The sequence below is a fragment of the Canis lupus genome, chromosome 20, assembly GCF_048164855.1.
Source record: "Canis lupus baileyi chromosome 20, mCanLup2.hap1, whole genome shotgun sequence".
In the NCBI taxonomy this organism is placed as follows: Eukaryota; Metazoa; Chordata; class Mammalia; order Carnivora; family Canidae; genus Canis; species Canis lupus.
In genome coordinates, this window is record NC_132857.1 from 29,197,242 (window position 1) to 29,268,957 (window position 71,716).

General features: G+C 45.5%; 1 protein-coding gene across 1 annotated transcript; it reads right to left on the minus strand.

The window, feature by feature from the left end:
• Positions 1-6,975: 6,975 nt before the first annotated feature.
• On the minus strand, positions 6,976-49,390 carry GYPC (glycophorin C (Gerbich blood group)). Its single transcript, XM_072788821.1, has 3 exons — positions 49,220-49,390; positions 8,637-8,693; positions 6,976-7,681 (listed from the first exon to the last, which is right to left on the minus strand). The coding sequence occupies exons 1-3, from the start codon at positions 49,254-49,256 to the stop codon at positions 7,485-7,487; spliced, it is 291 nt and encodes a 96-aa protein (XP_072644922.1). The 5' UTR covers positions 49,257-49,390; the 3' UTR covers positions 6,976-7,484.
• Between the last annotated feature and the right edge of the window lie 22,326 nt (positions 49,391-71,716).

Here is a 71,716-nt window from a genome sequence, read left to right on the forward strand (position 1 = left end):
CAATTCTGACAGCTCCATGAAGAAGGGACGTTAGGACTTTTCTCCCCTTTTTACTAATGAGGAAATGAAAGCTCAAAGAGGAGAGCTTCCTGACTCTGTCAATGTCAATTCCCAGGAATCAACTCATCTCCCTCAGCTAGTGAAAAGCAACTACAAGATGCCAATGATTCACTTCAATTGTCAGACCACATCTGGATCTGGCTTAGGCTGCCGGGAGTTAAGTTTGGGGGAAAAGGTGAAGCCCAGCCTGGCTCCAGTGGGAGAGCAGTGTAATCAATTAGTAATACATGCCAGGAACACAGGGAATGGGAGGACTTCACATGTGCCCACTACTGCTCAGGTGTCCACTACTGCCCAGATATCAGTATTACCCAGGTGCTGCTATTGTGTAGTTGCTAGTATGGCATATTTTACAAAACATGTGGAGCCTATCCTCTTTGGAGTCTCCAAGACCCCATTTTTCCTCTTCCAGGGAAATTAGAAGGTTGAACATAAGTATACACATTTGCGTCTGTGACCTTGGCATATGTGTAGTTATTGTGCCTGACTTCAAGAATAGACTCTTTTCTGTATCATGGTCCTATGTGGGCCAGAATGGGGTTCTGACCTGAGTAACGTTTCAGAGCTGAGCCTTTGTAAAGTAATGAAGTTAGAAATGTCTTCTTTTCCTGCCTTGCATGGTGGAATTTCTGACTTACTTGGGGTTAGAAGTTTGGTTAGAATGCCTTTCCTGGGCATCTCAAATGCCATATAGTCAGGTTTTAAGAGGTAGCCCCTTCTAAATCCCTTGTTGTCTCTTCTGGGGTTGTAGTCAGGTATTTTTAGTCCCAGGGGAGCTACAAATGTGACTAAAGGGTGCTGAAGACTTTGGTTCATTCTGTGCAGATTTTAGTGATAAAGGGTGATGAAGAGTCTACCTCCACAAACTCAACAAATCTAGTATGAACTTCTGCTCCAGGGGCTGGAGTGCTCTGCATGCATGGCATCCCATCACCAGTGCAGAGTCAGGTGAATTCACAATTGTGTCAAAAGAGGATTTTGACAAAGGATCTGTTACAAGGGGCTTTTCCCTATTCAGGCCTCACAAATTTCCAGGCTATCTTTCTTTCCAGAGTACACCTCTAATTCATCTTCAACACTGCCTGTCAATGTGACTTGCAAACTGGACTGCATCTGTGCCCCATTCCCACCTGTATGTTCCCCTCCCCCAAGAGCTCTCCACCACCCCCCACAGCATGACAGCCAGGCCCTTCATTACCTGGTTCTTTGTAGTCCATGGAACTAGCCTCATCCTTCTTCACTTCTGCACAGACCACATGCCCCAGGAATGACAGAACCCTGGAAGTTTCCAGACTCACTTTTACTTCTCTGCATTTCTTACCCTTGTGACTGGCTGAGTCCTTCAAGAACCAGGCTCAGAGTTCTTTTTCCAAGAATCCTTCCCTGGCCTCCTTTAGGCTCTTCAGTATTTCTCCACTGTGGGCTCTGTGCAACTTGAGCTGTTTTAACACATTTCCTATTATGGTGAGTGTCCCCAGAGTAGTGGCAGGGCCTTGCTCATCCTGTCTCTGGCATTGTGCCTACCATGTGGGATAAGCTCAGAGAACATTTGTGTACTGAATGAAGGTGTATTACTGCCTAGATGCTGAGGTCTGGATGCTCACCATCATTTTGTTCTAATGTCTCCACCTGTGACTGTTAGAGGACAGTCTGATGAACAACAACTGTGAACTAAATAGTTCTCCCCTGGAGGAAGAGGAAAGGGTGGTCTGCCCCTGAGCCATCTTAGGAGGCTCACAGAGTACTTTATCTTCAGAGAACTGAATGTAGAACTCTTTCTCACTTTTTGACTTGGAGAGAAAAATAAGAATTTCAGCTATTTGAAAAAAAAAAAGGTGGCCAAAATGTTTGGTTTAAAGTTAAAGACAGGTTGGGGGGGGGGGAAGGGTCTGCCTATTTTAAGCATCCTCTGAGATCTATAATGTTGGTAAGAGAGACCTCTTGATCACTGGATGACCTTAGAAATAGGGGCTGGAGAATTCCATCTAGCCTCGTTGTCAGGGCTCTAGATTTATGAGTTCACTCATGAACTGAGAGATTCCCATAGTGTATACCTCTATTTGTTCCTGTCTTTGTGAACCAAAACACCAGAGAATCTGCAGCCATATCTCTTGAGATCAGGAAAAGAATGGGGAAAAGTTTTCTCCTTTAAACTCCCCCATGTACCTTAGGAAGCAGAATATGCTTTTTGGTTGGCTGGTGACAAGGTAGGGATACTTTAATAGGCTCTGAGCCCAGCTACTTAGCACATTGCTAAGGTTTAATGTATGTACACACTTATTCAACAAGTGCTGAGCACTCATGAGCACCAGGCAGTGAGGCAGTGCTTACCATGTTGAGGGGACAATGCTCTGCACGTGTCTCAAACTTCTCATATCTTGTGAGGAGTGAACTGGTTATTCTAGGCTATCTTTGCAAGGATGTTTGTTTAGCAAGCAGGTTTGGAAGATGGAGATAGTGCCTTTCTCCAGAGCAGAGGGCAGGCTTGCTTACTGCCCATCGAAAGAGACTTTGGTTTTCTTAGCTTAGGGCTCTTCTTTTGGAACTCAACCTACCTGTGGACAAGCATCCATTGGGGACCATCCACATTGTCCACATGGGGCTAGGGGAAAAGAAGTGATGACGTAAGTATGCTGATGTTCATACCCTAGCTGTGAGTAACTGAGCTCTCTATCCTGTGTCTTCTGTCAGTATCCATGGAACTGTAAGGCTTGACTTACCTCATAAGCGGGTAAAATCTCAGCACCTTTATAGTTTCTGACCAGCTTATATCCTCATTGAATTTCATATTCAAAATACTCTAAAATTAAAACATCTTTATCTTCATTTTGTGGATTAGGACTGAAGTAGAGAAGAAGAGATCCATTTCCCCACAGGCAGGATGGGCTGAGTCATGTGAATTTCAGACAAAATAAAATGTTGCTGGAGTAATGGGTTTGCTCCAAGATGACAGAGGTCTCCAGGCCCTTGACAGGCCTGTAGAAGCCCCCTTGTACATTTCCACAGTACATTTTCATCTGTGTCCTATTTAATTTGATCATCGCCTTATCATTATGATAAAGAATGACCTGTTTCTCTAGTGCCTCCATATGGTCTGTGGCGCAAAGCCTCAGTTCTTAGCCTGGGGCCCAAAACCCTCTGTGGTCCAGTCCTAGTCTACTGTGTGGCCAAACCAAGCTTTCCCTCTTGCCTGAAGGCTTCCTAGTCCATCTTGTCCTTAGGTGGAACTGGTGTCTTCTTTCATTGGTCTTCCAAGTTTATCTGTATCCCTTCTCTCACAGCATCTGTAACACTTTAGGGCTGTATACATTGACATGTTCATCTTCTCCACCAAGCCATGAGCCCTTGAGGCGAGGCCTGCTATATCCAGCTACCCCACCCATGTTTGTGGATTGTAGCTATATCCTCAGACACCACACTTAGACACACAGACACACACATGCATACTGTCTATCTCGGGGTCTGAAATTTCATCATTAAATACTCTTCTTTTGGGGTTAAACACCTTTTAAAACCACAAATCATCCAAGCAGGATTAGTACAGATGTTACATGGATGTTTTGACATGATGGAAGCTGCCTCATCATTGTCCTCTTCCATAAGACCTGGGTGGCAAGATTCTTGGGTGCTTGCATGTGAATCAGGTGTAATCAACCTGAAAGCACTTGCTGTCTGTATCTTGTTGATCATCCTGCAGAGGGCTGACAGTTCAGGACTCCATTTGGTCATTGACTCCCATGCAGAGCTGCCTCTATCCCAGGCTAGCCCTCGCCAGGGATGGAAATGTTGGTGTAACAGCCCAGGGCATTGCTGGCGGAGATGGGGCCTGGGGTCCTCTGACCCCAGCACTGGGTCATTTTGGGGTCCCTAGGTCTTGATGCCACCTGTTCTGCTCCCATGAAGAGCTTTCACTGATTCACCTCAGCCTGCAGAAAGAAGGCGCCTCCTCTTTCCAGACCACTGGTCAGACAGGCCTGGGTTCAAATGCCCCCATAGCCTTTAAAAGCTATGTGACCTCCAGCAATTCTTCCAAACTTTCTGAGCCTCAGTTTCTACAGGGCTAAAGGGTGGATGAGGCCACTGGCCTGTGAGGATTCTGGTGAGGATAAGAGGAACACGCGCAAAGCAGCTGGCATTGCATACAGTGTGTGCTAGCTCCCCTTCCCTTTTCTTCCAGCCATCCTCTTCACCTCTCCTATTTCTCTCTCCTTTCTGCTTTTCCTCGCCACTTCTTTTTTTCCTTCTTAAAAGCTTTTGGAGAACTAGTGTGTACATATTTGTGCACATTTGCTCCCATCCACATTCATGGCACACATGCTACATAGTGACTCTATGTATCATTGGGGGAGGGATCAAAGATGAAGTGTGCTAAGTGTGGTAAGGTACCAGACAGAGCACTATTTATTTGCACACCAGCATGTACTAGGTGCCTGTGGGGATATGTGCTCACTGTTGTGGCTCTCTTGCTTCTACAGTTAGCCTGTGACAACTCCCTCCTGGGGGCATCTGGATAGGCCACTTTGGATGACCCAACCTGGCAGCATCCATGTCTGATTCTGGCTGGGCCTGAGGGCTGGGAGTAGACTGTGCTTTATTACACTTTGCTAGGACATTGGATGGGCACAGAGGGCAAAGGCCAGGGGAGGAAGGGGCCAGTTCTCAGAGATCAGTCAGTACAGGTTGCTGTGGGGCTGGGGCAGGGGGAGTGTGGAGGGGCATCTTTTTCTAGCACAGACACCTGTGGAGGCATGGGTGGGGGGATATCCTGGGCTTATCCTTTCCCTGGAGACTTTTTTTTTATAGCAAGGCATGCCTGTGTGGGGGTTCTGGGTGCTTCCTCTGTGCCCACTGGACAGTGATCTGTGCTCACAATCCTTGAAGACGAGGCCATATGCCCCCAGATTCTCAAAACCCTGAAGTGATGTTATAACAGGTAGGGATGTTGGCTAATTGGTTAGTTCAGTGTTTCCCAAACATGTTTTGGGGACTCTTGGCATTCAGGTTTCTAAAAAGTATTCTGGGAAGAAATAGAGTCTCTGGAAAAATGTATTTGAGAGATGCAGCATTCATCCCCTTATACCCCCCACTCTCCAAGAGTTATCGTACACATTGGAACCCTAAAGATGCCTGGAAGCCTCGCACGGCTTTAACTTTGCTTAACACATCATTTTACACATTTATTTGCACATGGAACACCCTTTTTGATTGGGCTGTTTATCACTATTTTGCCAGGCTGGTATTATTTAGGTCACAGTTTGGGACATACGGATGTAGCCAAACCCTTGATTTGATAGATGAAAAGGTAGTAGGCCAGAGAACTCGGGTTACTCAGGGAAAAGTCTCACCTTTTGACTATCACCAGCTTCTTTTCTTCTATTTCTCTCCCCACACCCATGACAACCCTATAACTTCCAGCTCTTTTGCACAGTGGCCATTCCTGGCAGAGCTTGGATCCCATTATTCCCCTAGGGAGAATGATGGGACACCTTTATGACTCCCAGGTGTAGATGGTGCAGCCTCAAGACACCTGAGTCATAGGGAGTTCCTGGCTGCCTGGGCTGCAGTCTTAAACCTGGGCCTGCTGGTCTCTGAGTGATTGCTGAGCTGCTGGGAATCTTAGAAAGACTCTTACAAAGGAAGTTATTCAGTAAGTTCATCTTCTCTCCCTATTATTCATTTTAAATGACAATCACTCCTCCTCAGAAAGTGCTGAGAAATGGTGCAATGAGCAACTTTCATTAACTAATCCATATGTGCTGCATTTCTAGTGCCAATTATTGACACTAGAAGACAGCACTGAGCACCTGCCACATTTGTTCCTGCCATCAACCCTGAGACTTTGTACTGTAGGGATTCAGAATGAGTCCCTCAGGATGGGCCCACTTTGGCATGTAGATTATTTTGAGCTGGAAACAATCAAGGCCCCAAAGGCTTAGGAAGAAACTCTGACCTTCCCCTTAACTGCGGAAAAGAATTTACACAAAGGACCTGCTTCAGAAAAGGAACTATCACCATAGATAACTACATTATAATATAACCAGAGGAGGTAGACAGGGAGGGGTTCAGGAAAGTCTGTGTTAAGATTCCTTTCCATGTCCCATTGTTCCTAAAGGGCCCAACAAACATTTGTTTACTAAACATTTACTCTTTTTCACCATCCTGGGAATGAGCTTTCCTTTCCTTCGAAGTCCCAGACCCCTACCCTTTTCTACTTAGTCAGGATGGCATATATACCTCATTTTGCCTGTTTTTGGAATTCCATGTTTAGTACTTAGGATATTAAATTTGATTTTTCCTGCCAATCTGTTTCATGTCAACTTGATTCTTAGACCAGCCAGAAGGATCTTGGAGAGTAGAGGAAAATTTTCCTCCTCAACACTACCTGGAGTCATGTCCACTCTAGGGATGAGAAGACTGATGCCAGAAAGGTCAAGTGAGTTGCCCAAGGTCCCAGGACCAGGAAATGGGAATCCAAGGCCCAAACCCAGAGCAATGGCACTCTGCAGTCTGTGCTGTAGTCATTGTTATTGCAGGAAGGATGGGTTCACTCATAGTTATTTAACATGTGTAGTTTTTCTAATACCATGCTTAGATAATCAGTGCTTCAGCCAGTGCCCTGGCAGCTAGGACAGCCTATTTTTAGAAGAACATTCCACTCTTATATTTGTTTCATGAAGTTTGTGCCTACATAGGGAAAAAAGAAATCTGGTCACTAGGCCCTCCTTCCCCCGGGGGCTCAGGACCCCTCTGTGCAGTCTATGCTGAGACAAGCCAATGGGGATGGAAGTAGATGATCCCAGTCCCACTCATGCAGACTGTACCAGAGAACACAAAGTCACACTGGTGAAAAGCAAGGCCTGAGTGGTAGTTATCTTTCTCTAGACAATTACAGTAATGCTGTTTGACTCTGAATGCTTGGTTACATTTCAAATTTATTTCTAATCATTTAGAGCTGGATCAATGGGAGACTAAGGTGCCTTTTAGCTTTGGCACCTGCTGTTCCCCCCAAATGTCAAGGACTGACATTTGATGCCATTATCCCCAGTCAGCTTACAGATGACTCACTTCCTTGCTGCCCCAGCCCTCAGACCCACCCACCTAGTAAGGACTTTCACATCATGCTGATGACAAATTGTACTGCCCAGGAGGACCAAGACTTTCTCCCTCTGGCAGAACAAAGGCAGGCCTCCTGGGTAGCCACTGCAGCTCTGGGTGCCTGGGACAGTCCTCTTGTGGCTCAGTTCCTCCTTCTTTCCTCTCTCTACCCAGGATGACACCTAGTGTTCCCGACCAGGTGCATATCTTGGGGATGAGGTGGGTGCTCTTATTGTCCTCCTGGTAGTACAGAGAAGGGTGGGGTTGTGGGGTGCATCTTCTCTCATGGAGTTGAAGGAGGCATTGGGGGAGGTGAGGCCTGGTGCCCTTCAGATAAAGTACTCCTTTCTGCTGTTGTCACCTGTGTCCTGGAGGGAAGGATCGTCCTGCAGGGCTGTGTCTGCACTTTCGGCAAATTCTGTGCCCTTGGCCTCATTCGTGTAGTATGTGCCCTTGTGCCGGTACATGTAGCGTAGCATGAAGATCAGGAGGCAGATCAGGACAAAGGCTATAGCGGCGATCACACCTGAAGGAGGGAAGCAATGCATGGCTCTGTCTGGAGAAGGTATCTGGAACTAGGGACAGGGGGTCAGGATGCACAGGGCTTGGGGCAGGACAGATACTCTGCTATAATAAACACCAACCCCAGACAGACTGGTTTGTTCTTGCCCTTCTTCCTCCTGCCCAGAGTGTGCTCACCCTTATTTGTGCCCATCTGAGTTGCCCCTGTCTCTCCTTCTGCTCCCCCTACCTCCACTCAGCCTGGTGCAGGCTGAGGCTGGAATAGGATCCCAGAAGGGAACTTTGCTCAGGGGCACTTGGTCTACTGAGGAAGACAGGTCTCTATGCAAAACTTGCAGAATGAGCTGCATGCATTTACCTAAAACTAAGGGGTTCATGGGCCCTTGGGACTTTCAGTTTTAAAACCAGAGTAATCCCAACTGAGAAGTTTCCTGGGACACAAGATTTGGTGCTAAAGCCCTGAAAGTGCCCAGAAGGCTAGGCCCTGGTGACTGCCCTCTTTGCACTATTGGGGAAACAAGACAGGGCCATGGGAAGCACTTAAGACAAGTTGGGTGGAGTGTGATTCACTGCTCATCATCCTACCTTAGTTCCAGCACACTTTCTGAAGGTGAGGGCTGCATGAATCTGGCAGGGAAGCAGGGATCAACCAAAAAAGAGTTGAAGAGGGAGAGGATTCTGGAGGATGCTGTGCAAATGCATGGGATATGGGCAGACGTCAGCCTTTCATTTCTGTTTGGACTCATGAGCAGTTAGAAGAGGTCTGAAGTCTGGGCAATAGGGGGTGGGTCACTTGGAGCCTGGGAGTAATGGGGGAAGGGAATACTTATGAGTTTTAGAGGGGCTTACATATAGGCCCCCATGCAGCCTCATTCTCATTCAGGCATTTGCTTTGAAGGCGGGTTCTACCCTGGGCATTCCATCTGACCCTCCTGGCTTGGAGGCCCAGGATAGCTTACCTGCAATGATGGCAATGTTTGCCCCCAATGACATGAAAAATGTGCCAGTGTCGAGTTCTGTGAACAGAAGAGAAGAGCCTAAGTGGGGAGAAAAAGTTTCCCATATTTAGCAGCACCCCAGCTGTGCCTGCACCCCCTGCTCACAGGTGCACGGCTCTACAAACACACTGAGTGGACAGGAGGCAGTGTGAGCATGGACAGGCTTCTGGCTCTGCCTGGCCACTGGCCAGTCTGGCGAGAACATGTGAACCACAGTGGAGGCAGACTCAGGTCTGGCATCTCTGAAACAGTGCAAGTGGGGTGAGGGACAGGCTCCAGCACTGGGCAGACATTGGGGAGACATGCTTGGTGGTGAGCATGAAGGTGGGCAGTAATGCACCTGTTGCCAGCACCACCTGCCTTTGGACCTCAGCATTTCTCACGAGAATGGTAAAAACAGACTATTTGTGAGGTGTCCCCACACGTGGAGGGTCTGTACATGCCACGTATTGGTTTAGTTACCTTTCTCCCGTCATATCAGGTGGTCTTTGCCACAGTTTGATGAGGCGTGTGGTATTACCAGTCCATTTTATAGGTGTGACACTGAGCATCAGAGAGTGACCTGCCCAAGGTCACACAGCTTGCCCAATGGTGGGCCCTGATTTTGCTCACAGTCACTTCTGTGGAGTTCTTTCTCTTTTCTCTCTTGAAGATGTCCTTCCCAGGATGGCTCCTGTCTGGAGGCTCCTCCCCCAGGCCCCTCTGTGATCTCTGAATGGCTCTCCTGTGGGAAGGGCCACCCTGGGGCACTACCAAATTACTGAGTGTTTTTCCAAGGTGCTATGGTCTGGCCACAGGGCTAGCATCTCAAGGAGAGCAGGAACCTGCACATCACTTCCAGCACAGTGTCTTCTCTCTCCTCTGGGAGATAAGTGAGAGGAAGGATTTATTAGACCACAGAAATATCAGTGTTAACATGGAAATCCCATGTTCCCGTTACAATGGCTATGCATATTAAAACAGAGAAGACTTCTTCATAATAGCCCTTTCTGCTCAGATAATCACTTTAATTATAGTGGGATGAGGTCATTCTCCCCAGCGCAGCTTTCAGATGCCTTTTTCTGATAAGAAACCAGCTGTGGTGCCAGGAAGGACAGTGCAGGGAGCCGAGGAAAGGTTGGAGGCAGAGGAGGAGAAGAACCAGCCTAGAGCCTGGAGGTGAGGAAGAGGTTAAAAGAGGTCCTCAAGTCAGTAAAGAGACAAAGCAGGCACACAGCAGGAGTCAGCACAGGGAGAGAAGGGGAGGCAGGGGGAGCAGTCAGATCAGCTTCTAAGTGCTTCATAGCCTCCACCTGAGGCCGGAAGGGCAGGAAGTTCAAGTGGCATCTGCTTTGAGATCCAGGGTGAATGAGAGCAACCTGGAATTTAGCCACCTAGTACACAGTAGGTGCTCAATAAATATTTGCTGAATAATACTTCATAAAGAAATGCATGTAGGCATGTATACGTGTATACATTGGTGAGTGTATTCAGACACTGGCATTGTAGACCTTCCTCAATCATTAAGTGATCGCACGATTCAGTAAGAAAAAAGAGTGGCCCCTTCCTTAAGTCTGCATGGATGGTCACAGAAGTTCAAATATCCAGAATTGCCACTTAGAATGGTCCAGGTAAAGGCCAGCATTTCTTATGCCAGTTTGTCCAACCCAGTCAGGGTTAGAAAGGACTGCTGTTTCCTTTTCTTTTAAAAACAACTGCTCGAAGCCTGTGCTTTCAGCTCTCACCTCTGGAGATGGTGGGGTGAGCACTGTCTTCAGCTATCCTCCCTTGCCCTGCTTCCCTTTAGCCAGCAGTAATGATAGGAGATATTTGGAAAGGCTGGCTGGAGTGAGCTCCATCTGCCCAGGAAGTTGATGGGTTAGTGTGCAAGCAGATTGGGACCCTGGAATGAAAGCTCACCCCTAGTGGGGTTGAAGGGTGGGTATGTGATTGGAATCAGCATCATTCTGAGCTCAAGAATTGGGGTAGAGGGATTGATGGACAATCCTAGGGGGTACATTTATGGCAGAACAAGGTGTTATTTACAGCTGGGTGTAGGTCTGAGGTCAGAAATAAGCCACTGTGTAGCCTTCATGGACAGGGATGGGAGGCCTCAACTCTTTCATAGAGATCCAAGGTATTCTGTGATTTCCCTTCTTGGCTCCCCTCAAGATTGCAATGCCCCCACCAGAGAGAAAGCTCTACAAATCCCGGAACATGTTAGCCCACTCATAGCTCTATGCCCAGAATCGGGCTATGTGCCTGGCACCCAAGAACAGTTGTTGAATGTTATTTGAAAGCCTGGTCCCTTTGGGAGAACTGAGAATCAAACTGTACTTTGCATTGTCCACATTGTTGTGGACAGCTTTTGGTTCAAGTCTTGGCACAGAATTTCACAGTGGTGTATCAGCAAAATATTTAATGTTGACTGACTTTAGTTTCTGTGTATGTAAAACAAGATGAACAACCCCCCCCGCCCCGTGGTAGGGATTAGAAGTGACATGACCACACATGATAAATATTTTCTATATATTATGGAGACAATACCTAATGGCACATAGCTCAGAATAGGTGTTTACTGAGTTGTCACCACTTTTTTTTTTTTTTTTTTTAAAGAGAGGCAGACTGCCACATACAGAGCCTCATTTGGATGTGTCTGGAGTCTTGGAAGCTTGACCACCCTACATTCTCCTACAGATGGACTTAAGAACTTATTTGGAGATTTTAGCAGGAGAGCTCTGTTACTCAAATATCCTTGTCCAAAGAACCATCCTTCTCTATCAGGGAAGGTCGTCCTCTGACTGAGGGAGCGGCTTTGGGAGGGACACACATGGAGTGGTGAGGAAGGAAGGAAGGAAATACCCCCTAGATAGCCAGATCTGCTGAATCAACCCTGGTGATCAGTGGGGTGACAGATATCATAGCCAGACCATCCTCACATCCTGTCACCACTAGTTTGATTTCACTCTTATTGTCACTCTGGTTTGCACATAATTCAATGTCAGTCACCTAAGCGACCCACTAACAGATGTTGGGAGTCCTTGCAGAGGATGGATGCTCGTCATGGATTCCCACCACAGTCTTGGCTGACAGTGAATCAACATCTGGATGCTGAGTGTCTCTGTGTTCCCAGCATTACCATAGGGACTGAGGAGCTTTCAGGAAATAGAGAATGAGTCTCTAACCTCAGGGGGCTTATGGTTTCACTGGGAGATGTGATTATGACATACAACTTATTTAGGGCAGTGTTTGTCAAATGGTAAATCCCAACCACTGGTGGGACCCAACTAGAGAGAGAGAGGAAGGGAGAGGGAGAGAAGCAAAAGAAGAAGAAGAAGAGAGGGGAGGGGAGAGAGAGACACACAGAGAGAGGTATTCAGAAATCATCAGGCCCCATCATAGGCAGCCAGAGTAAATACTGTTTGGTGGGGCTTAGATTTCATTTGTGCACACACCAGTAGCATTCACCAAGCTGTTTGGAGGGCCTGGCTCAAACCACAGCACTGTAAGAGAGAATGCCTAGTCCTTCAGTGTTGGGTTCAAGGGAGCGCAACTATGAGCAGGCAGATGGTGAAGAAAGCATGGCCTCACTCCAAACAAAAGCTAGTATGGGTCATGGCGGCAAGGTGGCCATGTTGTGTGACAGCTCTGGGCTTCCAAATCCCCAGTGTGGCTAGCCACAGGCATCGCCACAAGGCCAGGGCCTGGGCCATGTGCCAAGGACAGGGATAACAGATGCTTCCTGTGAGCTGAACTGATGAGTTTCCAGAAGGAGAGGAAGGGGGAGGGCTGTTACTACCCGAAACTCTCTTTAGGGAAGCTGCCCTGTAACAGGGGTAGGGGTGCGATGGCAAGTGGGAAGAATGACCCCTGATCGTGGAGATGAGGCCATGTATCCTGGGGGTTCAGGCTTCTGAGGCTCTGGAGGAGGAGGAGCACTGCATAGGTTCTCTGTGTATTTACTAGGCTTAGGCACTGGGCAAGATTTCTATGGAAGCTCTCTCATTTAAGGTGACATTCCCAGTTCCAGCTGGCAGCTTGGACATAGCCAACAGGATGCAGGACTTTAGCAGCAGCTGGGCCCTGGGGGTTGGGAGGTGAGGGTATTTTCCGATGTTGACAGAGAGCAGTGGTTAGGCACTGGCTCCAGGGACATAGGTCAACCCCTTGTTGCCACTAAGGACCTCCCATCTTTTGTGTTGTCTGTCTGATGAAGCTGTGCCAGGAGTTCTCTTCTTTCCTGCGAGGTGTTGTCTTCACACCTCCTGCCCATCTCTAACAGATTTTCCTTGTGCCTCACGAGTTATGTCGGAAGTGCCTGCTCCCTGCTTCCCATGTCCGCCTGGCCCAGCAAAGGGGCAAGAATTTCGGCCAGGGCTGAGGCCTCTGGGGATTGAGTTCCTTTTAGTCAAGAGGGAGAATGCCTTTGGAAAAGGAGACCTAAGTGTTCTGGGAAGAGGAAGATTATTTCAGTTTTAAAACCATGAAGGGGAACACAGGTTTGTCATGGAGTCCTTGGGAGAATTCCTGCCATGACAACCCTGTCTATGACAGCAATGCAGAGGCAACCACACCACCACCTGGCAATTTGCCAAGCTCTGTGCCACTTACCCAGAGCATTCTATTTCAAGGGGACTACAGATCTGGTTAGAAAAGTCAACTCTCCCACAGCAATGACTTTGCATGAATATGATTTGGGTTCAGGGGGAGGGCAGCTATTGGGGAAGGGACAGGAAACTTTGTGGCCCTAGAAAGTTCTTCACTCCCACTGGAGTTTCTTCTTCCTGTGCTAGATTCTTGCCTATTGGCATAAGAAATCTGGCAATTTCTTATGCCAGTTAAGCAGAAAGCAGTTGACAACTGAAGTTTATTATCTGACTTTTATATTTTGGTAGGAAAAATGTCGACCACATTTCCTATTCTTTGATGGTTTGTTGTTATCATACCCTGAAAGGATATAACAGTTAAGCTACAACTGGGGAAGAGTTGATCTCAGGATAGTAGTGCTACAAAGTAATAAACGAACAGCTTATTATTTGCTGTCTGTCCATCTCTCTTGCAAGCCAGAAATGTTGGCTAAGCAGGTAGCATTTGCCCAGCCCCAGGGATGTGGAGAGGATGGGGTGTACCCCCAGGGAGCTTATGACTTGATTGAGGAGATTCAACATATTTATGTGAAAAGAGACTTTTCAATAGAGTAGAAAATGTAGAGTGTCAAAATGAGCAATAAAGTGTCAAAATGTAGAGTGTCAAAATGAGCAATAAAGATATGCCTGGGGGTTTTGCAGAGGGGACTCACCCATCAGACTCAGCCCCAGGACTCCCAGTGTCTTTGACATGATAGTGCAGACGCTCGTGATTTTGTTTCTTCTTCCTTTCCTCAGCAACATTTCTTTAGCACCTACTATTTTGCATGATGTCATCTCTAGCGAAGCAAGGGCCTTACCTTTAAGGAGCCTACTGTGTAACAGACAGAGACAAATGCCTGTGGGTAAGTTTAGGAAGGGTAGCTGTCTGATGTTCTCAGGAAGGGCTTTCTGGAGGAAGAGGAGGCCCCCCACGGCTGACCTATGGAGATGGCAGGGTAGGCAATGCAGGCAGGGGGAACTGGGTGCAGTGGTGAGAGGGCATGGGGGGGCAAGTTCATAGTGGAGAAGTCACAATTTCTGGGTGGGGCCAGAGGACCTCTGTGTGGGCCTGTTGTGGTACCACATCATCATTATGTCAGGTACAAAGCCCCATGAGGTAGGACTACACCTATGCTGGAGCGCAGAACTTCTCAGGCAAGTTAGCTCACCTCTAGGAGCCTCCTTTCCATTTCTGTAAAGTAGAGAGTAAAACCTCTTTCTGATAGGGTTAGTGGGGGCTGATAGGCATGGGTTCTCAATCTGAGTGTGCATCAGGATTTCCTGGTGGATTTGTGATACCACAGATCTCTGCACCCACCTCCGATTCTGACGCAGCATGCTTAGAATGGGCCGGAAAATTTACATTGCTAAATATGTTCCCAGGGGCTGCTGATGTGCTGGTCCAGGAGCCTGTCTTTGAAAACCACTGAGCTCCTGACAGAGTGGCTTATAGACCACGTGCTCAGTTACAATGCTATCACACACCTCCTCTCTGCAAGGAGGTGATATAAAGCTTTGGTAAATGGAAGTCGTGGGGGATGGTACTCTCTTAGCAATGAAAATAAGAAGTCACAGTCCCAGCTGTCCTCATCACAACCTGAGCTTAGTGTCCTTCCTTTAAGGAGCCAGCTGATGTAGTTTCAGACTTGGCATGGTGGTAACTGTGAGAATCTGTCACCTGTGTTGGCTCCCTTGCCTGCCCCCGTGACTGGAGCTGAGTGAGAGGACTGAGGGCCCTGTGCCAGCATCTCGCAGGTACACTTGGTCTCTGATCAATGTCTGATCATTGAGACTGTAGTCTCCTTTGCCTTGTTCTTTGGAAACTCTGAAAGTCTCAGCTGCCCCCTGGATGTCCATCTGCATGCTGAGTGTCTGCAGTGAGACCTCTGGAAGGGCAAACAACCTTTGCTGATTTATTTCAGTATTCCTGGGCTCTGATGATGCAGCAGGGAAGTGGTTCTCCAAAGAAAGGTGTCTGGGGCACCAAAATGGCAAAGGGAATGGATGCTTAGGGATATTTTGAGGAGCTAGGAGGGGACAATAGTATCCTAATCAACATTTTCTTGGCTTCTAGCTCTGAGCTCCAGCAGAAGTGACTGGAGTACAGATGGCCCTGGATACACAGCTCCATCTAGACTAGAATAGAGTGAGGGTGCAGAAAGCCTCCACCTGCCAGGCTCAGGGCTGAGTGCCTGCATACCTATGAGGTGTGCACACTGGCTGTGTCAACCAGGCTCAGGGGTGAACAGGTGAAGGAGTGAGGTCCACAGCAAAAGGCAGTCCCACAGTACGACTGAGCTCCTGCCTAGACCACACCTGGACCATCCTGGGAAGTGCTGTGTCCTTTCTTTTCTCTCTCTCTCTTTTTTTAGATTTATTTATTTATTTATTTATTTATTTATTTATTTATTTATTCATTCGAGAGAGAGAGAGAGAGAGGCAGAGAACAGGCAGAGCAAGAAGCAGGCTGTATGCAGGGCATGGGGCTTGATCCTGGGACTCCAGGATCACACCCTGGGCTGAAGGCAGATGCTCAACCGCTGAGCCACCCAGGTGTCCCCTGCTGTGGCCTTTCTAGCCTCAGCTTCCTCACATTTGAAATGTGATGGCACAGCTGCATAGGCTCCTTGTGAGTTAGTGTGTGGTGAGCACCTAGCACAGTGGCCAGCACAAGTTGGCTGTTTCATTATCATCATTGTCACCATTATCGCCATTGTCAACAATATCAAAATAGCCTCAAAGTGAGATTTTTCAAAAATGGCCACCTTTAATTCTCTCATACAGTATTTGGCAAATGTGTCACCCTAAGAATCAAAAATTCCACTTCTAGTAATTGATCCTAGAGAAATAATCTGAAAAGGAAACAAAAATTCATGCTCAGGAAAGTATACTGCAATTTGGTTTAAAATGGGAAATAAAAGAAAGAGAACAATCTAAACATTCCACATTAGGGAGTTGGTTATGTAAATTCTGATACGCTTATATAATAGAATATTATGCAGCTATTGAAGTGATGCATGGAAATTCTTAGTGACAGGAGGAAATGCTTACAGTATGATTTAAGAAGAAAAAACAGGACCCTATAAATATAAATTATGTTAAGTATTCAAAAAAATACCTATGAGAAAGGAATAAAAGGAAATAGCATGTTGAGGTAGTAGCTTTTGAGTGGTGGCTGGGTAGTGGTTAGAGGTGGTATTATTTTCTCCAAACATACATTTATTTTTCTGCACTTTCCAAATTATCTATGATAAACATGTTTTCTTAAAGTCAAGAAATGGGAGTGGATCTCCAGAAAGGGCTATCATCAAAGAATCTTCGAAGCTGACTAAAAGGTCTACAAAGTTCCCTCCTAGCTCCCCCACCCCTGCTTGCACTGCCCCACCCTCTGTGGGGTGTTTGCATCCCTTCTGCAGTGTTTCCCATAAAAGCCACCATGGGCCGTCACTGGACAGTGGGACTATGGATGCACTTTCTCAATGACTGAGTCTTGTGTTCACATACCTTTTGTCTGACCCAGTAGACATTCTCCCTTCCAATAAAGAAGCCCTCACAGGGGAAAACCGCAAGTGCATTCAATGCCCCTAGCTCATCTTGCCTTTTCCCTGGGCTGCAGATGTGGATGGAGGAGTTCCAGATGTGGCTTGAGTCCAAAGTCCTCACAGACACCCTTGTTTCTGCAGGTGGGAACAAAGGCGAGCTCTGGCCATCACAGGGGATGAGTCAAAGCCTGGATGTTAGAAATCCTGCAGCTGCTAGATGACAGGTTTTGCTCCTTAAGTCATTGTGGGTGTTCTACTCAGCTGGCCACTTAGGGATCCCTGGATTTGAGCATCTTCCTAAAGACACTGGAAGGATCCCTCTCACTTCCTAGACTGGTGGAGAGCCCTCTAGGCAGGATTCTTTGAAAGGAGGCTCAATTGTCCCTCTAATTTCAGTCTCAGGGGAAGGGACCTTATAATGGAAATGCACAGACTCAGTTTCCCCTCTTGGCCTCCTCTTCTCTCCATCTCTTCCTTTCTTCCTTATCTCTGTCGCCATCTTCAGTCACTTCATGCTCATCCATATCTCTTGCTTCTTTTTTTCAAGTATAGTGATTTTTCCATCAATGATTTCTGCCCCCCCACCCCCACACTTTCAGAGTCTGTATCTGTTCTTGTATTTATAAAGGAGTGATGGGGTTTAGGTCTGGAAGCAATGACTATAGTTTGCTTTGAAAAGTGCTAGCTGTGCGGGTGCCGCAGACCTCAATCGGGGAAGATCCTTGTATTCCCTGAAATCCAACCATTGTAACTTTAAGAGAGTGTGATTGCACCTCAAGGTCACAGAATGTCTCATCTTTCAAAATGTCTGTGGGAAGGGTGTTGGAGGAGTTACTATGATCTATTGTACACATTGTAGTAAGCATGTACTTATCAGTTGCTGGGGTCACAGCAGCTCTGGGTTGGAAATGACCTTGACTGTTCATCCTGGTCATTGTTGTCTGGTTCTTCCGTTACTCTACAGCCTCCCTGACCACAATGCCTACACTGCATCCACAGCTTCCCAGGGTTATCAACCCAGCCATGGATTCCTTTTCTTTCCACCTGAGCTGGGTGGCTCCAGGGCCCCAGGACACAGCTGTCCATCTGGCCCTTGTCTTGCTACCTGATCAGTTCAGGAGAGCTCCTCGAGCTGGCAAGGGGCTGCCACCCCTACTTCATGTTTTGTGGGGAAAACACATATGGAGTATGGCAATGTTTGTTAGCAAGTTTACACATTCTCTCACCCAGTTAAGCAAATTGGTATTCAAAGCAATTACTCATTCACAATATAATTTTAATTCTGGTCTCCTACAGGTAATGCCTGCAGCCAGGAGGCCCTGAGTTGAGCAGGCATGGGAGGAGGGCCTTTGGTGTAGGAGAGACAGGCAGGGAAGATGATGGGGCCCTGCAATGGGGACACAGCTTCTGCCCTCCCTTTGCATTGTCAGAATGTACTTTGTGTATCTCCTCTTGACCTGGGACTGCATTGTGGGCCAATTCTATAACTTTTTAGTCCCTTCTGGGAAAAGTCTAGTCCACAACAAAAGCTTTGGTCTTATATCCATTTTAAAGGTCCTAAGTGAAATAAGCTAGTCACAGAAGCACAAATGCTGCATGATTCCATTTATATGAAGAATCTAAAATAGTCAAATTCATAGAATCCACGGGTGGAATAGTGGTTGCTAGGGGCTGGGGGTAAGTGGGGACTAGCTAATCAATGAGCAGTTTCAGAAAATGAAGGTGGAAAGCCCTAGAGAGGTGTCCACAGTCAACTGTATGGTACCCTGGAACACTGGTTAAGAGGGTAGATCTCATGGTAAGTGTTCATACCACAATGAGACAAAATGTTTTTTAAAAAACTCCCACTTGTGCTCAGCCAGGTCAACAGGGGAAAGAGGGCCTGGTCGCTCACTCTCCTTAATTCTTCTCTCTCTATCAATTCTGATTCTGGCCTCTCCAGAGTTGCAGTGGAAAGGAGATTCGAGACCAGGGGGAACTGTCTTTTTACCTAATGGGTGACATGGTTGTTTGGTCTTGGTGGGGGTGGTAGTCCTCGACTGGGCAGTCTCTTTCTGCGGGCAGGGTGATGGCCTCTGGGAAGAGCTGAGGCAGGTGTGCCCACCTTGCCCTGCCCCTGACCCCAGTGGGCCTTGAGCTGACTGACCCCCTCAGTGGCTCCCTATTTAGCCTGGATGATGCTCTTCTGAGTGGGCTGCTTGAAGGTGGTTCATACCCAGGCCCTCTGAGCCTGACCCTGCAGACCAAGGAAGGTTTAGGATCTGCTGCTGCTGCTTCTACTGCACAGAGGGATGGAGAGCCAGCAACCCAGTGGCACTGGCCCTGCATGCTCTGGGTGCTCTCTCAGGCCTTCTCATTTGGCCAGAGGTAGAGAGGCTGAAGGCCACTTAGAGAGACAAGGACAACGTGGTATTGTAGTCTCCCAAAACTGCCCTCAGGGATGCCCTCTGGGCAGCTATCTAGCCTTTCTGAGACTATAACTTATGGGTGACTGTGCCTGCCCCAGTGTGGACTCCATTTAGGATGTGTCCAGTGTCTGTTTAGAATGTGAGTGTGCTTATTGTTTCCTCAGCTTTGGGTCTTCATGGGAATTCCCATATTATATCACACACACAAGTGCACAGGCACACACACATGCACACACACATGGTGTTCTAGGACCTGTGGCCCTGTAGCGCCCTTCCTTGGGCTGATGCAACTGCTTCTCTGAGACAAGGTCCCTATCACTGGTTGCCAGGCTGTCAGCTTCCCAGCTATGTGACTATTCCTGCCCAAGGTCAAACACATGGATGGTGAATGAGATCCACAATGGGGAAGATAATTCTCTAAGGAGCCAGTGTGCCTCTCAGTGAGGTGTGAGGCTCAGCACACCAGTGCTCACCCAGGAAGTGGGCCAGTGGTACTCTGGCCAATCAGGCATGGACCTAGGGAGGGCTTGATCTCTTCAGCTTAGGAAAGAACAGAGGCTGGGATTATAAAGCCTCTCCCTGTAGTGACCCTACAGTCCTCCCTGTAGCCCCTGTAGTGCCTGCCTCTGAAGCTTTTCTGAAGACGTCATCTTCTCAGACTTACCCAAGCCCCCATAGGCCTATGTGGCCTTTGTTTGCTCTCCCTTTCACACCCTGAGGCCTGGGCTGCCCACTGGCCTCCACTTCCCCACAGATCCAGGTTGCCTGAGGCTGTCTTTTCCTACTTGAAACCTTCCTTTCCTGATGTGTATAATGATGCCATTGCCACCATTTTGGGAGCTCATTTTATAATTGCATGTATTGTTCCAATTTTTCACAAGAATCACTGAGGTGAATATTATAACGTCTATCACTTTACAGCTGAAGAAACTGACACTCAGAGAGATTGAGTAACTTGCCTGAGGTCACATAATGGATAAGAGTGGGATTGGAATCTAAGTCTGTCTAATCTCAAAGCTAATTCCAGAATCATCCATCCAACAAAAGTCTCTGAATGGCTACTGTGTTCCTGTTTTAGAGACTGAGGATCTCATAGTGCACAGCACAAAGCCCTGTCCTCAGGGTCTTCCATTCTAGAGGAGGAAAGTAGCCATTAGCTCACAAAAAATGTGGATCCATGCTATAAGGCCAGGTGGTTGTAGACACTATAAGACAAAGAAAGGAGAAGAGCGAGTGATCAGGGAGGCTCTCAGAGGAGGTGCTTTTGGGCTGTGCTACAGCTGTGCTGTTTGTGTCCTACCAAAATTTCAAAATTCATATGTTGAAATGCCTCACTGTGATGGTATTGGGAGGTGGAGCTCTCATGAATGGAGTTAGTACCTTTATATAAAGACCCTGAGAGCTCCTTTACCTCTTCTGCCATGTAAGGACCCAGACAGAAGATGGTCATCTATGAAGCAGAAAACAGGCTCTCACAAGATACAGGATATCTCAGTGCTTTGATCTGGGGCTACTAGCCTCCAGAAACACACATAAATGTCTGCTGTTGAAGTCTTCCAGGCCACAGTACAGTACCCTGGGTAGCAGCCTAAGCTGCTTCGTATAGGGTGAAGCAGAGGGAGAAAGAGCCCTGATCATTCTGAATCCAAAAGAGGAGTGTTCCAGATGGACACTGGCCAGTATGAAGGCCAGAGCAGGAATGCTTGATGAGCTCTGGAGTGAGGCAGAGATCGTGGGGCTAGAAGGTGCAGCACTCAACAGGAAAGAAGTATGGCTTCCATCTGAGAGGGATGGAAGGCCAGGGAGGGTCTCCCACGGGAGCTGTTCATGTTGTTTCTATCTAAGCAGCATCACTGTGGCTGCCATGCTGAGGACAGACTCAAGGGTGAGGATGGGAGCCACTACAGCCATGGTCCGTGCAAGTGCTTAGGCCTGCACAGTGGTGGTGCTGGTGATGAAGAACAGAGGTATTTTGGACATGTCTGGAATAGGGGCTGATAGGAGTGCTATTGGATTAGGGTGAGCAAATTTTAAAAAATAAGAAAAAAGAAAATAGAGACAGGAAAGAGTCAAGATTTTGGACTGAGTGGGAAGGCTGGGGCTATGTTTACTAGGAGGGGTGGGCAATCTGTTCAAGGGGAGGTGAAGACCTGCTATGCCCAGAGAGCCTCCAGATGTGAAGCACAGTTTCAGTGTAGGCCACTGTGCGTAGGGTCTCGGGGCTCAGGGGAGAGGTGCAGGCTGCAGTCCCAGCTAGGGCCTCCAGTGTTTCAATGGCATTAACAGTCAAGGGTAGGAGAAGAGGAGCGAGGGTTGAGCCAGGGGTCTTCCACAGGGCATCCCAACAGGGAGCAGGCAAAGGACCAGGAGGAAAGCAGGGAATGCTGTGTCAAGTTCTCGGCTTTCCCTTTGCTGCTGTCCACAGTGTCTGTGCTCCTAACCTCTGAGTGTATATTAGATCCATCTTGCACATCACCTAGACTCTGTTGAGATCCTCCCCTCTCCCCTCCCTCACTGAATTGCCTTCCTCCATTGGATTAGCTCTGGCAGCATGACCATCCCCAAACTTAAGAAAAGGAAAACCTCCCCTGATACCCTGCCTCCCTCCTGCTCCTGGAGGAGCAGCAAAGTTCCCCAAAAGATTTCTATACATGTTTTTAGTATTTGAAGTGCTTCTTTTTATTTCTTTCCCAGAGAGGTAAACTGAAATGGAGATTCTACAGTATATGGGAGGCTTGGAGAGAGTGGAGGCAGGGAAACATGGTGGTTTGCTGGACAACGCATTGGGGCTGTGGTCATGGTGCTGAGGTAGGGCTGGTCCATGTGAGTGTGCATGAGTGTGAGACCGTACAACATGTATTTGTATGTGAGTGAGTGGGGTGTACTTGCAGCCATGGCCATGTTTAGGTGCAGGCATGCAGCAGGGAGGAGTTGGATATATCTAGACTGAGTGAACAGGTGAGAATGAGAAAAGACGAAGAGAGCATTCAACCTAAACCAGTTGGGTTATAGAAGTAGACAAAGCCCAGAGGTTTCATCCTCCTGGAGTTCATATCCTAGGGAAGAGATACAGATAATGCAAAGGGGAGATAAATTAGTGTGCTAATGGTGATAAGAGAAAAAAATGGAGCAGAAAGGAAAGTGGGGCTCCGGGTGGGAGCTACAAGTTTAAACAGTGCAGCTGAGAGGGCTCAGGAAGGTGGCAGCTGAGTAAGGCCTGAACCAGGCAATGGGGGAGGATGGAGGCATCTGGGAAACAGTGTAGCACACAGAGGAACAACAAGTGCAAAGGCAATGAAGTGGGAACAGCTCTGCGTGATTCAGGAACACCCAGAAGGCCAGTGTGGCCATAATAAAATGAGTTGTAGAAGACAGTGTTGGAGTATGAACTGGGGGGATGGGGTCGGGGGGGAGACTATGTAGGGCCTTGAGAGCTCTGTATGGGCATCAGCTCTCACTCTGAGGTAGACAGGAGCCATGGGAGGATTCTGAGCAGAAGAGTGACATAAACTGAGACACTGACAGGATGACACTCTGCAAGGGAAGGGGACAATGAGGGCGCTGTGGTAAAATCCAGGGTGGAGAGGATGGTAGCTTGGACTCTGGTGGAAGAGGTGAGAAATCGTGGCCTTGAATATATTTTCTAGGGATTACTGGCAGGAGTTGAGGACTTCCAACAAAGGACCACAACAACGGGCTACAGAATCTGAGCACCATAAGGGAAGAGGTGAGAAAGGAAGGGTGGTGGCCAGGCTGCGGAGGGCAGAGTGCCCTGGGCTGATGAACTGAGTGGAGATATGGAATGGACATTGGCACGAGCTAGGAGTGCTGGGGTCCACTGGAGGGCAAGATGACTGAAATGGAGACTGGGGTCACTAGTAGTGTCCCATGCCAGGAGTGACTATAGGAGCTAGTGGCTGATGCCAATTGCAGGAGTTGAAGGAAGTCACCTGTACATATGCACAGCACGAAGAATGATGGTGGCAGTGTGTGAGAGAGGCAGCAGAGGGAAGGGCCTTACCCTAGGGAACAGGATGTGTGCTTTTTAGAAGGAAGGGGCTCTTAGGGAGGAAGGAGTAATAGTGCCTGGGAAGTAACCTCTGTCTTACACAGCGCCCAATGGCACAAGGGCATGGGAGAGAAATGCAGTGTCTTCTGAGAGCCAGGCTTCCTCTCCCATGGGAGAAGAGGCTGAGGGAAGGGGGTGATGCAATCTGGGGGCCTAGGGATAGAGACGCCAGGCAGCGCTGAGGGTCTGGTCAGCAAGGGAAGTACTGAGCCATAGGGGGGAGGGCTGGGGCATCCCATGTCCTTGGCGTCTGTGTGGGAGGCCTGGAGCACTCTTGGAGTTGTCTGCGTGTGCCTGTCTCTTCTCTCCCTGGTCATTCAATCCCCAGAGGGACTCTCTGATGATTCAAGGGCTACAGTCAGTGGCATCTAGGCCATAAGGGCTCTGAGAAGCTGAGTCATCTGTCCCTTCCCTTTGATTGATGATGGGGGCCAGGCTGGTGTCTCTGGCCAGATTCCTGTTGGTTCTCCTGCTGAAGATCTACTCCAAGTGCCACTGCCTGACATTTCAGAACTTCTGAATGCCTACAGCCCTTATTTCAGGTACAAATAAATCCTCTAAGTTTGCCTTTATCCTTGCTTTTCATGTTCAGGCCGCCTGGCTGGAAAGAAGCTCCTGGAAGGCCTGTGCTGCATTGTGCCATCATGACTCTGGGCCTTTGCAAACTCCTGTTCTGCCAACAAGTTTAGATCATGTCACCTCCTCTGGGAAGCCTTCCCTGACTTCTGCAAAGGGCCTGTGTGCTCCCTCTATCCCAGCAGAAGGCAGCAAGCTTTCTAATATTCCTTTTTTTTAAGGATTTTACTCATTCATTCATTCATTCATTCATTCATGAGAGACAGAGAGAGAGAGAGAGAGGCAAAGACACGGGCAGAGGGAGAAGCAGGTTCCATGTAGGGAGCCTGACATGGGATATGATCCGGGCCTCCAGGATCACGCCCTGGGCTGAAGGTGGCACCAAACTGCTGAGCCACCCGGGCTGCCCAGAAGCAAGCTTTCTCACAAATATTTTAGGCTTTATAGACCACATACAGTTTCTGTTGCATAAAACAGAGACTCTGCCATATAGATGACATGGTATGATTTTATATGCATAAAACAAAGTCTCTTCTTTGTTTTATCTTTTTTTTTAGATTTTATTTATTTATTCGAGAAACAGAGAGAAAGGCAGAGACACAGGCAGAAGGAGAAGCAGGCTCCATGCAGAAGCCTGACGTGAGACTCGATCCTGGGTCTCCAGGATCACATCCTGGGCTGAAGGTAGCGCTAAACTGCTGAGCCACCTGGGCTGCCCTATCTTCTTCCTTCTTCCTTCTTCTCCTTCTTCTTTTCTTCTTCTCCTTCTTCTCCTTCTTCTCCTTCTTCTTTTCTTCTTCTCCTTCTTCTTCTTTTTTTTTTTTTTAACAATACTTTAAAAATGTAAAAATCATGACTCTACCAAAACAGGCCAGAGGCTGAGTTTGGCCAGAAAGCTGCAGTTTGCTGAACAACTTGTTCAAATCACCATTAAAAGGCTTTGCAGTTGTCTGTCTCCTGTGTTGATTTTTAATACTGGAGGGCAAGGACTGTATTTTACATACCTCAAATCTGACACAATGCTATGTGAACGAATAAGTGATGTTGTATAAAATATCCTCTGACATGCATGTCACAGTTGACTCTTTTATCATTTTTCTGCACACCTGCCTTTCACAAGTTAAATAAATAACCTCCTTAAGAGTCTCCACGCCAGCCACGAAACATCCCTTTCACAGATGCGCACTAAGCTTTCAATGATATTAATGGATGTCATTTATTAAGCTTCTGGTATGCAGCAGGCCAATGTAGGGTCCTGGGGACACAGAATTAAAGCCAATAGCCCATGTGCGTATGTGCTCACACATGTGACTCAAGTCCAGGTCACTCGGTTTCTGTGCAGCCCAGGGTCACACTGACATGCCCTCTACAGTTCCTGCTCTTCAGCTGGATCACATGTGCTAATCCTTACCACTTCTCTGGAGGACTTAATTCACTTAAAAAATCATATAATTGCATTTTCAGCATAATTAGGTACCTAATTACTGACTAAATGTCCTCGATCAGGCTGCATGTGTAAATAATAATGATTTAGTTAGCCATGCTTTGTTATTGGCTTTCCAGAAGGCTTATCAGTTGGTGAACAGGATGCAGAAAATGTTTTTCTCCTTCCTTCACTGAATTTGACAGGAAGGAGTGGCAGAGCCCTTTCCTGTTGGGAGAAGAGCAGAGTGGGGAGGAGAACAGGAGGTGGAGGGGACTCCTATTGCCTGGGGACCTTGATTGAAAGCCTCAAGTAGAGCCTGTCAGATGAAGGCATGAGTGCCCAGGTCCTAAAGACAGACAAGATCACTTCCTCCCCAGGATGTGCTAAGGGAGGCCAAAGTGGCCCTGAGACAGCTGAACCTCTAGGTAATGGACCAGAAGGGTAGAGATGTGGTGAGTATCCTGGAAGGTCACAGGAGTAGGAGGCATGTGTGGCTCCTCTTCCATTTCCTGGAATGTTTCTCTTCCTCCCAAGCCAGTGAGAGCACCCACACTGAGGGATGCTGCTTTCTCTCCACCGGGTAAAGGCATGCTGAGGCTCACTGTTCTTACACATGCAATGGGATTATGAGAGAACCTTGGAGGGCAGTTGTAAGGATGACATGAGCTGATGCATATAGATGGCATGGTATGATTTTATATGCAATACCTGTTAGCTAGTATTGTGAAAGATACTTCTGTGGTTTTTTAAGCTGGATCAGCATTTGAAAGGGAGGGTACATTTTGACCTACATATTGGGAGTGTATTGTTTGGGGCAATGATGAAGAGAAGGGCAAATGCACATCAACACACTCTTCTAAGAAATAATCTTAAAGTGATTGAGGAAGGCATTGTGATGCACAGCACAGGGAGTATGGATTGTGGTACCAGAGAGGTATGGCCATAGGTCTTGGCCCCTGAGTCCCACATGCAAATAACCCTCTCTAACCCTCAGCTAACTCGCCAATATAGAAGGATGCACCTGCATAGATCCAAGAAAGGCAGTGTGAACACATGCAAGCTCTTCTTACCATTCCCATTTATTTATGCGAGCATAGCTCCTGCACACATGTGTGCACACATATATGGCCCCTGGATCCAGGGCCCCTATGGGGGAAGCAGAGGGAGACAGTTCCAGTGACTTGAGAGGTAAGGAGTACTTGTTTATCTCCTGGGATAGTTGGGCGTCCAGACACCTCTCACTCCCTGTTAGCCCTCCTTTGTCGTCTGGGTATCAGGGCAGGAAAGGGGCTTTAGGAAGTCACCAATTTACCTCATTTTGCATCCAGCACCAGAACCAGGAAGCTGGCTGCCCAGAATCAAGCCCTTGTGCTGTCTTTGTGCTTGGGGAGGAAAAGCCATTTTTCTTCACTGCTCCCACCCCACCACCCCTTCACCCCATCTTCCCACTGTGTTTCTGGCTGATGAAGACACTCTATAATACATCTCAATCCATCACCTTGGCACACTCCTGGTCTGTCTTCCCAGACCCCCGTTCAGGTCTTGTGATTTATATTTCCCCAACATTAATCTTTTAAAAGCAAAGAAGCTATAAACACATACATAACTCTTCCTCCTGTCAGTTGAAATCCCATGACACAAATCAACTGCCATCTAAATTAAATGTTTCTTTCACAGAAAGTGATAAATGCCCTGGAGACCAATCAAGAAAGCCAACAAACTTAGACTTTGTTTCACTTTGGAATTTTGCAGGTAGTGTGGTTAAAGTCCAATAAAGGGTTATATCTCATGACCAGCAGAAAAGGTGAATTGGATGTTTTAGTACAACTGATATGGACAGGGAACTTTGTGTATCTTTCCTCATCGGGGATTTTAGCATTTCAAATGCAGGGTTGAAATCTAACACATAATCTTAAGGGAAAAGGGTAAGTACAGACAAAATCTACTATTCTATCAGACTGATATACTACTTTCTTAAGCAAACCAAATAACAGAATGAAAACAGAGTTACCAAAAGAGACATCAACCTGTTATAGAGTTGGATCTGTTTAAGGAGTTAGGATTAGGGCTCCCACATATGCCAGATAGTCTAAGTGTAGATTTCAAATAATTTTATCCTTTTTAGTACAGATGGCTTCATATTTTTAAAAATGCAATTTTTAATTCTATGTCTACTAAATAGATGTTTTTAATATTTTTTGGGAAATATAAAAGCTATGTTTTTAGGAGAAGGAAGGAGAGATACGAATGGCTAAATCCAGTACATATCTTGAGTTTATTTTCCTCTCTTCCTTTTCCATGTCTTATTACTTCTTCCACCATCACTGTCATATTCAACATCATTAATAAACTTAATTATTCATCTCATTATGGGAAGTAGAGACTCCTTTTTGAGAGAGAGAGAGAGAGAGAGAGAGAGCAGAGAGCATGAGTGGGGGTTGGGGGGCAGAAGGAGATGGAGAGAGAGACAGTGGTGGAGCCTGACACTGGCTCCACTTCATGATCCTGAGATCAGGACCTGAGCCAAAACCAAGAGTTGGATGCTTAAAATCACCTGAGCCACCTAGTTGCCTCCAGGAAGCAGAGTCTTAAAGGTCAGGCTGTGTCTTCTACTGTAGGCCATGAGCAGGTGAGAGATTAGGGAAAAGGAGATTCCTAAAAATTCTCAAGTAGTATAGGGATGGAGAGGAGAGTGTTTTCTAAGTTTAGAAGAGCACCTGGAAGCCACTGAGAAAAGATCAGAGTGACACAATGAGAGACAGACAGCAGAGTTGTATGGGTGTGCGGGGGGGGGGGGGGGGGTCCAGCAAGTCATACTTGACAAGTTGAGGGTTAGAGAGTTTCAGGTTCTGACAGGAGTGTGATTAGAAGTGAATGAGATAGTGTGATAGAAAAGGTAGGAAGGTAATGAAAAACGATTCATTATATTGTATTAAAATATATATAGTTAATGAATAACTTCCATAATTATACAATTGTTATAATTATGTAAAATAAATTATTATAAAATAAATACATCACTTAAAGTGTAAGATGTGTTTCAGATTTTCAAATTTATGTAAAAAAATAGCTTTTTAGCTATTGTGGGAGGTATCCGTGTATGGATGGAATGAAGGAGTAAGAAGGTGATCTTGAAAATGCTTGAGGGCAGGCCCAGTGGCTTAGCAGTTTAGCGCTGCCTTCTGCCCAGAGCGTGATCCTGGAGACCCGGGATCGAATCCCACATCAAGCTCCCTGCATGGAGCCTGCTTCTCCCTCTGCCTGTTTCTCTCTCTCTCTCTCTCTCTCCCTCTCTCTCTTTCTGTCTCTGATGAATAAACAAAAATCTTAAAAAAAAAGAAAAAAGAAAAAAAGAAAATGCTTGAAATAAGGATGTTTTTTTGAAACTAGGAGTCCTCCATCTATACAGAGAGCTTTGCACCCAGGCACCTGGCCTGGGAGTTACGGCATTGAATATGTGGGCTCCTTCAAAGCAGGAGCCTCTTGTGTGTGGTTCTCAACTCTGGTTGCAGATCAGAATCACATGCAACCCTTTAAAAAACACCCATGTCCATGTCCCGTCTTCCTAGGGTTGCCAGATAAAACTGGTTGCCAGTTAGGAACCAGTTACATTTGAATTTTTAGACAAACAACAACAAATTTCTTGGTATAAAAGTATGTCCCAAATTTTGCACATCAGCTCCATGGACTGTTTGGTTCTTTGTGAACTCATCAGATAGACTGGGAGTGTTCTAAGGGAGATACACCTGGAGGAGAGCTCTAGGATCTCCTGGGCCCAAGCCCAGAGCCATGCACAAGCTATGAATTCTCATATTATTATCTCACATGTTCACATGTCTTCTGCTTGTCCCATGTGGGCCCATTTTATGTCACAAGGATTCTATTTCACACATCCAGGCTTTGGCTCATGCTGTTCCCTGAGATATCCACTTCACCTGGCCTACCTGGTGAACAATGTCTACATGTCAAGGAGGGTATCTGTCCTGACCTCCTTGCGGAAGGGACCTCCTGTTACTAGGTACAAACTCACCAAGTATGTCAAAACAATTCTGGGAGCGAAGGGAGGGCCATGGAATCTTCACCTCAGTATCCTAGCATTTTTGCAAGATGGCCTGCACATAGTAAGTCAGTGGCCATCAAAGCTTACTGAGAGAAAGTTCTTCTCAGCAGACCAGATTGAAATGCAGAAGGAAAAATCATCCAGAAGAGAGGTTATGAAAGCAGGAGTTTGCAGTGATTGCTAACCCAACTAAACTGAGCACCTATTAGGTGCTAGGTGGTAAAACTATCTTTTGCATTTATCTTTCCACCAGGCATAGAACTTTTGCTTACACTAATCCTTTGGCTAATCATTACAGAATGATTATCAGTGATGGTTTGGCTGATTCCAGGAAGGAGATGGGAGGCGTCCACCTTTGTTTCCTCCCAGCCCTGGGTACCCTCCTGCCCTTCCCTTGAACTGTCCTTTATCTAGCTCATCAGGTTTTGTCAGCCATGAGATCTGAGAGTTGTTCATTTCTCAATAACTCCAGTGATAATCACAGGCTTTGAGCTCAGTCTCCATGTCAGGGCACACCACCAGCACAGTCCCAAGCTGGGGATTTGAGTCAGGAACTGCAACTTTCCCTCAGGTCTGCTCTGATGGAGCCACCCTGGAATATTTTCTGGAGGCTCAGGCCTCACTCCTGGGCATTCATCCTCCTGGCCAACTTTAGGTGGCCACTACCTCTATAGAAGCCTCTAGTCCTTAGGCCAGCTTGCTAGGAGGCCCTGTCTGACCCGCCTGCCAGAGGCTACTGTGTTTGCCTTGTCTTGGAGAGCCTTTCAGATTCTGTTTGCATCCATGTGCCTCAGAGTCTGGGACGGGGGGCAGCTGGAAGTAAGTGGGGCCCATGCCACTGCTTTTTATGGTGTGTTCCGTACTGGGAATTCACTTGCATCATCGTCTACTCATGATGCTTCTCTCATTCAAAACCCACTGTCATGGGACAGACACAAATCATGAGTACTTCTCATTAGCTGAAATCCCCCAAACAACATTGCCAATAGCCATTTCCAATCCTGTTTTATATATATGAAAAGACTGAGTCTCAGAGACATGATCAGTTGCCAAGGACAGAGCCAGGGTTCAAACCCAGACCTGAGCTCAAGGGCCTAGTGCTGGTCACTCCCTCCAGCCTGTGGCCTTGTCCCCCAGTGCAGTGCTGAGTCTGGTGGTGGAACGCTAGTGACCAGTGATGGTGATATGCCCTCCATCCATGAAGCTCGTGTGCTCCTGGCAGGGTACTGGACACTGAGGCTCAGTGAGGTGGGAATGACCAGCCTACCTTAGAGACAGAACAACTAAGTCTAGAGAGACAATTGCTCAAAATCAGTCTGCTAACCCAGTCGTTCCTACCCTAAAGATGAGAAGTTTAACAGCTTAGAGGAAAAGTAGTTAACTTTTGAAGGTAAAATTGGCTGCCCTCCAAAAGGAGTGTGTGTGTGTGTGTGTGTGTGAGAGAGAGAGAGAGAGAGAGAGAGAGAGAGAGAGAGGTGGTGGGATAAGTCTTTGATCTTCAGTTTGGAACTCACAGGATGGAAGGAAGAAGGCAGCCTGAATTTTGGGGGCAGCAAACCTGACTTCAAACCTGACCACACCACAGGAAATAAAATACCTTAACACCTTCCCTCTCCTCAGTGTCTGATCAAAAAAATGGGGACAGCTGTATGCCTCCCAGGGGAGTCTGAGTGGTCTCAAACCACAGATGTACTCCTGATATGTCCATGGGAGGTGCCAGCTCCCACCACCATGTCCAAGTCCCCCAAACTCCCTATCAACCCCTTCTCCATCAACCCTCCCTGTCAAACCTTTCCCCCAATTGTTCCCCATTAGCTCCTGTTGCCTGTGGCCACTGGAAATTTGTTTGGTGCTTAAGAATGGAAAGAAGCTTCCTGGGTCTCACTGCTCCTGTTTCTGAGGGGTGGGTCCTGGGGATAGGTCTAAGAACGCAGCTGGTGAGTGGCTGGGCCCAGACCCACTTTATCAGCCCCAGGCCCACCAGGCAAGGCACCAGATCTCCCTGCAGCTGTCTGATAAAAGGTTCAGCTCTGCTTTCTTACCGCTTACAGCCTTATCAGAGGCGGGCCTGGGTGAAAGTTCCATTCCCCTCAGCGTGAATAAAGGGGAGGGAAACAGGCCCCCAGAAGAAATATAATGTCCTTGCATTCAGACACAGTCAAGTCGGCTACCTGCCTGAGTCTGCAGGACAAGGCACCACAGGCTCCCCTATGCAAGAGCAAGGTGGGACCCTCGTGCCCACTAGGTCTGAAGCTTATAGAGACAGCTCAGTGAGGGTGTGTGCTGCATCTCAGGTCTCCTGACTTGTGTGTGTGTGTGTGTGTGTGTGTGTGTGTGTGTGTGTGTTCGGGGGAGCAGGCAGGGCTTATGCATAAAGCATTGGTCTCCTTAGAACCGTAGCACATAAAGCGCATGGTGCCATAAAGAGGAGCAAGCTGCCGGCCTGTGCGTGAGCCTGGCAAGTTGCAGAGGTTGTGGGATCAAGTAACACATGAATCGTACTGCGGGCTCTGCCATGTGCTATTGTGTGCCTCTGAGACAGACTATATCTTTCCCAGGAACACTCAGGATACTGAGTTGTAGGAGGACCCTAGGCTCCTCTGCTAAGCATGTGCTAACAGCACAGTTCTTCCTGGTGGGCACATGAACAGCCCACCCTGGCACCGTGGCATAGAGAGAGCTCGATAAATGCCAATGCCCTCTCCGCTCTCCTCCGTACCAGGCTGCGAGAGGACGGAGTGAGACAGGGAATGTGAAGAGCTTCACTGTGTGCCGGTGATTCCAAGCACAAACAGTTGCCCAGGTGGCTTCCAACAGGGTCCTCAGGTGGAGAGAAGTCAGTCACTTCCTTAGAAGCTGGATTCTCATGCCGGGATCATATTACCTGAGGGGAGAAGGCACACAGGAGGAACTGCTGTGTCTGTGTTTAAGTGGCTTTGGTCACTTAACTGACCTGCTGACTGGACTGCTTTATCAGACTAACAGCAAAGTGTGCAAATATAAAGCAGAGGCAAATAACCTCTCAACATCTTTCCCATTCTTATGAACCTGGCTGCTAGTGCGACCTGCATGGGCAGGGGGAGTCCTGTTAATTGCTATCTTGCACATGGTGGTGGGAATGGCGTGCGGAGGGCCTGAGGAGGTGGAATCCTGGGCTCGAACCTGAGCCTGTCTCTTCAGTTCTCTGATTTCCAGGAGAAGGAGCCTGCGTTTCTGGGCTGTGCCTTCATTCTGCCATGAAAGACTGGGTAAGGCTGAACATGGTATGAAGTCCTCCTTGCCCAGCAAGGTGGCAGCGTGGACCCCGGGAGCAGCAGGACAGCCACCCTTGTCCACACTCTTTCCCAGTTCTCTTCTCCACCTCCTTCTAGGCCAGACCTTTCACCTCAGGGGACAAGGTTGCTGCTCTGTGCTCTCTGTTGGGTTGGTACCCTCAGGGCTTCCGTGGATGCAGAGACACAGGTGACGGGCTGATCCACATCCTTTTGCTCTGAGTTGCTTCAACTGAATGCCTGAGTGCCCTGTGAACTGCAGATGCTTGGGGCTCCAGGGCCCTGCACTCATACACAGTCCTTTCAGAAAACCTTCAGACCCAGAAGATGCAACTAGCAATTTCTGAGAGGCTTCCAGAAGCTGGCCTCTGCGTGTGCACACATCTGTGCACTCAACTGAAGCATCACCTACCTTCTTCTCGCCTCCCACTCGTTCTCTCCACATGCCATGGCTTACCCAGGGCTTCCCTCTTAGTCTTTTCCTGGAGCATTAGCTGGGATGCTCAGGGGCTCGTCTCTCAGGGTCAGGAGCATTGTATGAGGAGGTTTGGCGGCCCCAAGACTCAGGAGGGATGGTAGAACTCCAGCTGCTACAACAGGTGCTGGGAGATAGTCCCATTGTCTATCTCACCTGTCTCGCTTCATCTCCTTCTTACCATTTCCAACCCTCCTCCCCCAGTCACACTGCCTCTTGGCTGTTCCTTGATCGGGCCAGGCCTCCTCCTACCTCAGGGCCTTTCTACTTGCAGTGCTCTCTGCCTATTTTGTCTTCTCTCAGATATTCCCATTTGACTCCCTGGCTTTCTTTGGGTCTTTCTCAAACATCATCTCTCCCAGTGAAGACTTCTCCAGCCATGCTCTTTAAAATGGTGCCTCCCTCATCCCTTGGCCTTCCTTATCTCCTTTCTTGACTTGATTTTTTTCTCTAACACTCAGCACCATCTGATTTACTGAGCATTATCCCCATGTGTCTACTGTCTGTCTGTCTAAGCTTCATAGAATATAAGCTTCCTTCTGTGATTACTGATTTTTTTTTTATTACTGCTGTTTTGTTCACTGTCATATCCCCAGAACTTCCAACAGGGCCTGATACACAGTTGGTCCTCAATATGTGGTTATGCAATGTGATTCCTGGTCTACTATGGTATAAGTGGCACAGGCAAAGAACATGGATATAGACTCAGGATGCCTGAACTTGGATCCACCATTTTATAACTGGTCAAATGTGGTCATACCTTTCAGTATCCAGCTCTAATCTGAAAAGAGAGGTGACAATGTCTCAAGGGATTAAGAGGTTTCAGTAAGGTCTGGGGCAATGCACCTGGCCCAACACTTGCCATGTGGAGAGGTATCCCTCTTCCTTGCCTCGGCTATGGGTGAGAAGTACTGAACTCAAGAGGTGAGCTGGCTGGCCCCTTAGCTGTAGATACCAGGGGGAGCCTGTCTCATGTCCTGCCTTCCCTCTCACCCTGTCAAGGTGAGGTGAAGATTTTCCGCAGGGCGGCAGCAGAGTCCTGAGTGCCTGACAGAGGGGTGATTGGAGGACAAGAGACAGTGAAGACTATGAGGGGCCTCTCTCCTTGGTGGTGGTGGTGTGGGCATTGGAAGATTAAGTGATGGGGACCAGGGCACTTTGTGTGATCCCAGTGTGGCCCCCACACTGGGCTGATTTCTGATGTCTAGTCCCTGACCTTGACTGCAGGTCTTTCTTCCATGGCCTCTTATCCATCAGTGGGGTGGTTATAACCCCAGAGAGAGGGGCAATGGGGTCCAGGTGGGCTCAAGGCCTGGAATTTGAGCCATTAGAGATTCTCCTGTTGGTTTAATTCTAGAGCTGGCAAACTTTTTTGATAAAGTGCTCCATGGTAAACAGTTTAGGCTTGGAGGCCTGGTTCTATGGTCTCTGTTACAAAAAAAGCAGTATGGACGCTATATAAATGAATGGGTACAGCTGCATTCCAATAAAACTTTACTTATAAAAACAGGTGGCAGGCTGGATTTGAGCCATGGGCCTTAGTTTGTGGGCTCCTGGTTTAAGACTCTGTATCCTTGAGTCTCTCTCCTCCTGCTCAGGCTAATATTTACTGAGTATCTGCCCCACGCTAGGCCTGGACCTTTATCTACATCTTCTCATTTAAGGTGCCCACAGGGAGGGAGCCACTGAGTAGCCACGTTGCATCTTGAACAAGGTCTGTCACACTGGAGGACGGAACTTTCACCTGTGCAATGCTTCGTTGTTTGAATGCAGGCACGCTGTCTGCTGCCATGGCCACTTTCTACAGATTGCAGAATCTGGTGGCACCTGGGGCTCACTGCATCCTGGACATCCCGTGGGTGGGGGAGTACACAAGCATCAGGGACACAGGGGCCAAAGGGGGTGAGATCACTATCCCAAGGTGGTTCTCATGGCTTAGTGGTGGAGCCAGTCGCTGGCAAGGTTGCATGGATGGGGTGCAGTCCTGTCTCTTGAGTTAAACCTTGCACAGGTCAAAGCCTTCTGTGCCTCTGAGGACAGTGGACTGGGCCTCTCTGACTTGGTTCTGGGTACCTTCTCTGGCCAATTGCACTGATTGTCCAGGCCTTTGTCACAGAGGGACGTTCCAGGGACTCCTGAGTCCCTGGGGCATGGGTTCCCAGAGCAGGATAAACGGCCACAGCTGGCTACACGGTAAGGGTTTGGTGCAGGGAGGCCAGAGGAGGGGTGGGCAGTGTTCTGGCGCAGTCCAAGTGTCCCAGAGAGAGGGGTTGTCGGCTCAGGAGGAGATAATCATAAACTGAGACAGAGGAGAATACCACCCTGCATTCCCTCCCTCTTGGGGAGAGCCCTCTCACGGGAGCTCAAAGGAGAACCATCAGGGACCCTGGAGGCAGGAGGCAGGGCAGTGAGAGGTCAGCCTTTTATCTGCCCAGTCAGACTTCTGTTCCCACAGCCCCTGGACAAGGAAGGCAAGATAAGGCCAGGAACTCAGATAATTGTGCCTCCAAGGCAGTGCAACCTCACAGTTCACTTATCCCAAAAGCACCACCCTAGAAACAGAGGGAAGAAAGAACAGTGAAGATGGGCAGGCAGAGACCAAAGCAGCAGGAAATAAATGGCCCAGAAGTGCTCTTGAATGGGAAACACAGCCTCAGGGTGTCTGAACTTTGAAGGAAAACTGTGGATTCAGTTCCCCACTAACTGCCCTGTCTTCTGAGATGAATTTTGACTTTTTCCAGCATTGTTTTCTCAGTGAATGACAAACATCTTTCACTCAAACGAGTCCTTTAAAAATAGCATGTTCCAAGAGGTCTTTTCAGAAGCTCCATGATTCTTAAATAGGAAATGTCCTAGGGGTAATTACCAGAGCCTAATATAAGGAAATGTACTTAAACAGTCCATTTGAACCAACTTTCTTCCCTTCTTCCTGTGAAAGAAAACTTTGTTCTCCTAGGAAACTCCCATTTTCTGCACATAGGAATACTGGTAGTGTGCAGGGGTTAAAAGACAACCCAGGGGTTGGACGCCTTGGGCGAAAATCACAGCCCTGCCACTCATAGCAATGTCCTGTGTCCTGAAGATCTGAGGGCTACCTACAGCACCCCCCTCACAGTGACAGATGGTGCCTAATGCTGAGTATGACCAGCAAATATTTGTTCAGCTCTTCAGACAGGCCAGATACCCTGGCATAGCAGGGTACCTCATACATTTACATGATATTTTTCCTTTTTACCTTCTGCAATTCATCTTTACTGAAGTAATTCCCCATAGTTGGGACATTCTCAACAATCAACATTGATCGCTGGCAACTTGTTTTTTCAAGCACAAAATCTTAATCCAAGATAAAATTATCTCTAGTTAAGTAGAAATTCACCATAATTTAATACTACCTACCAATATTAACTAATATTAGGTCATAATTTGCATTTGGGGAGCTGCATTACTTTAAGTTATTCTTTAGATATCCAGATACCTATTTAGCTATTTCAGTGAATAATCACAAGACATAGGCAATTTGATCTGCAACCTGAATTCATGTGATAAGAAGTTTCTCCATAGGAGGATTGGTTGCTTTTGTTGTTGTTGTTAAAAATGTGTGTCTTGCAGCTCCAAGAAGCCCAACAATGCTTTGAGGGCAGGGATCTTGTCTTATGCTTTATTTGTCTCCTCCTTAATTCCCAGGACAGATGATAGGATGTGTGTTTCTACTGATGAACCAGGAATGTATATGGTAGTTAATAAAAATTTGTGCATGAATTGCTTTCATAATGGACTCTTCTGTCCAGTTTCCTTTCCCACTTTTCAGAGTTTCTTCATGGAGTCTGAGAATAAGGGTTCTGAAGTTTGATAAGAACTGTCCTCATGGAATTAATTGGTAAAGTGACTGACAGCTGGGCATACATTACCGTCTGGCTATAGGCAAACAGCCACAGTGAGAATATTTTATGGCTTCATGTAATGGGAACATCTATGATGGAAAGGTCCTCTGAGATCCAAGCTCTCAGGTATCATCATTGACAACCAACAGTGACTGGATGTCAATAAACCACTCTGGCTTAGGCACCAGGTACTGGGCAGTAGGGAGTTTGCACACTGGTTACATGAAGCCCTCAGTGTCCAGCGATAGCTTGAGAGTGAACCATCACAAGGAGCCCTTAGAGTGTGGTCACCTGCATCTTATCCTCAACTCAACTACATCAGATAGGTTTTCATATGTTTTATATTTCCAGACTTCATCCAAGAATTTGTTTTATGGAAATGTCATTTCTGCTGAAAGAAAGTGCAATGGAGATTTATAGCTGTGACACCACTTTGTGGTGTTTGTATGTTTGGGGTGGAGACCCCAGGTGAAAATTACTTCTTTTAGAATTTCAGGGATACACGACCTTTATTCCAGAGGGGACCTGCAAAGTTGCATGCACCTGAGCCAGGTGTGACCAGAGCCTGAGGCGTGTTTTGAATTCCTTTGCCCTCTGATGTTTTTGGGTTTTGCTCCCCAACTAGGCTAAAGATCTTTTGAAGACAGGATCCGTGTCCCCTATATCTCCTGTGTGGTCCTTTGCACACAGGTGGTGCTTGGTGGATCAAAATCAAAGTGCCTCAGATTGAATTATGGTAATCTGAAGGTGGTGCTCTGGACTGGATTCACCAGCAATGGATAGAAAGCTCAAGGTGCATGGCTTGTGTCACCTGCTTCCCAAGGGATCCCTGAAGACTTGGGACTTACAAAGAGATGCCAGATGAGGGGATAGGCTGGGAATGAAGAGGGGGTTTACAGGGGTCAAATCTGGAAACTGGTCCTGAATTTAACCACTGGAACATATATGTGCTGCATGGATAACCTGCCAGAGGGAAGCCTGCCTTTATTAATGGACTTATTAATAGATTGTTGTCTTTGTTGATAGACTCTGGATGGGCTCAAGGGGCAGGGGAGGCAAGAGAGAGGCTATGCTGAGCCCAAACCCCAAATAACCAAAACAAAACTTGTTGACTTCTTCAGACCTGTGTGGCCCTGTCTGCCACATGAGGGGGGTGGTTAAGGGGATCTGGCCTGAACATTGCACTGACCTCAGATGAGATCACAGACAGAAGAGGCTTTGAGAAGCAGAACACACTGCCGATATGCAGGTGTACTGCAGAGATACCAGACTGAGGCAAAGACATGGGAACGGGGTCTGAAAACTGGTGGCATAAGAAAGTTTCAAAAGCATACCCAAAGCCAAAGATGCTGAGGGCAGCACTTCTCACATCTGTTTCCAGCTATCTCTGTGAGATCAGTAGGACCCATAGACTAAATGCCTACTCACCCTGCCTCACGCCAAATGAGGTAGCACCCAGGAGAGCTTCTCCTTGCCTTGAACCTTGCTGTGACATGAGTCTATTGCTGAGGACTGCAAGGAAGTGGTAAGGGGCTTATGTGTGTGCATGCTGTGTGCACCTGTGCATGTATATGTGCATGTGTGTGTGTGCACATGAGTGTATGTCAAGGTACAGGAGAATGTAGGGCCAGTGTCAAAGTTTCTTCCTTTTGGTGGCCCTGCAGTCCCAGCATCAGCTCCTCAGCATCACCCCCATTCTGTCCCCCACTTAAGAACCCGAGGAATGAGTTTCTGTGGAATAAACAGTACACTCCCAAAGGAATCAGAGACCTATGTCCCAGTCTTACTCCATCTACTACCCTGGCTGTATGAATTCTTTTTGTTTTTGTATGTGTGTATGTATGTATGTATGTATTTAGGCTGTATGAATTCTTGTTAGTCGCTTAGCTTCTCTGAGCTTTATTTCCTTTCAAAGAGAGAGAGAGAGTAGTCTCTCTTGAATGGCGATGGGGAAGAGAATGAACATGCCTGGCAAACTGTAATACACAATGCAGTAATAGTCCTGTGGTTTGAAATATTTTAACAAATGATAAGATTGCCAGCCCAGGGGTGGTTCTGTGGTGGAGGCATTCCAGGAATTGGCTAGGAATTGGTGGGTTCTTTATTCTCTCCCAGTGCCCTTGCAGTGAACCTGAGAGGCAGCTGCCCATTGCTTCTCAGGGGAAAGTGAGACCTGTGTGTGGGTTGGCCTGGGCAGGCAGGGCTCTCACAGTCACAACCTGGCCCTTGTGTGCCACTATAGGCATTTCACTAGCAGCTGCTGGGCCAGCAGGTGTGGGCTTGCGGAGGAGGGTAGAGCTCACCACAAGTGGCCTGGGGTGGGTGGATAAAGAAAGGCTTTTTCTTCTGAGGCAGGAGAGTGACCTCAGGGCTGCACAGAGCCAAGCACAAGGGCATGGGGTCCTGGGCCACCCCTTCCCTGCATCCCAGAGGTGGAGGGAGATACACCTAACTCAAGGCTGGACAGTGCCAGTGGTACACAGTGAGGACCCAGGCACACAATCTCCTGACCCTCAGTTTCCATCTTTTTAACCTGGAATCTACATCTGTGCAACTTCTTCAGGATAAAACAAGGTATCCATGTATATCCTTGCTGGGTATGGAGTAGAACAGAGCGGGCACTCAGCAAGTGCTCTTCACCACCCACCCACCACACACCACAAGTGCCGTGAAGATCCACACCATCTGGAATGATTGGTGCGGCCCCAGCTGGCTCTTCTTGCCCCCACTCTGCCTTCCACCAGCCCCTTACTGCCCTGACTCCATCTTTATCTCTGCTCAGATCTCTCTCCCCACTGCCTTCCAGCTGCCACCTGGCTGCCCCATGAATATCTCAAAGTTACCTCAGCTCTACAGAGAATCTTCCTACACCTTTCTTCTTGGTCTTACATATATAATTCTACAGTGAACATGAATTGTTTCTGTAATAATGAAACAGGGTAAAGAAAACTTACTTTTTAAAAAAATCTTTAAGTGAAGATCAACCTTAAAAAGCCAAGAGAGTAAGAGAAAAAGAGAGAGAGAGAGAGAGAGAGAGAGAGAGAGAGAGGGGTGGGGAGGGAGAGAGAGTGAGTCCTGGCTCCCCTCAAGCATTTACCTTTGAGAGATTCTCCCGAGAGCAGAGGTAAAGGGCAGGCACAAAGCAGTCACTGCAGCTGCGCAGTCCAGGGGCCCTGCTGGGTTAGGCAGGACTGCCAGGGGAGGGGTGTGAGGAATCCAGGTAGGCAACGATGTAAAAGTGGTCAGACTGCCAGGAGCAGGACAGAATCTAGTAGGGAGAATGGCAGCACAGGAGCCAGTGGGTACCCAGCCCCTTGGCCTCAGGTGTCCTGAGCCAGGCAGAGATGATGCAGGGTGACCCATTTGGGTCTTGAATGCTTTACCTTATGGATCCCCTCTCCGCCAAAATATTAAAAGTTGTATTTTATATCAGCATCAGTCTAAAGACAAATGTAATATTTAGTATGAAAAGTTTGTTTTTTTCCTTTTGATTTTAAAAGAAGCACTCATTTTTGTGCATCTTGAAAAGCAGCATGGATCTTAAGCACTTGCCTACTGTACATGTTAGCCCTGGCTGATCCCTTCCTAGAAAAACCCGCTATCGGTGAGCGGGAGTGTGAGGCGTCGGCTGTGGCTCTCTGCAAGTCACGTTGGTTGCCTCTTGGGTTTCAGTATCATCATATGCAAAACAGAGATAAAAATACCTCCCGTGGCGCAGCTAGAGGGTGAAATGAGATAACTTATAGGAAGTGAAGCCTACTTCCATCCTTTGAGTCAGGGAGACAGTCACCATAAGAGGAGAGTAGGTCAGGATAATGTACAGATTTTGTACAAAAGGGAAAAAGAGATTGTGAAATTAAAAAAAAATTAAAAGATTACTCAGGATTTTCAGCCATAGCTGAAATTAATTCACTAAAATGAGAATTTGGGTAGAAGCTGATGGAGGGCAATTCAAATGACGAGTCAGTCCCAGGGCCCAATCAGAGAAGCAAGGCCCAGGTTCCCTGTAGGAGTTCAGGCGTGGGGTGTAGGCTGGAAAAGGGGGTGGAGGGAGTCCTCCCAGGAGAGAGGAGAGCCCAGGCTTTAAGAAGCACCTTGGCAGAGTCCTGGCTGTGGACCTGGATGAATGGCCAGATTGAGGAAAAGAAAGAAATGAGCAGCGAGGGAAGGCACTGAAAGGTGGCGGGTGAGTCATGAAGTGGGTTCCACGTGCTACAGGTCACAGTGAACAAGGAGCGCAGGGCACTAGGGGCAGAGGCCAGTGGGCTGACCCAAGAGGGGCTCTGAGGCCAGGGGTGGGGGGAAGGCAGAGGATGTGAGTACGGGGACCCACAGTACTCTGTGTAAATCAGACATGGGCTGCATTGGTGGGACCTTCACTTTCACGCACTCATTCAATCATTCATTCACTCACTCACTCATTCAGTGTTTTTAAAGAGCCTATCTTCTCCATGGGTTTAGCCAGCTGAATCCCACATGTTCAGCAGGGGCTGGTGTTCAGATGAGGGTAGGGGAACATGGATGGTCCCCCCAAGTACCATGTAAGGAAACTGACTGCAGAGGGTAAGAAGTTTGCTGGAGCCACAACTGGTACGAGAGGTCACAATGGCCCACATATGTTCTCTGGGCTGCCTTCCCCCTCACTGCACCCCCCTCTGATAGAAGCATGAAGGAGCCCACATATTAGGGGTGGCACCCACAGCTCAGAAGGGAGCAGCTTGACAGCTATTGCAGAGGGCCTTGCCCTGGCTCTACAGACCTAGGCAGACTGTGCCATCTTGTCCTCAGGTGCTGTGTTCAACAAACAAAGACAGAGACTGAGGAACAAGGAGGGAGCTGGACAGGGCGAGAGTGAGGCAGCAAAATCACTTAGAACACAGTCGGGTACTCAGTAAGTGGTAGAGATTAACATGTACCAGTACTATACTAGGAGTTTTATCTAGGATAATACATTTAATCCTCAGAACAAACCCCTGAGGTAGAAATGATTATGATCCCCATTTAATGGATCAAGACTAGTTATAGAATTTGTGGGGCCCAGGGCAAAATGAAAACAGGGGCTCCTTTACAAAAATTAAGAATTTCAAGACATGGATTGCAATGCATGTGGGGCCCTCCGAGGTTGCGGGCTGGGGGAGGGGGGGGACATTTCCCTGCATGATTTCCACGGACAAAGCCAGCCCTGTCCTGGAGGATGAACTGAATCGTAGGAGGCCTAGCAACACGTTTAAGGCCACAGGCAGGTCAGAAAAGTTGCAGACTCACCCAAATCTTTGAATTGTGAAGCTGGTGGTCTGACCTCTTCATCACTAGCAAACTGGTGCAAAGTGAATTTGAACTAAATGATTTTAAAAAGTGCAGAAGGAGAACCTGAACCTGAACCTGAAGCCTCTGCTCACTGAAGGTGGTGTGCATGGTTCTACCATTTGGCAAGCCCCTCAAGGAAAAGTATCATTTCATAGCCAGTGGACTTTGCTGCCTGCTGAAGACCGAAGTCACAGACTGGGGCCCCAAATAAAAGGCAAGCAGGCATAACTGCAGTATCTGATTTTGATGTAGCAAGATATAATGTCCTTCACTTTATGACTCTGGTGAGAATGTATGTGGCCACAGCTAAAATGTGAAGTTTCTCCATTCCAGGAGAACATTTTTCCAAGGGGCAGAAGTGGGAATGCTGGGGCATGGAGACAGTTGGCATAAGCACACCTGAACACCTCTTAAAAATGTGCATTGTACGTAGAAGTGGGGGCAAGGGGCTCTGGCTGGCTGTGTTCTCCGTAAGTGATGTGCTAGTTGGGAGCATCACATTTGAAGTGGAGACAAAAGGCCTCCATCAGGGTATGAGGGGTGCAGTAAGGTGACTTGGTAGCCTTGCCCAGGGCCTGCTCCCATGAGCACCCTGGAGTGCCAGCTTCCCTCTTAGGGACCCAGAATGGTTCTGGGGTGTGTCCACTGAGCCCCACATAGTGTGCCGCCCACAATGTTTTGGCAATAAGAGAAAGAAGGTGTGGCTTTAACTACAGAAGGACTTGGCTAGAAAAGCAGAAATAAGAGAGAATATAATAAAGTGTCATGAAGAGTTATTAATTGTAGTTGTTTTCAATTTCCAGTCTGGTAATTCCAACATCTCTGCCACGGCTGGTTCTGATATTTGCTTTGACTCTTCAAATTGTATTTTTTGCTTTTAGTGTGCTTTGTAGCTTTGTTGACAGCCAGACAGGATGCAGTAAGTAAGAGGTACTGCAGTGACGTGGCAGTGGGGTGGGGGAAGGGGAGGCATCCTGCAGCCCTGTGACAGTAGGTCTCTGTCTCTGGTGAGCCTGTACCTTTTGACTGTGAACTTCATGAGTTTCTGTTCTTTTTTCATCCCTTAGGTGGGATGGGATGGATAGAGTGGGCTAGAGTTGGGTAGATCCCTTCCTTCAGGTGAGATGGGTTCTGATAATACCCCAGCAGGTTTGGGTCTGGTTGACTACAGTTGACCTTTGAACAAAGTAGGAGGTTAGAGGTCCGATCCCCCAAACAGCTGAAAATCCATGTAAAACTTGTGATTCCCCCCAGAACTTAACTAATAGCCTACTGTGGACCGGAAGCCTTATCAGTAACACAAACAGTCCATTAACGTATTTTGTGTATTATATGTATTATATACTATCTCCTTACAATAAAGTAAGGTGGAGCAAAGAAAATGTTATTAAGAAAATCATTGGTAAGAGAAAATTAATTTATGGCACTGTACTGTATTTATTAAAAAAAAATCTATGTATAAGTGGATCCACTCGGTTCACCCCCGTTGTTCAAGGGTCAACTGTAGCTTGCGCTGAGGCAGGCCTCATTAAGGACAGGTGCTCTGGTCTTTTTCAAGATGCATCCTTTTCCCTTCCTTCCTCTGATGGAAGCTTGAGGGGATTTTCCTCTGCTCTATACTGTGGGAACCAGGTGGAACTCTAGAAGGTAAACCTCACAGTATTGAGGACCCATGACTGGGTCTCCCAGCTTCTAATTCTCAGAGTGCACCACGCTGAGCCTCCAGCAATTCAGTCAGTCTCAGAGTCACTAATGAGAGAGGGATTAAGATGTCAGGCCACGAGTAAGGAAGGGCATGTGGCACTGCCAGGTAAATGGGCCTTGAGTCCTGCTCTGCTGCTGTCACCCAGGCAACAGGGGCTGTCTATGGGGTAGTGACAACCCCACACGTTTTTTAATCCGGGAGAGTCATGCAAGGGCCTGACCGAGCCCACCCAGACTATGATGGAATCTAGTGTCTTGGCTTTGGCTCCTACTGGCACAAGAGGAAACCCATTCTTGTCAACATCTGCCATTGGCTAAGATTTTGCACATTATTTGTTCCGGAAGAATGTACAAAAATGAAAATGCTTAATAACTAAGGGCAGGAGCCAGCACTTCCTCAGAAGTTCAGATTACATGGAGAGCTCAAGAAAACCCCAGGCAAAGATGTTGGGGTGCTGGAGGAGAATATGAAATAAGAAACAGGGCGGGAATGGCAAAGAGTGAGGTGGTAAGTGCTGGGGCCAGGAGCCCTGTTCTTAGAGTTTGTTTCATTTTGACTTTCTGTCCATTTTAACTTCACTGACCTTCATGTATATACCAAGTTTTGGACTATGAGCTACTGAGTGTATGTTTAAAAGTTGTTTCCAGTGTGTGGAATGGACACAGGCCTGGAAGCATTCACCTCTCTGTGTCAGATCCCAAGGAGAGGGCAGTTGGGTCCTTTGGGAGGTCAGGATTTCCAGGAAAGGGACAAATCCAGGAATTTGTTGGGGCTGCAGTGTTCCTGGGGCCATGGTGGGTGGTTTCCTAGTATTCAGGGAGGGGCCAGGGAGCTTAGGAGGAGGAATACCCCATCCTTATGGGATGAGCAGGAGTGAAACAGGCAGGCTGTGTGTGTGTGTGTGTGTGTGTATGTGGGTGTGAACATGTATGTACATGTATATGTGTGTGCAGGGGTACCCAGAGAGCACTGGAGGTGAAGGTGGAGAGACTGAGCAGTCCAGGCATCAGGAAAGGCCATAAGAGAATGCTCTAGGGGACAGCCTTAGCAGGATGTGGAAGGCAGGGTGAAGGGCAGCAGCTGGCCTGGCAGGCTCAACCACAGAACGGCGGGCAGTGATAGGTTGGAACACAGGCCCTGCTCAGGAATCGTGGGTTGGTTGGTAGGTTCTGAGCATTTGTGCCAAACACAGTTCCTCTGTGTGCAGAGCTACCGCTGTGTTTCCCAGGCACAGCCCCCATGGTGCTGGGGGGTGGATTGCCCTGCTCACATGCACCTCAGGGCCTCCCAGCTGACTCCTGCTGGCTGGGGAGTCTGACAGCCTATGTCCACAGCCTGGCTGTGCCCTCCATGCCTGGGAGCCCTGGGGTAAGCCATCAGCCATCACCTGGGCCTCCAGTGTTTCTGCTGCAAAATAGTTAAGGCTGTGGAGAGGTGACCCACACAAGGCCCTATTAAAGGGCTCAGCATGTAGTTCCTGATATTCTTGTTATATTATCAAGAACAAAAACAGCACCCATCTGTAAGGGAGACTCTGGAGATTAGCAGCACCCGCAGGCCAGGTTTGCTTTGATAAATTCCGTTAACAACAACAGCCACAGATACCACTATTCCTGGGCATGATGCCAAAGCCCTTAGTCTCGTGTTCATGACGTGGCTCCTGGAAAGTGGCTGTTATGATTCCCACTTGCAGATGAGAGAACTGAGACTCTGACATATTGTGTACCTCCTCAAAGCCTGGAAGTGTTGGAGGTGGGACCAAACCCAGGTGTGACTCCATAGCTCTGACTGTGGGGCTCAGGCTGTGCTCTGCCTCCAGGTCACTATAAGAGAGAGGACATGTCATAAACTTCTTCACTGGGGGGTGGGGACCTCATTGGAAATGGGCAAATGCCCTGAACAAGTACTTCTCAGAAAAAGAAATGCAATATGTTGTGGAGGTATGAAAACATACACAATCTCCTCTCTCTCTCAGTCTCTCTCTCTCTTTCTCTCTCTAATAGATAAATAAATAAAATATTTTTTAAAAATGGGGGCACCTGAGTGGCTCTGTGGGTTAAGTGTCTGACTCTTGATTTCAACTCAGGTCATGATCTTAAGGTCCTGAGATCGAGCCCGGCATCGATCTCTGTACTCTACACCGAGTCTACTTGTCCGTCTCCCTTTATTCCTCTTCCTGCTTATGCACAGACTCTCTCTCTCTCTCTCAAACAAATAGATAAATAAAATATTTAAAAAATAAACAAACAAAAACCATGCACAACGTCACTTATAATTACAGAGGCACATTCAGAAGTGACAACATGTTTTACTTATCAGATTTGCTAAGATGTAAACTGCACAGTGTGAATGATGATGTGGGGGAAAAAAGAGTTTCACTGGATACTTAGGTGGATGTTAGAAATCCAGATGACCTCTAAGCAGGCAATTTTTTAGTATTGACCAGCATTTTAAATGTTCATACTCTGTTTCCCAGAATTAAATGTGTGTGTGTGTGTGTGTGTGTGTGGTTTATCCTAATCATATACAAACACATATATTTACACACATACGTGTAAATGCATCAACCCCACTTACAGGGTTGTAATGGCAGCACTGTGTCTTGTTTTAAAAAAAATCAAATAAAGACTTCACGATCTAAATGTCCATAACCAATTCATTCATATATTCACACAATTCATACTATGCATACAGCCCTGAGAAGAATGAGTTAGTCTATGTGATGATAAACTATAGTCACTATAGTCTTCAGCATATCTTCTTATGAAAAAAAGCAAGATGAAATAAAATATATAAATAAGTTTCATTTTGTAAAGCAAAAAGTAATTGTATGTAGCTATGATACTTTTAGAAAGATTCTCCTAAGTCCATAAAGTGCTCTGGAGTTGGGATGGTATCTCTTTCCGATTATTAACTCTTGATTCATTGCTTAAATTTGTTTTTAGCTAACGCTTGTAGGGCCCATTGCACTCACACAGTCTCTGAAAGGCGTTTGGGTTGGGGCCGCAGAAGGCCGTTGGATATAGGTATATCTGCTACCCAAAGAGGGAAACCAATTTGGCTTGCCAACCTCCCCCTGCTGCCTCTTCCTTCTCATTGAAGATGGGCTGGTGTGCTTCCACTGTAAACACAGAGTGCCTCTCATCCCACACCCCTCTGTTTCCCAGAACGTGCTGCAAGTCCCCAGAAATAATTGCCCAACCACGGGCACCCTTGGAAAGGTCCAGCTGCTGACTATGCCAATGCCATGTGATTCCTACCGCCCTGGATATCTGGAGAGGTTGAGCAATGGTTGAGATGGAATTTCATTTGGCACTTAATGCAATCCTTTTGGCTTCTGCCAGAGGCAGTGAATTCTATATAAAGTTGACAAACCTGACCATCTCCTTACTGAACATTGACCCCTTCCATCCAAGGGCAAGACAGTGGATTTCTGCACATGACTCATTTGCAGTACCTGTGGCACTGGGGCTTATGGGAGTTGGCTGAGGCCAGAGGGATAGGGCAGGCTTGGTGAAGCAGGAGCAGAGGGTCCTTTCTATTCTAACCTCTGGTTCTGAGAAGCAGTGATAAAAACCGAGACCGGATATAGACACATCCTGCCTGAGTTAGCAGCAAGAAAGAGGGCCCCAAGGTTCTCTTACAGCAGAGAGCCTGTGGTAAATCAAGTCCTAAGGGTAATCTAGAATGGTATGCAAGTGAGGGTTGCATCCCTAGGAGCTCCAGAAGGGCAGTGTGGCCATTGGTCAAGGTCTGAAACTTGAATCCTAGAGAACTTTTTAAGAGAGGGGGCAGGGGCAGGGGCAGGGGCAGGGGCAGGGCTCCTGGTGAGCAAGCCTGTCCTCTCCAGCCCCTAAATGACAGCAGACCTTCACTTCCTCAGTGCCTGTACTGAGGTGATTACAGTGGCTTTGCCCTTCAACCCTGGCCAGGACACACACATATAAGTTCACTAGTGTCTGACTCCCACACACTCACAGAAACACACATGCAAACGCTAATGCACACAGGCTTCCAGATCCAGTCTAGTGTAAAATGAAAACAAAGATGCCTGACATTTATTGAGGCCTGGGTATGTGCCAATGTCTGTGCTGAGCCGTTTACAGACTCGTAATTCTCACAACCCAGAGGAATACCCCATTTCTCTCATTTTGTGGATAGTAAAGCTGGAGCTGAGTAAGAGAGGGGGCGGCTTGCCGTAAGCCGCCGGCTGGTAAGTGGCACACCTGATCCCAAAGCAGGCAGCGCGGCCTTCGCCGGGGGCCTCTCGTGTGCACGCCGGCTAGCTGAGCACGCTCACAGGCCCGCCGGTGGCCACGCGCACAGGCTCGGAGGGCCCCAGCCCCGCACCTAGCCACAGTCCGCTGTGCTCAAGTTCCACTGGTGAGGCCACACAGCCAGTTGTGTTTTAGAAACCCTGCAAAGGGGGGTCCCTGGGTGGCGCAGCGGTTTGGCGCCTGCCTCTGGCCCAGGGCGGAGCGGTTTGGCGCCTGCCTCTGGCCCAGGGCGCGATCCTGGAGACCCGGGATCGAATCCCACGTCAGGCTCCCGGTGCATGGAGCCTGCTTCTCCCTCTGCCTGTGTCTCTGCCTCTCTCTCCTCTATGTGACTATCATAAAAAAAAAAAAAAGAAAAATTTTAAGAAACCCTGCAAAGGGGTGGGTGGCTCCAGTTCTCAGATCATTACCACATTCATCACTTAACAGGCTTACTCCATGGACGCAGAAGGTCCCCTCTCTTGGCAGTTTCCAATGATCAGATCCAGCCAGGGTGGGGATAAGAGGGATAAACATTCACGGTTTTAAAATGGAAATTGTCGTCGTTTCGGTTTGTCTTTAAATTGCGAAAGCCCCCTGGCAGCGAAGGGGTGGGGTGCGGCGGGGCGGGAGGGCGGCAAAGTTTCCCGGCGCGGCCGGAGACGCTCAGGGTCGGCGGTGCCCCCGGCAGGAAGGCGTGTGCCGCGGCCTCAAAACCAAGGAAGAACCCCAGGTCCCCGCGGGGTCGCGGCGGGCCCGGGCCTCGGGGGGGGGGGGGGGGGCTCGGGCCGGGCCGGGAGCAGTCGGGCAGGGCGGGCTCCCCGGGAAGTTCGCTCCGGGGCGCCCCCGCCCTCCCCGGCCGCGGCACCGAGACGCCGAGCGCGGGCGGCCCTTCCCGGCCCCGGGCGCGACCCGACCCGACCCGACCCGACCCCGCGGGGGGCAGCGGCGCGGACTCACCGAAGCGCGGCGGCGACGTGCCGTTGAGGCCGCTCATCGCCGACGGGAGCGGGGCGGGCGGAGCGGGCGGAGCGGGCGGCGGAGCGGGGCGCAGCGCGGGAGGGTCCGGACCTGCCTCTGACCCGCAGCCCGGGGGGGCGGCACCTGTGTCACGCTGCTCCGGCGCGGGCCGAGGGGAGGGGCTCCGGCCCCAGACAGGCCGACTGCATTTCTTTCTTTCTTTTTTTTTTTCCTGCAGACTTGGCTGATGGGGTTTCCACGCTTCTCTTTCTTTCCTTCTTTTTTTTTAAACACACACACCCGCCCACGTCTGAATTCTTCTCTGCTCCAACTTTTCTGCGCAAGAATCACGTTTTTCTAACTACGTGTGAGTTTCCACCTGCAGCTGCCATACCCAGAGGTTGTTGCAGAGCCCCCAGTGCATGGGCTGAGAAACCCCCAGATGTGACAGGACGGCCCGCCAGGCCCTGTCAGGGCGGGTGACCGAACAGGGACAGACCTGCGTTTGAATCTCGGTGGCTGCTCCGCCGCCACTTACAGCCCGTGGCCTCCAGGGCGGAGGGGCACTGTCCGCGCAAGGCCGGGCCCTCAAGGGCGCTGTCCCAGTTCCAGGGCTTATGCTTGGAAGAGACTCTTAGAAGAGGGATTGCCTGGACAAAGGCCATGGGACTGATTTGGATGACTTTTGTCTGAGGCTTCCAGACATAGTGGAGTTTGCAATGGATTCGCTTTGCTTAAGCAATTAGAAACTTGACGCGGATTTTGACACTCTGCTTAGTTAAATCAAGTCTACCTACATCACCCAGAAAGAATGTTATGTTATGTGTGACATTTCATCTCTCCCCTCTCCCCACCAGAGAGAAGGGCAGGGAACTTGAGACCATGTCACCCTTGTTTTAAATCTCAGATCCAAGAGACATCTTGTGCTCCTCCTGTCTGATGGCCACTCTTTCCTATGGGGCTTTTCATTGTTGTTTACTAGAAAGTCCTCCGGTGCACTGCTGTGACACCCTTCCTGCTCCTGCCATTAAAATTGCTCTGCTGCAGCCCCTGGGCACCATTCCAATGTCTGTCTATACAGTACTTGTGCCCTTGGGAGTGCCACCCAGGTGGAACACAATGTAGGGCTGCCCCCTGGAGGTGTGTGGTGCAAACATCTTTCCCAATTCTGGGCTGGACCAACTCCAGACATTATTATTAGGACTGTTTGACACAGTGAGCAAATGTTCATAATTCTCTTTAGTTAGTTAATAAAGAAACTCACGCCGGTTATAAATCTTTACTGAAACTCCTATGCTGGACATATATAAGTTGATGTGAGGGGAAGTATTCACAAAATGCTTTTGGCCAGACGTGGAAACTTTTGAGTCTCCATTTCTTCGTCTAAAAAATGGGGACAAGAATACTTGCATTCCAGAATTTTGCAGAAGCCATGTCTATAAAATAACAGTGGGACAAACAAGCATTTACTAGAAACCAGCAATAGTTTAGTATTTTGTTTTGTGATACATATAGGTTCATGTTGGCTAAGAGTATTCCCGTATTCAGAGTTCATAAATTAAACAACCTCAATTATCTGAAATTCAGCTGGAAAGCTGGAAAGAAGTCAAAAGAGCCAATAGGTAACCAAAGAATGAGCCCCCAGGTCACTGCGTTTCACTTATAGGAAGACTTCTCAAGGCTCACTGACAGCCAGCTGGCCTTTAGACATAATCAATATGTTTGCTTATGTCATTTCCAAAGAGGACAGGTTAAAAGCACTAGAATGTAACAAGAATTCCTTACAAGGAGGAAGCCAAAAAACTACCCCAAAAAAGATTGAAAGCTCCACAAACTATAAGGTCCGTACAAAAGCAGAGTAGCATTTATTATATAACTAATGCTTCTTGGATCCAGCCATAAGTGGAGGATGTGACTACCCTGGGCTGTCAAGGAACCAAGGCTTTGGGGCTCCGTCTGGGTTTGAGTCTTCACTGCCTTCTGTGTGGCTGACCATCGGCCTTTTGCTTCACTCTTCTGAGCCTCAATTTTCTCATCCGTGAAATTGGAACAATTTGCAAAGTTAGCTTGCTGCTACTGATACATTAGATAATGATGTGATAGTACAGTGTCTTACTCAGCAAATAGGTTAAAGATATTGAGTTTAAGTTACTGAAGACATGAGTTCCCTTCCCTGACAGGCACACTTAGAATAAAGACCCCGAGCCATTCTAAAAAGAAGGTTAAAGATATGAGTTTAAGTTACTGAAGGCATGAGTTCCCTTCCCTGACAGGCACACTTAGAATAAAGACCCCGAGCCATTCTAAAAAGAAGATAAATAGTGTTTAATGGTGATAGTTCTTTAGCTAGCAGGAAAATACTTGACATATTTTAGACGATTTAACCATGGGTGTGTCTGATTTTAAAGAAATGAGGAATACTTTAAGAAGGTAAAACAATTATATGAAAAATTAGATTATAGGGTAAGGATGTGACATTAAGTCACAGAAGTTCAACGGGTCTTTCTTTGATGGATATTTATTAATGGAGGAGCAAGAACTCAGCTTTATCTTATGACAATAACACTGTTATCTCATTTAATTCCCATAAATACCATTAAAGAGAATATTGACAAGGGTCCATTTTAAAAGTGAGAAGACAGAGGTGAGGAGCAGTGACAAGAATTTATCTGCAGCCAGGACCAGGACTCAGTCCTGGCAGCTCTATAATGTGTGCAGGACCTGGCTGGTATAAGCTGCTGAGCTCCCCACAGAGGGAGAGGGTGTAAGGGAGTTCCAGAGGGGATTTTTTTGCTTCCTTCCCAGAACTACATAGAACAGGAGTTGCCCATGTGAGGGGGATCCCTGCCTGCTTTATCCCCACCGAAATGAAAACACACTCAGCGCTGGTTCCTTCTTGGAGGAGCACTACTGCAGTCCCTGTCTGTGAGCACTTACAGATAGAGGCAGGCAGATTTTACCTGGGTCCTTTAAAACTTCTAATTAAAAGTTGTGCCCTTTATCAAAGTAGTAGATGCTCTTTGTGTAAAAAAAGAAAAAAACAAGTAAGGGGGAGAAAAAAAAATCCCAAACTCTAAAAACTGCTCATATTATCTCGCACATTTGGGTATATTTATTTCTTGTCTCTTTTACACATTTGTGGACATTTGCTTTATAATACTGAGATGTTACTGAATATGTGATTTTAAGTGCTGACTTTTCATATCGAACATTATGCGATGACCATTTTCCTCTATAAAAGTACAAAAGCTCTTCAATTTTTTTTACTTACTAAGTTGTTTCCTTTTCTTTGCTGCGATAAACCATATGAACATAAATATCTGCCTCTCATATTTTTTTCCTTAGTTTGTATTTCAGTAGTGGAACGACAGGATCAGAGCTTAGGACCATGTTTTAGGCTTTTGATACATTCCTAAATTGTGGCTGAAACAATTTATATTCTCCCCAATCAAGTGTTTATCTCAGAGCCTCTTGCCTGAATCAAGCATTAGATTTTAAATACTGATAATTCTGTAGATGAGAAATATCTAATTATTTGACTTTGCATTTTCTTGATTACTAGTGGGGTTGAATATACTGTCATGTTTATTTAGAAATTGCATGTTCTTTGGGTGAATATTTTGTTCATCTTCTTTTTCATTCAGAAGAGTGGTTAATGTTTTTCTTATTGATTTGTTTGAGCTCTTTATACACAAAAGACAAAAACACCTTTTCATGTGTATTGCAAATATTTCTCCATGGGCCTTTTTCTGGTTCTTCTTCTTTAACACAAATAACATGGCTTCACTTATCTGATTGGCAAGTTGGCAGCTTTTAAGAAAACCAAACTGTGGCTCTGCATATTTTAAGAGGAGAGGAGAGAGGAGGCTGAGGTTCCATTGGTTAAGGCTGCCACAAGCTGTGAGTAATGAGGAACATGGGGTGGGAGTGGGGAAGATGGGGTCCAGAGAAGCACAGGGAGATCAGTGGCACAGCAGACTCTGCAGCTTTGACCAGGGGCCTCTCCCATTTCCCAGCAGCACACAGATGTTTCTGAGAAGAATCTATAAATGAGGAGGTTTGAAGGCTGAGAGAGAGGAGGCCCAGTGCTGCCTGCTAAGACAGAGCTGCTAGGTCCTCTTCTGTCTAGAATTTGCTAAAGTCTGGCTCTTGGCATACCAGGCAAAGAAGAGCATTCAAGGTCAGTGAGGCTGTGGAACTCTTTTCAGACCCAGAGCTGCAGCCTTGGCCCCTAATTTATAGTGTCACTTCATCCAGGGGTAGATCTTAAAGATCCAGAATGAGTTGCCTCTGGAAGCTTTCCAAAAGTATCTTTAAGAGAAGATGTGACAACACAGAACCCCAGCAGGAACACCAAGTGGTCTGGGATAGTTTGAAGTGACCATAAGCAAAATCTCATGTGTTTGTAACAACTCTGAAATTCCACCTATATGGACCAAAGTTAAGAAAAGTGAGAAAGCTTCAGATTGGTATTGAGGGGGAGAAGAAAGGAAGGAAGGAAGGAAGGAAGGAAGGAAGGAAGGAAGGAAGGAAGGAAGGAAGGAAGGAAGGAGAAAAAGAAAAGAAAGAAAAGAAAAGAAAGAAAAAAAAGAAAAGAGAAAAGAAAGAAAAGAGAAGAGAAGAGAAGAGAAGAGAAGAGAAGAGAAGAAAAGAAAAGAAAAGAAAAGAAAAGAAAAGAAAAGAAAAGAAAAGAAAAGAAAAGAAAAGAAAACCTACAGAGATGTCAGGATGGGGTCTGCTTGAATCTCAGGCAGAGAAGAGTCGCTGATAAAGACACAGCACATAAATCAACCTGGGTGGTTCTGACACTTTAGTAGATTTAGTGATTTTCCAGAGAAACGTATCCCAGCAGACGTAGGAATATACAGATAGTAACCATATTCTGAACACCTAGAATGTGCCAGGCCTGGTACTGTGTTGGGCTTTCCTATGTGAGGTTACTGCTATGTCACAGCATCCTTACAGGGTAAGTGGTACTTTGATTTTATCTTCTTTTCCCTTTTCCCTTTTCTTCATTTTACAGAAATGGAAACTGAGGACCAGAGAGGTGAGATAACTCCTCATGTTCACATAGCTACTCAGTGACAGCTAAATTGGAATGAGGACTATCCAACCCTAAAGCTCTGCTGTGGGGGAAATGCTATCAGTTCAGTCTCCTTTGCACCCCTCCTTTGCAGCCTATTGTCCCTGGAGGATCCCAGTGTCTCTGGTGGACTCTTTAGTGTTACTGCTCAACTTGATGAGGCTCTTTTTGCTGGAGGCCCGGAGGCACAAGAAAAGGAAGCAGGGAGTTGTTGAACATGTTTCCAATAGTTCCCATCAGAACATAAGGAGATTAGTATCCCCCAGCAAGAGGAGAGTGAATTACTAATGTTCAGAGAGCCCTGTTTGGGTCACAGCCCTTTCCCTTCATGTGTAAGTTGTTGATGTGAACCTGAACTAAAAAATTGCAACTCCAGCTGCTCCCAGTTGATGTCTGGGGCCCTCTAAGTTTCTTCCTTAGACCCCTTGTTGTCTTTGCCCAAGAGGAGGGAGGGATTTGGAATATGTAGCTGTGACTAAGAAGGGGGAACAGAATGCTAATTACATTTGCCAAACTTTTGCTGAGTTCTACATATTTTATTTCATTTAATCTTCAGAACAATCTCATGAAGCAAAGAAACAACAGGATTTGGAATGTGGCAGACATGGCTTCTCATTCCTGCCTCACCAATTGCAACTTTGCTAAGTGACTTTGCCTCCAAATTTTCTCATGTGCCAAATAGGGTTAAAAACACCTACATCTGGGGCAGCCCGGGTGGCTCAGCGCCTCCTTCAGCTCTGGGCGTGATCCTGGAGACCCAGGATGGAGTCCTGCATCGGGCTTCCTGCATGGAGACTGCTTCTCCCTCTGCCTTTGTCTCTGCCTCTCTCTCTCTCTCTCTCTGTGTGTAATTCTCTCTCTCTGTGAATAAGTAAATAAAAATAAAAGACACCTACATCTTATGTGCTCTGAAGGAGTTGGTATAGGTTCCTTCTGAAGGCTTACATATTTAACAAGATGGTAAACACAAAGATTTCATAGCACTACAAAGTTAAAATATCTTGTGTAATACAGAGAGAGACATAGATATAACTATGCCCACCCACAGATGGGAACGGTCATGCCAAGGCCACAGGGACACGGGTGATTGCAGATCTATTTATCTCATAAGTTCCTTCAAGTGCATGGCTCAAGAAATAGTGTATTTTGTACTATTTTGACAGCTCATTACAATTATATTAAAGGAATAATAAAATAAATAAGCTCACAAAGTAAAGAGGTTCAAGGGGATCCTTCAGCTTGTGTAAGATTTTAAGAATTCCAGGAAGATAGGTAGGTGTGGAATGTGTTGGATGAGGAAATAGAGAGATGGAGACTCCAGTCCAGGGAGCCTGCAGGGTGACTGGAGTGTGTGTGTGTGGGGGTGGGGGGGTCGGGGGGTGTGGAGGGCATGGGAGTTAGATGAAGCCTGTCAGAGCTACAGGGGCCTGGCTTGTAGGTGGCAGGTTGGAATGCGGGGGTTGGAAATAATGAAGACAAGGAGATTGGTTAAAGCTTTATTTGGAGCAGAAGCAACTTCTCCCCAGTTCCTCACCTTTGGTTATAAAACGTCAGGCCTGTCAGAGAAGTTTGCCCCTGTAGATGAAAATGTGTGAAGGTCTTCTAAGGAAATTAATTGTGTGGGTCAAGGCTACTGGTATGAGAAGGAGCCTCTTTGGTGAAACCCTCCACTTGACTTCAAGAAAGCAAAGGGACAAGGCAGTACTTTAATATGCACATAAATTTGGGAAAATAATAAAAATATAAAATAAGAGTGGTGTGCTATGTAAAAGGAAAAGCAAATAATAAGAAAATTATTTTTTTGTTTTTGGTTATTTTTTTTATTGGAGTTCGATTTGCCAACATAACACCCAGTGCTCATCCCATCAAGTGCCCCCCTCAGTTCCCATCACCCAGTCACCCCAAACCCCCCACCTCCCTTTCCACTACCCCTTGTTTATTTCCCAGTTAGGAGTCTCTCATGTTCTGTCTCCCTCACTGATATTACCCACTCATTTTCTCTCCTTTTCCCTTTATTCCCTTTCACTATTTTTTATATTCCCCAAATGAATGAAACCATTTAATATTTGTCATTCTCTGATTGATTTACTTCACTCAGCATAATACCCTCCAGTTCCAACCACGTCACAGCAAATGGTGGGTATTTGTCGTTTCTAATGGCTGAGGAATATTCCATTGTATACATAGACCACATCTTCTTTATCCATTCATCTTTCGATAGACACCGAGGCTCCTTCCACAGTTTGGCTATTGTGGATATTGTTGCTATAAACATCGGGGTGCAGGTGTCCCGGCCTTTCATTGCATCTGAATCTTTGGGGCAAATAACCAGTAGTGCAATTACTGGGTCGTAGGGCAGCTCTATTTTTAATTCTTTGAGGACCCTCCACACAGTTTTCCAGAGTGGCTGCACCAGTTCACATTCCCACCAACAGTGCAGGAGGGTTCCCCTTTCTCCACATCCTCTCCAACATTTGTTGTTTCCTGTCTTATTAATTTTCCCCATTCTGACTGGTGTCAGGTATTATCTCATTGTGGTTTTGATTTGTATATCCCTGATGGCAAGTGATGCGGAGCATTTCCTCATGTGCGTGTTGGCCATGTCTATGTCTTCCTCTGTGAGATTTCTCTTCATGTCTTTTGCCCGTTTCATGATTGGATTTTTTGTTTCTTTGCTGTTGAGTTTAAGAAGTTCTTTATAGATTTTGGATACTGGCCCTTTATCTGATACGTCATTTGCAAATATCTTCTCCCATTCTGTAGGTTGTCTTTAGTTTTGTTGACTGTCTCCTTTGCCATGCAGAAGCTTTTTATCTTGATGAAGTCCCAATAGTTCATTTTTGCTTTTGTTTCCCTTGCCTTCATGGATGTATCTTGCAAGAAGTCGCTGTGGCCAAGTTTAAAAAGAGTGTTGCCTGTGATCTCCTCTAGGATTTTGATGGATTCTTGTCTCACATTTAGATATTTCATCCATTTTAAGTTTATCTTTGTGTCTGGTGTAAGAGAATGGTCTAGTTTCATTCTTCTGCATGTGGCTGTCCAATTTTCCCAGCACCATTTATTGAAGAGACTGTCTTTTTTCCAGTGGATAGCTTTTCCTACTTTGTCGAATATTAGTTGACCATTGAGGGCCCATTTCTGGGTTCTCTATTCTGTTCCATTGATCTATGTGTCTGGTTTTGTGCCAGTACCACACTGTCTTGATGATCACAACTTTGTAGTACAGCTTGAAATTTGGCATTGTGATACCCCAGGTTCTGGTTTTCTTTTTTGATATTCCCCTGGCTATTCAGGGTTTTTTCTGATTCCACACAAAACTTAAGATGATGTGTTCCAACTCTCTGAAGAAAGTCCATGGTATTTTGATAGGGATTGCATTAAACGTGTACACTGCCCTGGGTAACATTGACATTTTCACAATATTAATTCTGCCAATCCATGAGCATGGATTTCCATCTCTTTGTGTCTTCCTCAACTTCTTTCAGAAGTGTTCTGTAGTTTTTAGGGTATAGGTCCTTTACCTCTTTGGTTAGGTTTATTCCTAGGTATCTTCTGCCTTTGGGTGCAATTGTAAATGGGATTGACTCCTTAATTTCTCTTTCTTCAGTCTCATTGTTAGTGTATAGAAATGCCACTGATTTCTGGGCATTGATTTTGTATCCTACCACATTGCTGAATTGCTGTATGAGTTCTAGCAATCTTGGGGTGGAGGTCTTTGTGTTTTCTAAGTACATTATCATGTCATCTGCAAAGAGGGAGAGTTTGACTTCTTCTTTGCCAATTTGAATGGCTTTGATTTCTTTTGTTGCCTGATTGCCGAGGCTAGGACTTCCAGTACTATGTTGAATAGCAGTGGTGAGAGTGGACATCCCTGCCTTGTTCCTGATCTTAGGGGAAAGGCTCCCAGTGCTTCCCCATATTTGCTGTGGGCTTTTCGTAGATGGCTTTTAAGATGCTGAGGAATGTTCCCTCTATCCCTACACTCTGGAGGGTTTTGATCAGGAATGGATGCTGTATTTTGTCAAATGCTTTCTCTGCATCTATTGAGAGTATCATATGGTTCTTATTTTTTTCTCTTGCTGATATGATGAATCACATTGATTGCTTTATGAGTGTTGAACCAGCCTTGCATCCTGGGGATAAATCCCACTTGGTCATGGTGAATAATCTTCTTAATGTATTGTTGGATCCTATTGGCTAGTATCTTGTTGAGAATTTTTGCATCTGTGTTCATCAGGGATATTGGTCTATAATTCTCTTTTTTGGTGGGGTCTTTGTCTGGTTTTGGAATTAAGGTGATCCTGGCCTCATAAAATGATTTGGAAGTATTCCATCCCTTTCTATCTTTTGGAACAGCTTTAGTAGAATAGGTATTGTTTCTTCTTTAAACATTTGATACAATTCCCCTGGGAAGCCATCTGGCCCTGGACTTTTGTGTCTTGGGAGGTTTTTGATGACTGCCTCAATTTTCTCCATGGTAATTGACCTGTTCAGGTTTTCTATTTCTTCCTGTTCCAGTTTGGTAATTTGTGGTTTTCCAGAAATGCATCCATTTCTTCCCAGTTGCCTAATATATTGGTGTATAGCTGCTCATAATAAAATCATTTGTATTTCCTCGGCATTGGTTGTGATCTCTCCTTTCTTTCATTTGTGATTTTATTGAGTCTTTTCTCTTTTCTTTTTAATAAGGCTGGCTATTGGTTTATCTATCTTATTAATTTTTTCAAGGAGCCAGATACTGGTTTTGTTGATATGTTCTACAGTTCTTCTTTCTCTATTTCATTGAGTTCTGCCTGAATCTCTATTATTTCTTTTCTCCTTCTGGATATAGGTTTTATTTGCTGTTCTTTCTCCAGTTCCTTTAGGTGTGAGGTTAGCTTGTATATTTGAGTGTATATCCTCCGTTTTTTGAGGGATGCTTGTATTGCTATGTATTTCCCCATTAGGACTGCTTATGCTGCATCCCAAAAATTTTGAACAGTTATATCTTGATTTTCATTAGTTTCCATGGGTCTTTTTAATTCTTCTCTCATTTCCTGGTTGACCCACTCATCTTTCAGCAGGATGCCCTTTAACCTCCACGTATTTGAGTTTCTTCCAAAGTTCTTCTTGTGACTGAGTTCTAGTTTCAAAGCATTGTGTGATCTGAAAATATGCAGAAGATAATCCCAGTCATTTGGTAGCAGTTGAGACCTGATTTGTGACCCAGTATTTGGTCTATCCTGGAGAAAGTACCATGTGCACTTGAGAAGAATGTGTATTCAGTTGCATGTGGATGCAAAGTTCTGTATATATCTGTGAAATCCACCTGGTCCAGTGTATCATTTGAAGCTCTTGTGTTTCTTTGGAGATGTTGTGCTTAGAAGATCTGTCATTTGCAGAAAGTGCTGTGTAAAAGTCTCCTACTATTAGTGTATTATTATCTAAGTATGTCTTTACTTTGGTTTTTAATTGATTGATATATTTGGCAGCTCTTACAGTAGGGGCATAAATATTCATGATTGTTAGGTCCTCTTGTTGGATAGACCCTTTAAGTATGACATAGTGTCCCTCTTCATCTCTTACTACAGTCTTTGGGATAAACTTTAATTTATCTGATATGAGGATTGCTACCCCTGCTTTCTTTTGAGGACCATTTGAATGGTAAATTGTTCTTCAACCTTCTATTTTCAGGCTGTAGGTGTCCTTTGGTCTAAAATGAGTCTCTTCTAGACAGCAAATAGATGGGTCTTGCTTTTTTATCCAGTCTGAAACCCTGCGCCTTTTGATGGGATCATTAAACCCATTCACGTTCAGAGTTACTATTGAAAGATATGAATTTAGTGTCATCATAATACCTATTCAGTCCCTGTTTTTGTGGATTGTTTCTTTGGACTTCCTCTTTCTTTTACAGAGTCCCCCTTAACATTTCTTGCAGAGCTGGTTTGTTGGTCACATATTCTTCCAGTTTCTGCCTATTTTGGAAGCTCATTATCTCTCCTTCTATTCTGAATGAAAGCCTTGCTGGATAAAGTATTCTTGGCTGCATGTTCTTCTCATTTAGGACCCTGAATAGATCCTGCCAGCACTGTCTGGCCTGCCACGCCTCTGTGGAGAGGTCTGCTGTTAATCTCATATTTCTCCCCAAATAAGTTAGGGATCTCTTGTCTCTTTGTTGCTTTAAGGATTTTCTCTTTATCTTTGGAATTTGCAAGTTTCACTATTAAATTTTGGGGTGTTGAATAATGGTTCTTATTGATTTTAGGGGGGACCTCTCTATCTTCTGAATCTGAATGCCTGTTTCCCTCCCCAAATTAAGGAAGTTCTCAGCTATGATTTGTTCAAATATCCTTTCCTGCCCTCTGGCCATCTCGGCACCCTCTGGAACCCCAATTATACGTAGATTTTTCCTTCTGAGGCTGTAATTTATTTCCCTTAACCTTTCCTCAGGGTCTTTTAATTGTTTTTCTCTTTTTTTCTCATCATCCTTCCTTGCCATCAACTTGTCTTCTATGTCACTCACTCATTCTTCTACCTCACTAACTCTTCCTTAGGACTTCTAGTTTGGATTCTATCTCATTTAATTGATTTTTAATTTCAGTATGATTAGATGCAAAGTCTGCAGTTATGAAGTCTCTTGAATCCTTTATGCTTTTTTCCAGAGCCACTAGTAGCTTTATAATTGTGCTTCTGAATGGGCTTTCTGACATCATATTGTAATCCAAATTCTGTAACTCTGTGGCAGAGGGTATTGTTTCTGATTCTTTTGTGGTGATTTCTTCGTTCTAGTCATTTTGCTCAGTGCATAGTGGCTGTATGGGCAGGCTGAATCAAGAATATCAACTGCAACCTAAGTAAATTTCACCTTAGATGATTCTGCCAAGGTCAGAGACCAGAAATTGAAAACAAATATCAGAATGAAATAAAACAAAAGGACCACTACAGTGAAAAACAAATTTAAAAACAAAGTAGTAAAAAATAAAAGGCCAGGAATCCCAAAGAAGAGAAAAAAAAAAAAAAAAAAGAACGAAAAGGAGAAGAAAAAAAAGGGGGGTACTGGGATTTTGTGGTGTGATGACGTTGTAGTGGAGGGAGAATGTAGTCTACTTGAAGGGTTTTAGAGGGTTACCCTCTTGTTTCTGATTATTATTATTATTATTATTTTTTTTTTATTTATGGTAGTCACAGAGAGAGAGAGAGAGAAAGGCAGAGACATAGGCAGAGGGAGAAGCAGGCTCCATGCACCGGGAGCCCGATGTGGGATTCGATCCCGGGTCTCCAGGATCGCGCCCTGGGCCAAAGGCAGGCGCTAAACCGCTGTGCCACCCAGGGATCCCTGTTTCTGATTATTAAGTTCTGTATTTTAGAAGATGCTCAGTCTCAAATTTATATAAACCAGAAATACTTGTAGAGAGCCTCATCATTGACCACAAAAACTGAAATGAGATAAAAGACTGGGGCAGAATGGGAATGAGAAATCTCATAGAATGAACCAGCACAGTATAGCACTTGGTTCTGGGTGAATGCGGGTCATGTTTTATAAGGTATTAACTTCTGCCATTGTAGAACAAAATGAGGCAGATAAAACAAAAAACACAAAAGAAACAAAAAAAAACATATCCTGTATATCTCCCAAAATTAAGTTGAGTATGTTGAAGGGAATTTAGAAGTGGAAAATATATCTAGGACTTGTAATTGTAGAAATATGAAAGTCAAAAAGGAAGAATCTTAAAAATTTAGAGGTGGTAAAATATTTTAGTTAAGGTGGGGAAAGAAAAAAAATGGAAATTTACAGTCTGATATATAAATGAGTTGTACTGGAAAAAGGAAGAAAAACAAATAGGAGGGTTACCTTCTGGTTTTATATACTGTAATCCCTCGACTTCCAGCGCTGGTGGGTCAAGAACTTGCTCTTCCCCTGTCCTTCCAGCTGGTCTTCTGGGGGAGGGGCCTGCTGTGCTGATTCTCAGTGTGTGCACCTGGGGGAGCTGCCCTGACCCCTGCCAGGTGCTGTTGACCCCATGAGGCCTCTGTCCCCTGGTGGCCCCGCCTCTCCCAGGCACCCGGTGACACCAGGAGGAGCGACACTGGAGGTGGCCAGGTCTCTGGCCCTGGAGTCAGCTCCCATAGTAACCATCGCAGACTCCCAGTCCGCAGGGGCCTGGGTGCTCCCGGGACGGGGGCACTGATCTGCACAGCTCGGGGGCGCCCGGGGCAGGAGCATCCTCACTCTCCTGTGCCCTCCCGCCTCCGCCTGTCCCGGGGCAGCGCAGGATCCTGGCTGTGTCCGCTGGGCGCCCTGGGCTCCGGGGCCTGCGCTGCCGGAATCTGCTCCCGGGGGGCGGCCTCGAAGGCAGCAGGTGCAGCCCCCTCCTCCGGAGCCGCCGCCTGACCCCCGGCTCCTCCCCGAGGCCCCGCGGGCGCCCCAGGCCTGTTCCGAGATTGGCCCGCGGTGCGCGGCGCAGCCCCGGGGCTCACTTCTCTGCTAGTGACCCCGGGAGACTGGAGGCTCCACCGCCCCTCCTGGGATCCTGCCCGAGTTCCCTGCTAAGCGCGTTTCTGTCCCGGAAGAACCCAGGATTTTTTAAAGCTCCTGCCTCTCTGGGGCTGGGCTTTCTTGTCCCAGAGGGTTTTGCTGCCCGGCCTCAGCCTGGCTCTTCGCGGGGCCCCTCCCCCACTTGATTCTTTTTTATTTTTTATTTTTCCCGCCTTCCTACCTTGTTAGAAGGAAACCCCTTCTCTTTGTAGCGTTCCAGCTGTTCTCTCTTTAAATCTCAGGTCGAATTCGTAGGTTTTTCAGGATGGTTTGAATATTATCTAGGTAAGTTGGTGGGACCAGGTGAGGTGAGGACCCTACTCCACCAGGTGAGGTGAGGACCCTACTCCTCTGCCATCTTTCCCTGCCCCGGATATCAAGAAAATTATTTTTGACAATGACAATAACAACATACAAATGAATTATACAGACAATTAACAGTATATAGATCTTCCCCAATTTAACAAACCCATTGTAAGATGAAAATATACATCATCAATGCATTTAATCCACCGAACCTTCCAAAGATCATAACTTAGTGTATGCTGAGACCATTTATATTAGCCTACAGCTAGGCAAAATCATCTAACACAAAGCCTATTTTTATCGTAAAGTTTTGATTATCTCATAGAATTTGTCAATGCTGTACAGAATGCGAGAAATAGAATAGTTGTATGAGGACAGAATGGTTGTATTTGTGTGGGTTGTTTGCCCCCGTGATCATGTGGACCAGGAAGTGCTACTGCTCAGAATCATGAAAAAGGATGAATCCCACATATTGCTAGCCATGGAAAAGATCAAAATTCAAAATTCCAAGTACAATTTCTACTGAATATGTATTGCTTTCATACCACTGTAAAGTCTAAAAATCCTAAATTGAGCAGTCCTAAATTGAGACCATCTGTATTGGTTAAAATGAAAATCCAGTTAAAGAGGTGAAAGTCAAAGCTGAAGGAATGAATGATAATTTGTTTTTGCTTTTATTTCCCTTGACTCAGGAGACGTATCTAGAAAGATGTTGCTATATCCTATGTCAGAGAAATTACTGCTTATGCTCTCTTCTGAGCTTTTTTTTTTATGGTTTCTGTTCTCACATTTAGGTCTTTAATCCATTTTGAGTTTAGTTTTTTGTAGGATGTAATAAAGTGGTCCTGTTTCATTCTTTTGCATGAAGCCATCCTGTTTTCCCAACACTATTTGTTGAAGATACTGTCTTTTTTCCGATTTTATATTCTTGCCTCCTTTTGTAGATTAATTGGCCATGTAAGTATGTTTTTTTTTTTTCTGGGCTCTTTATTCTGTTCCATTCACCTATATATCTATTTTTGTGCAGATACCAGACTGTTTTAATTGCTACAGTTTTGTAGTATAGTTTGGAATCTGAAATTGTGTTATCTCCAGGTTTGTTTTTCCTTTTCAAGATAGCTTTGGCTATTTTCTCATTACACACACATTTTTGTATCATTCTTGTTCTGTGAAAGCACTGTTGGCATTTTGATAGGGATTACATTGACTCTGTATACTGCTTTGGGTAGTATGGACATTTTAGCAATATTTGTTCTTCCAATCCATGAACATGGAATCTTTCTAGTTATTTGTGTCCTCTTCAATTTCTTTCATCAGTGTTTTATAGTTTTGACAGTACAAGTCTTCCACCTCCTTGCTTAAATTTATTCCTGGATATTGTATTCTTTTTGGTGCAATTGTAATCCCAGGCTAAAAGCAAAATGAGAAAATAAGAGAAAAAAATGAGTGATGAGATAGGAAGCCCAATTAATACACATTTCTCAAAGAAGAGCAGAGAAAATGGATGAGAGGAATTTACACGTAAATATATATGAGGAAGACAAGAAGAACAAGTGGACAAGGAGGAGGGATTTATTAAGAGCTAAATTTTGAAACAGATTTATTTATTTTAAAGATTTTATTTATTTAATTTGACAGAGAGAGAGAGAGCACTCACACAAGTAGGGGGACCAGCAGAGAGAAAGGGAGAAGCAGGCTCTCTACTGAGCAGGGAGCTAGATGCAGGGCTTGATCCCAGGACCCTGGGGTCATAACTTGAATTGAAGGCAGATGCTTAACTGATGGAGCCACCCAGGTGCCATGAAAGGATTGAATCAAAAAATACATATAAATGCATGTTATTTAATTTTAGAACAAAAGTAATAAGGAGAAGAAATCTAAAAGCTTTCAGAGACAAGTGGTTTAGTGAGGGTAGCAGGTGCTTTCTATGGAAGACTCAAGTCAGACTGGCATCAGGACTCACATCAATAATACAGAATGTAGAAGACAACAGAGCAATGCTGTCAAGCTCAGGGGTAAACATGACTTTCACCTTTTCTTCTTATACCTGGCCGAAGATCAGTTGTCTTGAGAGAAGAATAAACACATCTTTGGATATGTAAGGACTCAACAGTTTTAGTTCTTATGCAGCAGAAAGCTGTTGGAGAATAAAATCTGTCAGAACATAGGAAAATGGCTAGGCAGAGGAGCCCCAGATGCAGGCGACAGTGGGTGTGGAGGGCAGGACAGAGAGGTTCCAGTGCTTTCATTGCGTTCTGGAGGATGGTGAACTTCAGGAGGGATAATACTACAGGAGACAAGATGATTGAGCAGCTGGATATAACTGAAAATGTGGTAAGAATCCATACATTGCTTCCCCACAGAGGAAAAAATGCTGACTAAAAACCCAGAAAAACAAACAAAAAGCTGTAAAAATAAGACAAATTCGAGGCTTACTAAAATATGGCATTATTTTGGACCATTGATGGAGTATGAGAAAAGATCATTCATTTCCCCCTAAGTCCTTCCCCCAGGGAGAAGTAGGGGAGAATGGGACTGGGAGGCAGGCAAATGGAGAGTCACCAGTACAGAAGTCAGGGCATATTGCTTGCAGTTGGCAAGTCAAAAACTAGATAAAAAGCATTATCTAGAAAAATTATGTAACTAACTGGAGATCTACTGTTCACGATGGTATAAAGGGCATTTGGAGAGCAGACTGTAGATGGGAGGATAGGGTGGAAGAGGGTTACTTTTAAAACAAAGGCCCCCTATGATATTCGAATTGCCCCCTTTTTTAATTTTTGAAGGACACTTGTAAACCACAGGGAAAACCTAAAATATCAAATCAACCAACAAAACCCCCAAAACAAAACAAAACAAAACAAAACAAAACAACAACAACAAAAAAAACCTTTCAGCTGCCTGAGAAAATGGGCTTGATCTGGCAAGATGAAATTGAGGAACAAATTCATTTAATTACCTTAGCTCAGTCCCCAGTCTCAACTCCACTTGCAGCATGATTTAGGGTCTGTGTGGCAAGAGAGGTGTCTCAGTCTCTACCATACCCTTAAAAGACTGGCCCTAAGCCCCCACCCCCACACTCCAATCAATTCCAGCTAAGTCTCCAAGCAGAAACAATAATCCACTTTCTCCCAGTATACCATCCAGATCAGTACCATCATGCATTACCATTTCAAGTCACTACTGAAGTTCAAGGTTCACAGGCTCTTCATCCCACCCAACTCTTAAATCCTCAGTGGGAGCCCATCACCCATTCCCCTGACTCTCCAACCCCTTCTACAGGCACTCCAATGCTCACATTCCTACCAACAAATCTATGTATGTGTTGATATATCTAAATATTACAACTGTACTTAGGAGGAATAGATGCATTAATAATATAGTATGAATTTGAGTCTAATAGATAATGTCAAACTGTTCCCCAAATTGCCAATTTCCATTGCCACTGGCAGTGGAGGGAGCTGTCAATATTCCACCTCTTCCAAGCACTTGGTATTTTGAGTCTTTGAAATTTACTTGCTCTCAGTTTAGTGTGTAGGAGTATTTCATTGTGGTCTTAATTGGCACAAATAAATACATCAGATAAGATGATCAGTGAGGTTGAGCACTCCAAGAAATTAGAAAGAGACCATGAGCAGTGAGTGGGCTGCTAGAATGATCCCCATGTCTATCTCTGGCATGCACTTAGTGCCAATGGATAAGATACTTTCTTTCTTAGATTTGTAGCTTTCTTGTATGTGATATGCCTAACATATGTGTAACAACAACTTTCTTTGTAGATCTGTGGTGAGAATTACAAATGATACAAATAATGTGGCTGAAGCATAATGGGCACTCCATAAATACTCTTTTAATTATCTTTATTCACTGGGTATTAAAAGCCACCAAAGCATAAGAAGCAGACAGAGCTCCAGGAAACTGCGAGGAAGTAGCAGGGGCCTTGGGCGTCAACTTAAAAAAAAAAAAAATTTATTTATTTATTTATTTATTTAAGAGAGAGAGAGAGAGAGAGAAAGAGAGAGAGAGAGAATGAGCAGAGGGAAAGAACAGAGGGAGAGGAACAAGCAGACTCTGGGCTGAGCATGGAGCCTTATGTGGGTTTTGATTCCATGGCCCTGAGATCTTGACCTAAGCTAAAACCAGGAGTCTGCCCCTCAGCCAACTAAGCCACCCAGGTGTTCTGAGAGTTAACTTTTGAGTGACTCCCTGTGATAGTTTGTATTATTATAAATATTTATGCTTCACTTCCCAAGCAAAAGCCAGTATAGTGCCCTGCTGTATGGATGTTGGGCTTGGCCATGAGATTTATTTTGGCCAATGGAAGCTGAGTGGACATGACCTAAGCCACATCCCAGGGGAGGCTTGGAATGTGTTTGCATTGTTTAGCCTGACTTCTTGTCCTCTAGCCCTCCACCCTGGGAAGAGCATGCCCCTGGTGGCTGCTGCTTCATCAGCTGTGTAAGGCTTTGGAAGCCTCACTGGCTCGTACTATGCCATTTTGATGCCTTGATTCAGCTGTGAATGCCTGTGTTGAGAATTGCTGGCAATGATGACAGTCTGAGACATATCAGAATTTCATTGTGTATAGCAACAATGAAAAATAATAAACATGAAATAGATTTTTCTTTGCAGAGAGGAATTAATATGACAGTAGACAGATATCTAATATTCATCCCTGAAGATGTTAGTGCTTGTTTTCTCAGAAACACGAAACAATAAAACAAAGATCTTTCTGCTTTGAAAAGAGAAAAAAAACAGCTAAAGGAAACAGCATCAATTTAATTATAGTTTTCTCTGTGCTGATGAAACTTACAGGGTGGAAATAAATTCCACAAAACTGGAATATTTAAGCATGGAAAAAAGTTATATCAGAATATAGAACTATTTTCTGAACAGTAGACTTTAGACATTGTCTGGTATAACCCTTTTATCTATTTGTCATGAGGGAAAGGGTTGATCCTTGGTATGAGGTATTCACTTACCCTCCCATCCACCTATCTACTCAGCTATTTGTCTACCCATCCATGGACCCAATCTTTCATTTATTGAACTGATGGCCCAGCGTGTGCCAGATACTGTGCTAGGTGTAGAAGATATTGAGAGGAGTCAGGCATACAGTTGCAGAGCATTGGAGAAAGACACCTGATAGAAAATCCCCAGAGAGTGCTGTAGATGCTGCTGGATATCCAGGCAGGGTTCCTTCTCTGGGAGGCTGGAGCAGAGTGCAGTGTTCCCACATCACGTCCAGACTCTTCGAGACAAGTCTTGTTATTCTTTCATAAGTCCCACAGCAGTTGGCACAGTGGAGCACACAGAGACAGCAGGTGGTTGACATTATGTGGTGCGAAGGTAGTGGACTCTTCTCCCACAGTTACCAAATTTTGGGGATCTGGCTAGCCCAACCTTGTAGCTTTATTCACCTGGCTCCATGTCTTTGCCCAATACCCATGTGGGCAACACTCTAATCTATGCCTGATATCCTCCACTCAGCTATTCCTTTTAAAATGTTTGTCTCTTCTACCTAGTGTTTGAGGCAAAAACAAGCACTATATTCCCTTTTTAGCTTTAGTGTCCTACTTCAACTACCATTCAGACTGGGAAATATCTATTGCCTCTATGTCATCTTGACAATTATATGAGTTAATACACATAAAGCACTAAGAATAGTATCTAGCAAATAGTGAGCTCTCAAAAATGTATTGATATTATTATTGATATTATTATTAGCTAATATATCTTTTTGTGCTTCCATGAAAATTTCTGAATGACTTATCAAAAACTAAATAAATTTGAAACACAGAGAGCTATCTTTCAACTGAGAATTGTCATTTCCAATTCCCTAAGATATGAAAGTCTCAGCTTTACCATCATAGATTAATGATATATTAATTTGTTACTTTTAATGCAATGTTTGAAAAATAGCATCTTATTGCTCTTTTAATTTGAATTTTTTATTGAAAGTGAGACTGCACATTTTTTCAGATTTATTCTTGCATAGCCTATTTGTGTTCTCTTTGTGAACTGCCTGTTTAGGACTTTTGTCCATTTGATCCTTGTGGGATTCTCTCTAATCTCATTGATTTGGTAGAACTTTTTATATATTGTTAATAACTATGGTACCTCAATCTGGTAGGGGTTACTGAAGATATACATATGTTAGCACCATTAGAATGTACATTCAAGATTAGTGCATTTTACTGCATGTTAGTTATAATCCAGTGAAACATTTTTAAAGATAGGAAATGAGACAATACAAACATACCCACAGAAAACTCAGGTATCGCATTTATTACACATAAACACTATAATATGTACAAAGAGCTAACAAAATGAAGAATTTTATCAGGAAACTATAAAAAACGTCTATATGAACATTCTAGAAATAAAAATGCAATAATAACCTATATTAATTAAGAACTCAATAGATGAGTTTCACAACAGATTGGATAGACTTACAACAGAATTAGTAAATTGGAAATCTGGTCAGTAGAAAATAAATAGATTGAAGCATGGAGAGAAAAAAACATGCAAAATACAGTAGAAGAATATGAGACAGATGGAGCATGGTGAAAATATATAACACAGAATTACTGGAGTGCCAGGAGAGGTGAAGAGAATGACATGGGGTAGAAGCTATACTTGAAAAAAATCATGGTTAATATTTTTCCCCAAATGACAAAAAACATCAAGTCACAGTTTCAATAAGCGCTTTAAACTTCAAGCAAAATAAGTGCAATAAATAAACCTATGTTTAAACACATCACAGGAAAAGTGGTGAGAAACAAGACAGAGAGAGTCCTAAAGGCAGCTAGAGAGAAAGGACATGTTACCTTCAAAGGAGGAATGCTTAGATTGAAAACTGACTACTCTTTTCTATTGGCAATGCGGTTGAACTAGATTTTCTTTTTGTACATATTTAAAATGATACGCAGAAAAATAATATGAAGGTATTTGCATTTAGGGGAAACTCCAGATATAGAGGTTATAGCTATATTTCAGGGATGTGGCCCTTTGAAGTTATTTTCCACCTCATCTCAACTTTGCAAATTGTCTGTAGATTTAATCAGGCCTATTTTGCTTTAAAAACAAACAAAAATATGTTCAATCACCTATGTGATTTGTTAGTTTTGGTTCAGAAAACCAGTTGGCTGCTCTCTCAAGTCAGAGCTTTCTAGGGAAAGGAGACCTGTCAAGTTTGACAGCAGCTCATGTGAACAGTAGAATAAGTGCCAGGCTTCAAAGGCAACTATTTTAAAGGGGAAAAAAAAAAAAGCTTAAATGCTTACTAGACAAAAATATTATAAAATGTGAGATGAAAAAAGTGACTTTAAAGATTAAAAAACTTTATTTTTTTTAAAGCAGTTATAGATTAACCAAAAAATTGAGTTGATAGTATAGCAAATTCTATATATACATCTCTCCTTAAACAGTTTCCCTTATTAGCAACATCTTGCATGAGTATGGTACATTTGTTGTAATCAACGAACCAATATTGGTATATATTAATTAAGTCTGTAGTTTATATAAAGTTTCACTCTTTCTGTATGGGTTTTGACAAATGAATAATGTTATATATTACAACTATTATACAGAATAGTTTCATTGCCTTAAAAAATCCTAGTGGTCCATCTATTCATCATCCCCAAATACTTGACAACTACTGATAATTTTTGTTTCTGTAGTTATTACCTCTTCCAGAATGTCAGATACTTGGAATCATACAGTATATGTCGCCTTTTCAGATTGGTTTCTTTCATTTAGCAATATGCGCTTAAGCTCCCATCATGTCATATCATGGCTTGATAGCTCATTATTTTAAATTGTTGACTAATAAATATTCCACTGTATGGATTACCATATTGAAGAATAACTACGTTACTTCTAGGTTTTGGAAATTATAAATATAATTATAAACATTTGCATGCAGTTTGTCCAGGTATGAGTTTTGAACTCAAATGGTAAATACGTGGGAGAGCTGGATTACGTGGTAAGAGCATGTTTAGTTTTATAGGAAACTGGTAAACTATCTTGCAAATTGGTTGTATAATTTTGCATTGTCAGCAGCAGTGAATGAGAATCCTTTTGCTTCTCATTTTTGCCAGCATTTGGTACTTTAACATTTTTTTGGATTTTAGTAATCTTAAGTATTTCATTGTTTCAATGTTGAGCATTGTTTCATATACATATTTGCTACCTGTCTACTTTTGTTAGTGAGATGTCTGTCTAGATTATTTGCCTATTTTTAATAGGGTTGTTTGTTTTGTTGCTGTTAAATTTTTAGAGCACTTTGTATTTTGGGTAAAAGTCCTTTATCAGATATGTTTTTCAAAGATTTTCTCCCAGTCCGTGGCTTAACAGAAGTTTTTATTTTTTATAGAGTCCAATTTAGCATTTTTTTTCTCTTATTAGTCATGAGCCTAAAAACTCATCTCTAAACCAGGAGAACTTTGAATTTCTCGTATGATGCCTTCTAGAAGTTTTATAGTTTGGATTTTAAATCGGGTCTGTGATCCATTTTGATTATTATTGTTATTATTATTATTATTATTGAAGATATAAGGCTTGGAGCTAGACTTATTTATTTATTTAGCAT

What these genes read in the sequence shown, in the direction of transcription:
- GYPC (XM_072788821.1), bottom strand. Translation starts at nt 49,256, where the DNA reads ATGAGCGGCCTCAACGGCACGTCGCCGCCGCGCTTCG. An exon ending in CACGTCGCCGCCGCGCTTCG is followed by an intron (nt 8,694 to 49,219) that starts GTGAGTCCGCGC and finishes TTCTGTTCACAG; the next exon opens with AACTCGACACTGGCACATTT. An exon ending in AAACATTGCCATCATTGCAG is followed by an intron (nt 7,682 to 8,636) that starts GTAAGCTATCCT and finishes TCCCTCCTTCAG; the next exon opens with GTGTGATCGCCGCTATAGCC.